The sequence below is a fragment of the Triticum aestivum genome, chromosome 5B, assembly GCF_018294505.1.
Source record: "Triticum aestivum cultivar Chinese Spring chromosome 5B, IWGSC CS RefSeq v2.1, whole genome shotgun sequence".
Taxonomy (NCBI): domain Eukaryota; kingdom Viridiplantae; phylum Streptophyta; class Magnoliopsida; order Poales; family Poaceae; genus Triticum; species Triticum aestivum.
The window spans coordinates 215957707-216029795 of NC_057807.1; the positions used below are offsets into that span (position 1 = coordinate 215957707).

A 72089-nucleotide genomic window follows, 5' to 3' on the forward strand; every position below is an offset into this window, starting at 1 on the left:
TTATGGATCTGAACATTCATGCCACAATAAAGAAAATTACATGGATGAATATGTTAGGTGGCATTCCACATCAAAAATTTCGTTTTTATCATTTACCTACTCAAGGACGAGCAGGAATTAAGCTTGGGGATGCCTGATACGTCTCCAACGTATCTATAATTTTTTATTGTTCCATGCTATTATATTATCTGTTTTGGATGTTTTATATGCATTAATATGCTATTTTATATTATTTTTTGGACTAACCTATTAACCTAGAGCCCAGTGACAGTTCCTGTTTTTTACTTGTTTTTGAGTTTTGCAGAAAAGGAATACCAAACAGAGTCCAAACGGAATGAAACCTTCACGATGAATTTTCTTGGACCAGAAGACAACCAGGAGACTTGAAGATGAAGTCGGAGGAGCCGCGAGACGGCCACAAGGACGGAGGGCGCGCCCCCACCCTTGTGGGCCCCCGTGACTCTCCTGACCTAATTCTTTCGCCTATATATTCCCATATATCCCCAAACCACCAGAGGCATCCACGAAAACACTTCTCCACCGTTGCAACCTTCTGTGCCCATGAGATCCCATCTAGGAACCTTTTCCGGCACCCTACCAAAGGGGGATTCGATCACGGAGGGCTTCTACATCAACCCTATTGCCCTTCCGATGAAGCGTGAGTAGTTTACCACAGAACTACGGGTCCATAGCTAGTAGCTAGATGGCTTCTTCTCTCTCTTTGATTCTCAATACCATGTTCTCCTCGATGTTCTTGGAGATCTATTCGATGTAATACCTTTTTGCGGTGTGTTTGCCGAGATCCGATGAATTGTGGATTTATGATCAGCTTATCTATGAATATTATTTGAATCTTCTCTGAATTCATTTATGCATGATTTGATATCTTTGTAATTCTCTTCGAACTATTGTTTTGGTTTGGCCAACTAGATTGGTTTTTCTTCCAATGGGAGAAGTGCTTAGCTTTGGGTTCAATATTGCGGTGTCCTTTCCCAGTGACAGTACAGGCAGCAAGGCACGTATTGTATTGTTGCCATCGAGGATAAAAACATGGGGTTTTCATCATATTGCTTGAGTTAATTCCTCTACTTCATGTCATCTTACTTGATGCGTTACTCCGTTCTTTATGAACTTAATACTCTAGATGCATGCTGGATAGTAGTCGATGTGTGGAGTAATAGTAGTAGATGCAGAATCGTTTCGGTCTACTTGACACGGACGTGATGCCTATATTCATGATCATTGCCTTAGATCATAAATTTGTGCTTTATGACATGGACGTCATAAATTTGTGCTTTCTATCAATTGCTCGGCAGTAATTTGTTCATCCACCGTATTATTTGCTATCTTGAGAGAAGCCTCTAATGAAACCTATGGCCCCGGGGTCTATTTTCCATCATACAAGTTTCCGATCTACTATTTCTGTAATCTTTTACTTTCCGATCTATAACCAAAAATACCAAAAATGTTTACTTTATCGTTTATCTATCTCTATCAGATCTCACTTTTGCAAGTAACCGTGAAGGGATTGATAACCCCTTTATCGTGTTAGGTGCAAGTTGTTTGATTGTTTGTGCAGGTATTTGGTGATTTGTGCGTTTTCTCCTACTGGACTGATATCTTGGTTCTCAAACTGAGGGAAATACTTATCTCTACTTTGCGACATCACCCTTTCCTCTTCAAGGGAAAAACCAACGCAAGATCAAGAAGTAGCAGTCACCAAGTGTGAAGCCTGCAAGTTCCATTCCAAGAATATCTATCTGCCTGCCGAAGCTCTTCAGGCAATCCCTTTGTCATGGCCGTTTTCGGTCTGGGGGCTCGACATCCTAGGCCCTTTCCCCCATGCTGTCGGGGACTTTGAATTCTTGTTTGTTGCAATCGACAAGTGTACAAAGTGGTCGAAAGTAGAAGCCATGAGAAAGGTGACTGCTCAGTCAGCTGTCAAGTTCTTGAAAGGATTGGTGTGCTGTTTCGAGGTTCCTACCCGGATCATCACTGACAACGGCACCCAAGACGCGCTTTCATGCAATATGTTCATGCCCTCGGAAGCAAGATCTCATTTGCCTCTATTGCACATCGCAGAAGCAATGGGCAAGATGAGAGGGTGAACGTTGAAGTGTTGCGAGGACTCAAGACAAGAACATTTGATAAGTTGCAGAAGTGCGGCAGGCAATGGATCAATGAGCTGCCGGTGGTTCTTTGGTCCCTCAGAACAACACCAAATCGGGATACCGGGCAGACTCCCTTCTCCCTAGTCTATGGGGCAGAAGCAGTTATCCCCACGGAACTCATTTACGGGTTACCTCGAGTGCTTGCCTACAATGAAGTAGCACAGGAACAGCACCGATGTGACGATGCTGTGCTTCTTGAGGGGAACCATCTTTGGGCTGCTACGCGTGCTGCACGCTACCAGCAAGCCCTGCGTCGCTATCACAGTCGCAGGGTTCATGCCCAGTGTTTTGAGGAAGGCGACCTTGTCCTTAGGCGCGTTCAGTCCGCCAAGGGTACAAACAAGTTGACGCGAAAGTGGGAAGGCCCTTACCGAGTAGTACGAGTCACCAGACCTAGCGCAATCCGTCTGAGCCCGGGGATGGCATTCAATTGCAAAACTCATGGAAAATTGAGCATCTCCACAAGTTCTACACATAAGGCATGGCTGTCGGGCCCTGCCCGGCAGCCACCCTTTTGTACAGGCCTTGCCTCAGTTGCATGTAACCCCTTGTACAAAGCCAGGCACAGACCCTGAGCAACAGAGAAATAAATGAAGCGTTGGGGGGCTCCCGACAAGTTGCATGCATGCATAAGCATATCATGAGCATCGCATGTTCATATAGATAAGGTCGCATCTGGCATCATTTTCATCTGCATAAACTACAGGCTCCTACCGTGGACTTGGTCCCCAAGAGGAGATAAAAAGACGAGCCTACGCTGCGATCTCTGGCAAGCCAAATAGATAAGTTCTTTCTCTTATCCATACATGTTCTGTAAGCAAAGACTTGTGCATAAGAAAACCTCGCTGCCTTTCAAGACTTAGGTGCTCCCATCCCTTGACTCGAACATTGCTTCGGTCAGGATGATCGTAGTGGCCTTTGGCGAAAGAGGATTGGCAGGGGGCTGGTCCCTCTTCATGATTTGTGCCCAGTAGGCCGAACTCCGCGGCAACAAAACTGGGGTTACCGGCACGATAACCTGCCGGGGGAAACTTGTTTACTTAAAAGTATAGAGGCATCCCGCCTCAGCATGGACATACTACATGCACGAGTCCCCAACAAGGTTTATCTTTTTCATTAATATGCTAATCAAACAAGTACAGACCTTACAGGACACAAACATGGATTGAAGAAATTACATAGTTTGAACTAAATTTTGGCAAGTGCCTATGGATTTAAGATTGAAAAAAAGATAAGTGCCCCGTAATGCCCTTTCTTGTCCCTTGATATGTCTCCAACGTATCTATAATTTTTGATTGTTCCATGCTATTATATTACCCCTTTTGGATGTTTATGGGCTTTATTTTACACATTTATATCATTTTTGGGACTAACCTACTAACTGGAGGCCCAGCCCGTATTGCTGTTTTTTTTGCCTATTTCAGTATTTCGAAGAAAAGGAATATCAAACGGAGTCCAAACGAAATGAAACCTTCGGGAGCGTGATTTTTGAAACAAACGTGATTCAGAGGACTTGGAGTGCAAGTCAAGAAGCAGCTGAGGCGGCCACGAGAGGGTAGGGCGCCCCCCCCCCTACAGGGCGCTCCCCCCTGTCTCGTGGGCCCCTCGGGCGGCCACCAACGTACTTCTTCCTCCTATATAAGCCTACGTACCCCGAAAACATCCAGGGAGCCAACGAAACACAATTTACACCGCCGTAACCTTCTGTATCGGCGAGATCCCATCTTGGAGCCTTCGTCGGCGCTCTGCCGGAGGGGGAATCGACCACGGAGGGCTTCTACATCAACACCATAGCCCCTCCGATGAGTTGTGTGGAGTAATAGTAGTAGATGCAGGCAGGAGTCGATCTACTTGTCGTGGACGTGATGCCTATATACATGATCATGCCTAGATAATCTCATAATTATTCGCTTTTCTATCAATTGCTCGACAGTAATTTGTTCACCCACCGTAATACTTATGCTATCTTGAGAGAAGGCACTAGTGAAACCTATGGCCCCTGGGTCTATCTCTTATCATATTTGCTTCCAATCTACTTTTATTTGCATCTTTACTTTTTGCATCTATATTATAAAATACCAAAAATATATTTATCTTATCATACTATCTCTATCAGATCTCACTTTCGCAAGTGGCCGTGAAGGGATTGACAACGCCTTTATTGCGTTGGTTGCAAGTTCTTTGTTTGTTTGTGTAGGTGCGTGGGACTTTTGAGGAGCCTCCTACTGGATTGATACCTTGGTTCCCAAAAACTGAGGGAAATACTTACGCTACTATTGTTGTATCGCCCTTTCCTCTTCAAGGAAAACCAATGCAAGCTCAATACGTAGCAAGAAGGATTTCTGGCGCCGTTGCTGGGGAGGTCTTCGCTCAAGTCAAGCATACCAAGTACCCATCTCCCTCGCATTTACATTATTTGCCATTTGCCTCTCGTTTTCCTCTCCCCCACTTCACCCTCGCCGTTTTATTCGCCCTCTCTTTCCCAACCTTCTCTCTCTCTCTTTCGCTTGCCCGTTGTTTGCTCGTCGTTATGTCTAGTACCTTATCCGCTCCTATGTCTCCCGAGTTTGAAGTTCTTCACTTCAAGCAAAGGCAAGGAGAAAACTTAAAAGATGCTTGTTATAGGATGATGGAATCTTATCGCAAGTGCACCCTAGAGGTGAACTTTAGAATTCTTCTTCGCAATTTTTATGTTGGGTTAAATATGACGCATAGACAACTCTTGGATTGCATTGCCAAGGGAAACTTTCTTGAAATTGATCCCAGTATTGCACATGAAATTATAGAGGGAATAGTGGGAACACTACCTCAAAAGGGAGGACCACATCCTACCCAAGAATAAACCCAAGTGTTTGGAAAGATTTGCGAAGTAACAAAAATATTACCAAAGTCTCTTGAGCCTCTTAAAAGTGTTAGCGGAAATCTTCACCGCATGAATATGTTGATTACTCTTTGCAATAAGAGGTTGGATTCTTTAGATATAAAAATTTCCGAGTATGAAGGGAAGCGGAAAGAACCTCCTGGATTCGAGCATGACTCTGCTAAAAAACTGAAAATTAAAGATGGCACTACTTAGATCTATCTTCGATTTTATGCCTAGCTAGGGGCGTTAAACGATAGCGCTAGTTGGGAGGCAACCCAATTTTCTTTGTGTTTTTTGTTTTTGTTCCTGTTTAGTAATAAATTTTGCATCTACCTTCTGTTTAGATGTGTTTTTATCTTTTAATTAGTGTTTGTGCCAAGTAGAACCTATAGGATAACCTATGATGATAGTTGATTTGATTCTGCTGAAAAACAGAAACTTTGCACGCACGAATTTAGTTTTGTTAAATCACAGAAACGTGATTTTGCATTGATTCTTTTTGCTGCTGATCAATAGATAAATTTTCCAGGACTTCCTATTTTTGTAGGATTTGTAAAGTTCAATAAGTTTGCGTTAGTTACATATTGCTACAGACTGTTCTGTTTTTGACAGATTCTGTTTTTCGTGTGTTGTTTGCTTATTTTGATGCATCTATGGCTAGTAAAATAGTTTATAAACCATAGAGAAGTTGGAATACAGTAGGTTTAACACTAAAATAAATAAAGAATGGGTTCATTATAGTACCTTATGTGGTGGTTTTGTTTTCTTTCACTAACGAAACTTATAAGATTTCCTGTTGAGTTTTGTGTTGTGAAGTTTTCAAGTTTTGGGTAAAGCTTTTATGGACTATGGAATAAGGAGTGGCAAGAGCCTAAGCTTGGGGATGCCCATGGCACCCCAAGATATTCAAGGATAGCCAAAAGCCTAAGCTTGGGGATGCCCCAGGAAGGCATCCCCTCTTTCGTCTTTGTTCATTGGTAACTTTACTTGGAGCTATATTTTTATTCGTCACATGATATGTGTTTTGCTTGGAGCGTCGTGTATTATATTAGTCTTTGCTTTTTAGTTTACCACAATCATCCTTGCTGTACACACCTTTTGAGAGAAGCCTACTTGATTAGAATTTGCTAGAATACTCTATGTGCTTCACTTATATCTTTTGAGCTTGATAGTTTTTGCTCTAGTGCTTCACTTATATCTTTTAGAGCACGGCGATGACTTAATTTTGAAGAAATTGCTAGTCTCTCATGCTTCACTTATATTATTTTGAGATCCTTTTAGAACAGCATGGTATTTGCTATGGTTATAAAATTGGTCCTAAAATGGTAGGCATCCAAGTTGGGTATAATAAAAACTATCATAGGAACTGAATTGGATGCTATGATCAATTTGATACTTGATAATTGTTTTGAGATATGGAGGTAGTGATATTAAAGTCATGCTAGTTGGGTGATTATGAATTTGAAGAATACTTGTGTTGAAGTTAGCAAGTCCCGTAGCATGCACGTATGGTTAAAGTTGTGTAACAAATTTGAAACATGAAGTGCACCTGGCTTGTGCATCCTTGTGAGTGGCGGTCGGGGACGAGCGATGGTCTTTTCCTACCAATCTATCCCCCTAGGAGCATGTGTGTAGTGCTTGATTTTTGATGACTTCTGATTTTTTGCAATAAGTATATGAGTTCTGTGGACTAATGTTTAGTCCATGGATTATACGCACTTTTACCTTTCCGCCATTGCTAGCCTCTTCGCTATCGTGCATTGCCCTTTCTCACCTTGAGAGTTGGTGCAAACTTCGCCGGTGCATCCAAACCCCGTGATACGATACGCTCTATCACACATAAACCTCCTTATATCTTCCTCAAAACAGCCACCATACCTACCTATTATGGCATTTCCATAGCCATTCCGAGATATATTGCCATGCAACTTTCCACCGTTCCATTCATCATCATCATGACATACTTTACTTTTGTCATATTGCCATTGCATGATCATGTAGTTGACATCATATTTGTGGCAAAGCCACCATGCATAAGTTTTCATACATGTCACTCTTGATTCATTGCACCATCCCGGTACACCGCCGGAGGCATTCATATAGAGTCATATCTTGTTCTAGTTTCGAGTTGTAATTCATATGTTGTAATCAATGAAAGTGTGATGATCATCATTATTAGAGCATTGCCCAAAAAGAAAAAAAGAAGAAAGGCCAAAAGAAAAAAAGGAAAGGCCCAAAAAAATAAAGGAAAGAAAAAAAGAAGAAAAAAGAAATAAATAAAAAGGGCAATGTTACTATCTCTTTTTCCACACTTGTGCTTCAAAGTAGCACCTTGTTCTTCATGTAGTGAGTCTCATATATTGTGCTTCAAAGTAGCACCATGTTTTTCATATAGTGAGTCTCATAAGTTGTCTTTTTCATACTAGTGGGAATTTTTCATTATAGAACTTGCCTTGTATATTCCTACGATGGGCTTCCTCAAATGCCCTAGGTCTTCGTGAGCAAGCAAGTTGGATGCACACCCACTAGTTTTCTTTTGTTGAGCATTCGTTTATAGCTCTAGTGCATCCGTTGTCTGGCAATCCCTACTCCTAATGTTGACATCAATTGATGGGCATCTCCATAGCCCGTTGATTATCCTCGTCAATGTGAGACTTTCTCCTTTTTTGTCTTCTCCACACAATCCCCATCATCATATTCTATTCCACCCATAGTGTTATATCCATGGCTCACGCTCATGTATTGCGTGAAGGTTGAAAAAGTTTGAGATTATTTAAGTATGAAACAATTGCTTGGCTTGTCATCGGGGGTATAGAAGTTGGGAACATCTTTGTGTGACGAAAATGAAGCATAGCCTAACTATATGATTTTGTAGGGATGAACTTTCTTTTGCCATGTTGTTTTGAGAAGACATGATTACTTTGATTAGTATGCTTGAAGTGTTACTATTTCTTTTATCAATATGAACTTTTATTTTGAGTCATTTGGATATGAACATTCATGCCACAATAAAGAAAAATACATTGAGAATTATGCTAGGTAGCATTCCACATCAAAAAATTCTTTTTTTATCATTTACCTACTCGAGGACGAGCAGGAATTAAGCTTGGGGATGCTTGATACGTCTCCAACGTATCTATAATTTTTTATTGTTCCATGCTATTATATTACCCCTTTTGGATGTTTATGGGCTTTATTTTACACATATATATCATTTTTGGGACTAACCTACTAACCGGTGGCCCAACCCGTATTGTTGTTTTTTGCCTATTTCAGTATTTCGAAGAAAAGGAATATCAAACGGAGTCCAAACGGAATGAAACCTTCGGGAGCGTGATTTTTGGAACAAACGTGATCCAGAGGACTTGGAGTGCAAGTCAAGAAGCAGCTGGGGCGGCCACGAGAGGGTAGGGCGCCCCCCCCCCTACAGGGCGCGCCCCTTGTCTCGTGGTCCCTCGGGCGGCCACCGACGTACTTCTTCCTCCTATATAAGCCTACGTACCCCGAAAACATCCAGGGAGCCAACGAAACACAATTTCCACCACCGTAACCTTTTGTATCCGTGAGATCCCATCTTGGAGCCTTCGTCGGCGCTCTGCCGGAGGGGAATCGACCACAGAGGGCTTCTACATCAACACCATAGCCCCTCCGATGAGTTGTGAGTAGTTTACCACAGACCTATGGGTCCATAGTTATTAGCTAGATGGCTTCTTCTCTCTTTTTGGATCTCAATACAATGTTCTCCCCCTCTCTTGTGGAGATCTATTCGATGTAAACTCTTTTTGCGGTGTGTTTGTCGAGATCCAATGAATTGTGGGTTTATGATCAAGTTTATCTATGAGAAATATTTGAATCTCCTCTGAATTCTTTTATGTATGATTGAGTTATCTTTGCAAGTCTCTTCGAATTATCAGTTTGGTTTGGCCTACTAGATTGATCTTTCTTGCCATGGGAGAAGTGCTTAGCTTTGGGTTCAATCTTGCGGTGTCCTTACCCAGTGACAGAAAGGGTTGCAAGGCATGTATTGTATTGTTGCCATCGAGGATAAAAAGATGGGGTTTATATCATATTGCATGAGTTTATCCCTCTACATCATGTCATCTTGCTTAAGGCGTTACTCTGTTCTTATGAACTTAATACTCTAGATGCAGGCAGGAGTCGGTCGATGTGTGGAGTAATAGTAGTAGATGCAGGCAGGAGTCGGTCTACTTGTCGCGGACGTGATGCCTATATACATGATCATGCCTAGATAATCTCATAATTATTCGCTCTTCTATCAATTGCTCGACAGTAATTTGTTCACCCACCGTAATACTTATGCTATCTTGACAGAAGCCACTAGTGAAACCTATGGCCCCCGGGTCTATCTCTTATCATATTTGCTTCCAATCTACTTTTATTTGCTTCTTTACTTTTTGCATCTATATTATAAAATACCAAAAATATATTTATCTTATCATACTATCTCTATTAGATCTCACTTTCGCAAGTGGCTATGAAGGGATTGACAACCCCTTTATTGCGTTGGCTGCGAGTTCTTTGTTTGTTTGTGTAGGTGTGTGGGACTTTTGAGGAGCTTCCTACTGGATTGATACCTTGGTTCTCAAAAACTGAGGGAAATACTTACGCTACTATTGGTGCATCGCCCTTTCCTCTTCAAGGAAAACCAACGCAAGCTCAAGACGTAGCATCCCTCTCCTAGGCACTCGGCAGGTGGTGAAGAGGGCAAAAGGGGCACCTAGGCAGAAGCCCAGCCTAACCCTGTCGGGCTCCAGGAGAGGTAGCCCGGCAGAAGTAGGAGGGCGCGGACGAAGGTGATGGTGAACAGATTGGCGGGGACAACCCGTCGACCGCCACCACCAGGGCCAGCAGGACACGACAGGGTGAATGGAGCTGCAGCCCGCGAGGAAGCCTGCCGGGGTCCAGCTGGAAGGCTACTGGAGGATCCAGGAGGGGAACGACACCCACTCCTGAAGATGATGGTGCTGCTGCCTGACGATGATGGTGCGGCTGTTTTTCAGCCGGAGTCGGAGTCGTCGCCCTCCCGGTCAACACTGTCATCATCACCGTCACTGTCCTCCTCGTCGCTATCACTCGAGGAGGAGCTTTCGTCGTTGGTCGAGCTCTCTGCGTAGCACCCTAAACAAGCACCCGAGCTCCCAAAAACCTTGACGGAAAGGAAACCATCCTCCATTAACTTAAAATGGAGGACATGCCCTTCCAACAAGCTATGAGCACGAGCGAAAGTATTCCAGCCTCGACGGAAGTACATGACATGAGGGGTGGGGAAATCTACATCTACCTGTATGCTGCCATTCCCACAGCCCCTCATGTGCAGTCTCAACGGTCGCAGCTGCTCGAGCTCCATCGCCCTTGCAAACGGGCTGGGGAGGTGAAGACGGCCGTGCGGAGGCTTATACAACCTGATGATGAACTCCAAGGGTGATCTCCGACATGGCCTTCCATCGGGGGAGGAGCGTCCGGTGCGGGCGCAATCGAGGTGCCGCCCCGGCCTCCTCGGCCTTGTACGCCATGACGACCTCGGACGCGCCCCCTTGCGCCTCCTCTCACAGCGGACTCAGCTCCCGCATCTTCAGAAGGAGGAGGGAGGCGCTGTCGAGCAGAATTTCTTGTCGCCACTGGAGTAACACCAGACCCCCGGCCTCTCACCATGATAAGAAAAGGCTATGGCAAAGAAGGGAGGAAGAGGAGGTGTAGGAGAGCGTCTTGCCCCACATCCCCTTTTATAGGCGAGCAAGGGAAGGGGCCAAATTTTTCCGTCGAGGTTGCCGCCCCGTTCGACCAATCCGGCTCCTCCTCACAATTAATGGCTCGAAGAATCAAGGTCGATCCTCTACCCCAATCCATAGAGCCTGGCTTTCTTCCATGGCACCCATTCCCATGCCCTCTGCATCCGCCACCGACCCCGCATGATCCATGCAAGACACGTGGTAGAGGCACTTGAAGCGGGAAAATAATGAGATGGCAGTTACCGCCCCATGAACATGGGACGTGGGTACTCCACAAAGTGTGGCCCATTATCTACCCCACTACAATTGGCGTTGCACGATGCGCGGGAGAACCAGAAAGTGACCTGGGCTCAAATTAATGAAGAAGCAAAGAAGATCTCAAAAGGGCGAGCCACTGCTACGCTCCTGCTTGTGCACTGGTTAGGACCTACCCCGACGCCGCCCGGCAACGCGTTCGGGCCAGGCCCGGGGGCTCCTGTCGGTGCAACAAACCATGGGTTCGTTTCCTAGACTGTGCATAGGCCTAAGGACAAGTTTACAGCACCAAGATCAGATCAAGTACGAAGGGATCAACTCTTTCAAGGAATCTGGGAGCTGGTCTAGAAGACCAAATCAAGCGAGAGAAGCAAGATATCACTAAGGGAAAAACCTCCCTCGCCGGGCAGGCGAGCCTGGCGAGGTTGGGGTTGCCCCGGAAGCAAGCCTCTAAAACATCCCGGCAAGCCTGCCGGGACTTGCGGAAGCAAACCACTCCGCCGCACCACCTCACAACAACGCAAGTCATCGGTCGGTGCGGTGTCAAGCTCCTAAATGACTGACTGGCTGCTTCCTGCCACATGGCAGCCACTTCCTACAGAAAAACACCTCCATATGACACCCGTCCTGAGACGTGTCAACCAAGCAGACACAAAGCTGGCAAAACACTTGCTGGGCATGCTGTGATATGACACTAAGCGACGCATTTAATGCGCTTTGTCCGCCTGCAAAGTTAGGTATGATAGCACTGTTTTCTATCTAATCAGTATGTAAAGACTGATTTGCCACTGTGGTGACCCCTTGATCTATAAAAGGAGGCCCGTGGCAACTGTAGAAAGGATTCGGACTCTCGCACATTCATACGCGCATAGTTGCTCTCGCCCTGAGGCAACCCTGTCGGGCAAGAGCGCCGCATTCTCCACCGTCAATCCACCAAAGCAAGAGTAGGGTATTACGCCTCGCGGCGGCCCGAACCTGCGTAAAAACCGCATGTGCGATCTCTGTCGTGATGTGTTACGCTTCTTTGCTCTTTGTGCAACATGCACATCCCCCTGCCGAACCAAAAGGGACTCATGGTCCCATAGGTGGCCGTGGTTTCCCATGACACCCACCATCAATTGCATGATAACATAATCACATTGAGCACTAATTACCATGTTCATGCTCTTGATAAACCATCATACTATGACATCATTTTGCACAATGGTAGAATTCACTTTGTGCATCGTGACAATTACCACACCTTTGTGTGTGCATTAAGTGCTTTTGCTCCCATGAATGCTTTACGTATCATATTAGATCATTTGGCTAAGCATCATGTTTCTTGTTATGAACAATCTTGCAGCACGGACTCATGCTTAGTTGATGGACACCTTGTGTGCGCTAATCATTGTATTTCTAAGTGTCGTTTATGTTTGCTCTTTTTGCATGTATACCACTCCGGAGACACCTTGGATTGCGGCATGTCTTCAACTCCATCCAACTACAAGTCCATCCATGACAACCATTTCCATGGTGGTGAGGTTTACGATACGAGGTCAGATATTTCCCAAGGGGGGAGATGATGCGGAGCATCCTACGATCATCCACATGTACACTACGACTACTCCCCAAGCCCCAAGTGTACATACGACGAGACCTCAAGCATACGTCATTGGAAACAAGGTGAACCCGCTCGTAAATGCTTCCCCTTTCCATTCATGCGAGACATGGTTGCTACCTCATGCAAAGACACTACATGTGCTTAGGTACCGAGAAGACCCTCTCGGAGATGCTCAGAATCACGGACAAGTCCCCAAGTGCACGGATGAAGATGACCGACGAGTGGAACCATAGGAAGTTCCCAGGACCCGGACATCCGGCCCCTGAAGCCAACGGCCACAGTAGCAGCCCAGCCGAGGAGCATCTCCAGGCACCAGACATCCGGCCTGAGCCGCCTGGACATCCGGCCTAGCCCAGGAAATCTGGCCACTCCTTCACAGAATGCATCCGAAGCCTAGCCACTCCAGCCCGGACATCTGGCCCCCATGCCCCGGACATCCGGCCCCTCCTGCTGCTTCTTGAGCTTGCGTTGGTTTTTCCTTTGAAGAGGAAAGGGTGATGCAGCAAAGTAGAGATAAGTCACCACTTTAGGTACTGTTGTGAACTCATTATTTATTTATATTGGTGTAATATCTACTGTATTCCAACTTCTCCATGGTTCATACCCCCCGATACTACCCATAGATTCATCAAAATAACCAAACAACACATAGAAAACAGAATCTGTCAAAAACAGAACAGTTTGTAGTAATCTGGAAATTTCGTATAATTCTATAACTCCAAAAATTCTCAAAAATTAGAAAAACAAAGGCAATTTGTATATCAATCTTGTGTAAAAACTTCATATCAGAATCATGTTTCTGTGGTTTTTTAAAATTCTGGCAATGAGCGCAAAAGTTTCTGATTTTCAGCAAGATCAAATCAACTACCACCATAGATCATCCCAAAGGTCTTACTTGGCTCAAACACTAATTAAAACACCAAAACACAATTACTACAGAGATAATAATGTGTCTTCTCATAAAAACAGAAAATAAAAATATTGGGTAGTCTCCCAACAAGCGATTTTCTTTAAAGCCTTTTAGCTAGGCATTGATAATTTTTAATGATGCTCACATGAAAGAGCAATTGAAACACGAAAAGAGCATCATGTAGCATGTGAAAAACAAGTTTAATTCTAACATACTTCCTATGCATAGGCATTTTATAATCAAACAAATTATCAAGACAAGCAAAAACTAGCATGTGTAAGGAAGAAGAAAGAAACAATAGCAATCTCAACATAACGAGAGGTAATTTAGTAACATGAAAATTTATACAGCCATATTTCCCTCTCTCATAATAGTTACATGTGGGATCATATTCAGATCCAACAATACAGCAATCACATAACATATTTTCTACATGATCCACATGCATGCAAAGTTGACACTCTTCCAAAATAGTGGGATTATCAAATAAAATCATGACCTCTCCAAGCCCACTTTTATCAAAAATTTCATAAGATTGATCAATCTCCAAAGTAGTGGGACCATTATTTCCTAAAGTTGACACTCTTCTAAACCCAGTTTCCATATTATTGCAAACATTATTATCAATATCATATTCATCATGAGGCTTAAATAAATTTTCAAGATCATAAGAAGCATTATCACCCCAATCATGATCATTGCAATAAGTAGTGGACATAGCAAAACTAGCATCCCCAAGCTTGGGGTTTTGCATATTATTAGCACAATTGACATTAATATAATTTATAATAACATCATTGCAATCATGCTTTTCATTGAAGGAACTATCAAGTGTGGGTGCAATAGCAATAATTTCATGTTTAACATAAGGAACTATAGCAAGTTCATCTCCATAAGAATATTGGCTTCATGGCCATAAGAATAGCAAGCATCATGTTCATCAAGGGGGAATATTTCAATCAAATCAACGGAATCATAATTATCTATAGATTCATGCATTTCATTATTTTCTTGCAAAGCAGCGGACATTCTCTCAATAAATTCTTTAACATGGGCATTAGAAGCATAGTTTTCATAGCAATATTTAAGTATGTCAAAATTTTCAGATTTGTAGAGAGTAATATCACACTTTTCAATCAAAGAAGCAACTTCATAAGCACCCTTAAAAGCGGCAAATTCTTCAATTTGTTAGATATCATAGTAACTATAAACACCTTTGGCATAAGAAGATAGGATTTCATTATCATTAAACTCACAAAGGTAGGGAAGGTGTTTTTTAGGGTTCTCCGAGCAACAAGTAAAATCATAAATTTCACATAGATTCCAGGCATAGCATAGCAAACAATTTATTTGATTCCATAAAAGTCCCCCCCAACGGTGATGCACAAAATGAGCATGCTCATCTAATGATTTTCCCTCAACTAAACTAGTTGGAGTTTCAGCACGAGCATATATGGATCGAAGATGATCCAAGTAGAAAACTTTAAGTGGATCCATACACCTTTTGCTTTCTGATTTTCAATAAATACACAATTATTCCAAGCGAACAAGCAAACAAGCCAAGTAAGAAATAAAAGGCAAATGAAAAGAAGGCAAATATTTTTGTGTTTTTCTGAAATAGAAGTGGGAGAGAGGAAAATGAGAGGCAAATGGCAAATAATTTAATGCAGGAGATGAGAGTTTATGGTGGGTATGGTAGGCTTGATGTAGAACCTCCCCGACAACAGCGCCAGAAATTTTTCTTGCTACTTGAGCTTGCGTTGGTTTTTCCCTTGAAGAGGAAAGGGTGATGCAACAAAGTACAGATAAGTATTTCCCTCAGTTTTGAGAACCAAGGTATCAATCCAGTAGGAGATACAAGCAGGTCGCCAATCTATGCACGTGCACAAACAATCAAACACTTGCACCCAACGCGATAAAGGGGTTGTCAATCCCTTCACGGTCACTTGCAAGGATGAGATATGATAGAGATAGATATAAAAGATTACTAAAATGTAAAACAAAGTAAATACAAATAACTTGAAGCAAGGTATTTTTGGGTTTTTTGGTTTATAGATCTGAAAATATATGATAGAAAATAGACCCGGGGGCCATAGGTTTCACTAGAGTTGAAAGAAAACATACGGTGGGTGAACAAATTACTGTCGAGCAATTGATAGAAAAGCACAAAGTTATGACGATATCCAAGGCAATGATTATGAATATAGGCATCACGTCCGTGTCAAGTATACCGACTCTTGCCTCCATCTACTACTATTACTCCACACATCGACCGCTATCCATCATGCATCTAGAGTATTAAGTTCATAAGAACGGAGTAATGCCTTAAGTAAGATGACATGATGTATAGGGACAAACTCAAGCAATATGATGAAACCCCCACCTTTTTACCCTTGACGGCAACAATACAATACGTGACTCGCTACCCCTACTTTGTCACTGGGTGAGGACACCGCGAGATTGAACCCAAAACTAAGCACCTCTCCCATTGCAAGAAGAACCAATCTAGTTGGCCAAACCAAACCAATAATTCGAAGAGAAATACAAAGATATTTAATCATGCATAAAAGAATTTAGAAAAGACTCAAATAATATTCATAGATAATATAATCATAAATCCACAATTCATTGGATCTCGACAAACACATCGCAAAAGAATATTACATCGGATAGAACTCCAAGAACAACGAGGAGAAAATTGTATTGAAGATCAAAGAGAGAGAAGAAGCCATCTAGCTACTAGCTATGGACATGTAGGTCTGTGGTAAACTACTCACGCTTCATCGAAAGGGCAGCAAAGGTTGGTGTAGAGGCCCTCCGTGATCGAATCCCCCTCCGGCAGGGTGCCGGAAAAGGCCCCAAGATGGGATCTCATGGGAACAGAAGGTTGCGGCGGCGGAAGTATTTTGGTGGACGCTTCAGTGGTGTTTGGGAATATTTGGGAATTTGTAGAGCAAGAATTAGGGTTGGGGGACTCTTGAGGTGTCCACAAGCCAGGGGCGCGCCCTGAGGGTTTGTGGGCCCCTCGGGACTCTTCTGACCCCCTCTCCAAGCTTAGATGTCTTATGGTCCAAGGAAAATCATCGTAAAGTTTTATTTCGTTTGGACTCCGTTTGATATTATTTTTCTGTAAAGTCAAAAACATGGGGAAAATAGAAACTAGCACTGGGCTCTAGGTTAATATGTTAGTCCCAAAAATAATATAAAATAGCATATTAATGCATATAAAATATCCAAAACAGATAATATAATAGCATGGAACAATCAAAAATTATAGATACATTGGAGACGTATCACCTCCTCGAACGCCCGGACATCCGGCCCCTCCTGCCTATGTGCAGTGTATCAGGGTCGAAAGCCCATGTACCCCTTCGCCCCAACTTACACTAGCACTATATATAGACCCCCTCCTCCTCCTAGCTAGGGTTAGCAAAGATTGTAGCTCATTTGAGATTAGAGCTATGCTCATCCACTTGTTCCTCTACTCCATTGGAGACCAAGGCCTCCGCGAAGAAGATCCCCCAAGTGGATTCAAGAACCCGCAAGGGAAGATCCCCTCGTGGATTCATGCCCTCGTCTCCTCACGGGGCGGGAAGAACTACTACCGTTTGTATCGTCCCTTGTTGTGTTTGGATCGTGTGTCTCGTTGTGCACTCGGATCTAGCACATGTGTGATTGGATCTAGTTAATTTGAGTGTTTTCCTCTCGTTTCCCTCATGTTTCCCTCTCGTGTGTTCTTCGTGTTCTGTGGGATACGCTCCAATCATGAAAGATCGGCCCTTAGGGTTCCACCCTACATCATATCGTGTCGTTATGGCCGCATGGGGAGAAGCAATTGATTGATGATATCCCCCAAAATGCAGGGCATGATCCTTGTTTTGATACGATGTGCAAGTAAGAGGTTTGACTCGAACCGCGATTCGAACAAGTAATGGCTGACGTATGTCGTGCCAGGGTTGGTGAAGCTTCAGTAAAAGGCTGCCAATAACTAACCTCGAGCTCACCTACGCTGCTAGTCTTCGTGGCTAAGCAAGCTTTGTACTTTGGATGAACAACAGTACGCCTTGAGTAGTTTGGGCCTCTGCCAAAGGGAGATAGCAATCTATTAAGAGGACTCACAAAGTGCCATACCTGTCCGAAGATGTGGAACTTGCCAGCTAAGACGAAGACCGCTCAGCCGAAGACATTATCCGAGGAAGATTGTTAACTGCAGCTTCGAAGACAAGTTCAGGGGCTACTGATGGTGTCCTAGGCTAGGGGGTCCTAGCCCAGTCGGGCTAAAGTATGGGCCAGACTACCAGCCCATTGAGAAGCAAGAATCCGGAGGCCCTCGAAGTGTGGCGACTGAAGACTTGGCGTGTACTTCAAGCATATTTAGATTCGGCATGTGAATCCTTAGATGGCAACCGACCATGTGTAACCTTAGATACCCCCTGGTGCCCATATAAACCAGGAGGTTTAGTCTGTAGAGGCGGATCCATCCATACACCCATTCATCATACCACTAGGGTTTAGACCGCAACTTATGGTCTCGAGGTAGATCAACTATGTACTTCGATACCTTCGTATATAAACAAGAGCAAGACGTAGGGTTTTACCTCCATAGAGAGGGCCCGAACCTGGGTAAATCCCTTGTGTGTTCTTCTCCTGTTACCCATCGATCCGATCTAACAGCTCGGGCCCCCTACCCGAGATCTGCCGGTTTTGACACCGACAAACGAGGTTTATCTCCGCCAAACTATCCCCTTAGGCTACTTAGCTTTTGAGTCCTATGCAACATGACATCGCGATACTCTTGTGTAGTGTTTGAGTTCTTTATGACTAATGCAAGTTTGAAACCTTTTGCACTTTCGTTCATCTTTTATTGCTAGCCTCTAGGATACCGTGCATTGCCCACTCTCACATTGGGACTCGGAGCAAACTTCGCAGGTACATCCAAACATGTGGGAGGACTTTCTCTTGTTCTCCTACACATAAGACACCCCATCTCCACAAAACAGCCAGCATACCTACCTACATGGCATTTTCATAGCCATTCCGAGCATATCGCCATGTACTACCATCATTTTAATTGCATGATTAGAGACATAATAATTGAGATGTACGTCATCTCACTTCTTATGATTTTCATATTCCTATGATATTCCTATTTTATGAACGAAAGAAGCCCCAATGGTTTCCTCTATAAGGCTAGTTTGTTTAACTATATTACCTACTAATAAAGGGGGACTTTTTCTTCATGTCCATTGCATGTTTTGAAGAAAACCCCTAATGTTTGTGGTAATCAACATGTATTCTAGTTTTAAGTCATATCAGGAAACCGTTTCGCATTTGCAAAGAGCCCCCTATTGTTTTTGATATTCAACTTGTAGTCTAGTTTTAAGTGAAATTAGGAAAATATTTTTCTTATTACGAGAACCCCCGCGATATTTGGGTTTACCAACCCACAGTCCATATGCAATGCTTTCTAAAAATATCCATGTCTTTTAAAACCTCCAAATTTAACATGGTATATACAGAATCTTATTAGAAAATGTATAGAATCTGAATATGATGTTATTTTACCTGCTAACCATTTTTTAAATGATATTTATGATGTAACCTTAATCAATAGCGCACGATTTGTATTTCTTTCATACTAGTGTCGATCTGGATTTGAAATGAACACCTCAGCAAAACCAGATTGAAGACTGAAGGATATTGGGTTAGAGATGTGTCGTAAACTGAATGAATTGAAAGAGAGTGTTACTTAAAAAAAACGAGAGTATTACTTTTTCACACCACAATGGTTAATTTCTATATATATTTTGACAGGACCGCAATGATTAATTTCATTATAATCTTCGAAGGACTGGTGGTGCTGATCCGACTATCGGAGAAGATCAAACGAACAAAGCGATAAGAGCAAAACAGAGCGACCAACCGCTTAAAAAAAATCTAGAAACGTCAGACATATATAACCACGTCTCTCATCTCTCCACAAGACAAACCACCTCCAGCCTCCTCCTTCCCTCCATATCACCGACCTAACTGGCTTGCTTGCAGGTAATTCACCAGGAGCTAGCTAGATTACATATATAACATGGTGGAGTCCCCGGCGGCGGCTGTACAGGAGCTCCGGGAGAGGTTCGCGGCGGGGCAGACGCGGCCGGCGGAGTGGCGGGCGGCGCAGCTGCGAGGGGTTCTGCGGATGGCCACGGAGATGGAGGCGGAGATATGCGACGCCCTCCACGCCGACCTCGGCAAGCCCAAGACCGAAGCACACGTCCACGAGGTACGTCAAGCAGCATCTACGCGTCCTAATTTCTCCGTTACGATTACGATCGATCATATTCATACGTTGGATTAGTTTGTTAAGATCTTCGCGGGTTCCTTCTTCTGAAAAAAAAAGAGATTGCTTGCTAGGGAGTATTAATTGGGTCGACTGGATTGGCAAACTGATCTGAAATTTCTGGCTTCTTAAAGTCCCTGTCTGCTCTATTTGCATGTTCGATTCACAACTCGCTTCGTCATACAGTACTATAATTTCTTTTTATTTCTTTTTCTTTTTTTTGCCGGTGAGTACTATAATTTCACAGCCCTGTTTTTCTTTCTTTAAATTCAATCGGATGGTGTCATGTAACTATGGCACCATCAGAAATGGAAGAAAATCAAACATGCATGCACAGTGTATACACATAAACCCAATTATTTAAGCATCTGTGCGAAGATCGAAATCAAATTCCGCAAAACTTCGTTTCTCTCGGATCACCTGAAACTAAATACCACACACAAAAAACGGTCCGTCAAGTTCATGTGTTATCAACTCAAAAAAGAAAGTTCATGTATTATTTGAGCTTTTTGATTTATTTATCTATTTCGCACTGGGCTTACTCTCGTAGTTAGCCACATGCTTACTCACAGGTTATTTGTTCTCTTGTCAATTATGAATTTTGATGAGGCAGCTATCTCTGATCAAGTCGTCGTGCTTGTTTGCCTTGAAGAATCTCAAGAAATGGATGAAACCCCAGAAGGTATATCATTGTCGATTCACTAGTACCTTGATATGATGTGAGATGTCGATAGCTTAACCAACAGTTTCTCTACAGCTATGAAGCCTACACTGTACACAAACCTATTGATAGAAAACTAATCATGCTCTTGTACCCGCAGCAGCTAATCACTTGCAGATTTATATCACACAATATCCATTATCTTATTATAAGCATTGATAGAATAGCGACGTACCCTTGATTCAGGTTCCTGCAAAGCTCATGAATTTCCCCTCGACGGCGAGGATTACGCCAGAGCCGCTCGGCCTCGTGCTCGTCATCTCCGCCTGGAACTACCCTCTCTGTAAGTTCATTTGAACACTCCTAGCTACATGCATGGAACCCTAAGTTGACAGAAAAATTATTTAGCAATAAATTAAAATGCCATTCAACAAGCTTTCACGCGTGCGTTACTAATTTCATTGTGTATATAGGATACATCAAATTGAAGTTAAAATGAAACTGGATCGTACTAATTAAAGGGAATATAAACAGAGTAAGATCATGAGTCGGTAAGATCATCAACTAAAAAGTTACCCAAAACTGGGAACAGCCAGGTGCATGCATGCAACATGTGTGCATGAGCCATGACATTGTAGCCTGGGAAGAGTTTCACATCCAGACCAAAGCCAGCCCAGTCCATATGAATACACACCCAGGATCCAAATTAAACCGATCCAAAAAGAGCCAGCTAGAACCCAAACCAAACCAAACTGCAGATTTTTTCAACCCAATCCAATTCAAACTGTTTCTCATTTTTGGATTGAATCCACAAACTCAAACGGGAGACGCGCGCTTGAACGTGGTGCGCCCGGGTGCGCGAGACGCCGAGGAGCGTGCCGGCCGCAGCGGCCTCCGGAGACGCAGCAGGCCCAACCTTGGCGACGTGGCGGATGTCGCACGCCGTGAGGGGCGCGTCGGACGTGACCCGGACGACGGGGCAGCCCTTGAGCACGGCCTCGACTAAGGCCCTCGACGGCGGCCTGGCAGGCCCCCGCTGGCCGGACCAGAGCAGGCCGACGGAGCCGTAGACACGGTTGACCATCCGGCCGCACGCCTCGTAGAGCAGCGAGCGGAAGAGCGCGGGGCGGACGCCGGCGTCGTCGGGGCCGGCGGCGGCGAGAAGGTTGAGCAGGCCGGCGCGGCCGTAGAACTTGGCAAGGAAGACGGTGGCGTTGGCCTGCGCGTCGGCGCTCCGGATCCACTCCAGGCAGGGCCGGATGGTGCAACCGTCGCTGCACCCATTGCGGAGCACCCTGCACCCGTTGCAGCTCATCCGCATCCTCCTCTTCTTCCCTTCCGATCAAAGCTCGGCGTCTCGTGTAAGGTAGATTTGGTTGCTCTACCGGTTTTCTACGTAGACAGAACCGGTCTGAGAATGATTTGTCCAGACCAAACCAAACCAATCTACTCCCTCCGTCCCATAATGTAAGAGTTTTTTTGAATGTAAGAGTTTTTTTTTATATTATACTAGAGTCAAAAAACGTCTTACATTATGGGACAAAGGGAGTACTAACTACTAAAACCCAAACCAAACCAAATTGAAACAGGGCCTCAGCCCATTGGAGGCGCATCTTCTAACTTAGAGAAGCAAAGTCACGATTCAACAGTGTAATCATAGTGTAAAATGAAGAAGGAATGTTAGAGATGTTTAGTGGATTACTTACTATTGATAGTTACTATAGATATATATAATCTATAATTAATTTTATTTCACCATCAAATTATTTGTATGTAATGATTATGAATTTACACATTAAATCTATAATTTGCATATTAATTTAAATCATTTTAGCCTTAATCATATGGATTGCAAGAAGGAAAGTTAGGGGATTGTAGCTTCTCTAACTTTTCTTTTTAATGTTAGAGGATCCGGTTCCCAGCCCATTACAACCAAACTTAAGCAGCCCAATGAATAAACTAAATTAAAACTATGGTTTGGGACCAAATCATTCCCAGGTTTTGTAGTACTATAAGAATGGGAATGATCTGCTCAACCCACATGCTCATGCGGCTGGCATGTACTCTTTTTTCTTTATCTTTTGCGGGTAAATGCGCGTTGCATATAACTGTGGTTGGTGTGCACGTAATGAAGTGCCACGTAGGCATCCCCCACTTCGCTGCTGCAGAAGGGAGGGTTGTGGGTATGATTGCCGTCCTGCGGGTTTCGTTCCGTCGCTGTCGGCATTTATACTTTGGTATCTTTCAGCTCTTTCTACAAATCACTTCCATCTTCCTGCGCTGCCAGAATAGTGCATCTCGTTGAGATAGCTCAGTTTCAGATTGTTAGTTGGTTGACGGCCACAAAGCCATCAATGAAATGTAGCTTCATTTATTTTCTTCTATGTCATGTATCTTTCGTGCATTAACCCTATCTGGTACCGTGCGTCTTTCATGCGCTATATATGTATACATCATAAAAGGCACGGGTCAAATAGTACAACTAACAACGCATCATTTTTTATGTGTATGTCACTTTTCAACGCTTTTGAACAGTTTTACCCCTTCAAAAGAATATTCTCGTATTTTGACCCTCGGCTAAGAGTAACTCTAGCATATTCGAATCGCCACCGGCCGCGCTCTATATTGATAAAGAGGCCGTGACGGCTGTGCGCAAATACAGATCAAATTAGACATACCAAACGCATGTATAAAAGAAATAACTTAACAGAAACTATAATAGTTGTCAAAATGCGTCTCTTTACATATAATTTAGCGACTTCAAATGTCACTTTACGACATTTTTAAAATAAGCAATGTCTCTATATGAGCCATATTGCTACCTAGTACTACCTACGCTAGACTGAGGCCGGCGTCGTCTAGTCATCGTTCTCCTCCGACAATGACAAGAGATCCTCAAAGAAGGCGTAGGGGTCGACTCACAAGCGATTGCCGTTGTTCCTCCTCGTTGATGAGTGCGGGGGTTCCGAGCTTCGAGGACAGAGAGACGAAGCACGGAGTGGATCGGGTCCTCGGGCTCCGGCTAGGCCTCGACGGGGATGACCTCATTCACCGAGACGAGGGGGGCAGCTAGGCTGATGGTAAATTATGTCCTCCTTCTCCTTCACCTGGATGGGCGGGCTAAATCCCTCGTGGCGCCAGGTCCGCCAGATCCACGCCAAGGATCCGCCCGCGGTAGTGCATTGTGGGGAGAGTTCACTCCGGTGCGCGGCGTCGCCGCCAAGTTGAGCCAGTAGGTTGTGTTTTTGCAGGGCGGCATTGCCCTGGACGAAGAACCCTGTTAGGCAATTCCATGGACACAGCCGTCACAACATCAGAACTAATGTGGATTCTTCTTTATGTGGGGACGTTTTCACTGGGACCGAACTAGTAGGTAAATAATGGACGGTACTCTTTTTTTTTGCAGAGAAAATAATGGATTGTACTCAATTTCTTTCATCACGTGTACTCAATTTCTTTCATCACGTGTACTCAATTTCTTTCATCACTTGAACTTTGAGTTACTAAGCTACCAACAATACATATTGTCTATTTAGAAGTTTCTTTTTCAAAAAAACTTCATAGATACGAGTCATGTTTATATACTTTTGGATTAACATCCAACCATCTTATGAAAAAAATAGTGCTGTTTGGTTAAAATTGCATATATATTTTTTCAAAACAAGAAGTTTCCTACTTCAGGCTTAGTAATAATAATCCTATGACACTACTCCCTCCGTTACTAAATATAAGTCTTTGTAGAGATTCCACTATAGACCACATACGGATGTATATAGATGCATTTATAATGTAGATTCACTCATTTTGCTCTGTATGTAGTCAATTGTGCAATCTCTATAAAGACTTACATTTAGGAACGGAGGGAGTAGATGATAAAGTGATTTACCAGTTGCAGTTGGACATGTAAGAAAATTGGCTCGAGATCCAGCTGTAATAATTAATTTGTGTTGCGGGGAAGCTCAAGTGATATTTTTATCTTCTTGCTCTTCATACTGTGTCTCATTTCAAATGGGAAAAACCATGAAATTCATGCGTTCCAAACGACATGTCTACCGATCATCTCAGTGCTGTCCCTGGACCCGGTCATCGGTGCGATCGCCGCCGGCAACGCCGTTGCGCTGAAGCCGTCTGAGGGGGCACCAGCCATGTCGTCGCTGCTGGCTGAGCTGCTGCCGCGGTTCGTGGACGGCAACTGCATCAAGGTCATCGAGGGCGGCGTCAAGGAGACCACCGCGCTCCTAAACCACAAGTGGGACAAAATCTTCTACACAGGTCAGTGCCAATCTCCATGTCAGTTCTTGACGACCGCCGTCGATGAAGCTCGAAACATTCTTCTCGCCTGCATCCAACCAACGCATGTTGCGATGAAAAATTGCAGGCAACAGTAGAGTCGGACGCGTCGTGATGGCCGCAGCGGCCAAGCATCTGACGCCGGTCGTCTTGGAGCTCGGTGGCAAATGCCCGGTGGTTGTCGATTCAAACGTCGATCTCCACGTAAAATCAATCTTCCCCAGTCTGAATGATCACTGCCATAATCCCACGGGGAAAAAAAAGCTCACCTTCTCTTAGATGTTCCATTTTTTTTCTAACTCATGTTTCTCAATTATTATTTTTCCTACAAAGATTGCTGCCAAGAGGATCGCTGCTGGCAAGTGGGGTTGCAACAATGGCCAGGCCTGCATTGCTCCTGATTTCATCATAACCACACAGGCTTTTGCCCCAAAGCTGGTACGCGCATATATGTTTGTTTGCACAGTTCTAACCCTCTCTTTTTTTTCTACGAGGGTGATGAATCCTAACTTTTCGTTGAACGTAACTTGGAAGCTCGAGTCTTTGAAGAACGTTTTGGAGAAGTTCTACGGGAAGGATCCACTGCTATCAGCGGACTTGTCCCGCGTCGTGAATGCCAGCCATTTTGGCAGGCTCAAGGGCTTGATGGACGAAGAGATGGTCTCCGACAAGATCGTGTTCGGCGGTCAGAGGGATGAACAGCAGCTGTGAGTGGATTCCATCTTCACATTACCAACTCTAGCAAACTACCATCATGCGCATAATGCGTTTGGTTGATCTGCCCACATATCTTTTCTTTATCGTACCGCAGGAAGATCGCCCCTACAATATTCCTAGATGTCCCTCTCGATTCCGCCATCATGAAGGATGAAATATTCGGGCCCTTGCTTCCGATCCTCACGGTCAGAGCCAACTCTCTCAGATTCAGAGAATTTTACTACATTTTTGACCCATAAGATTCCCCTCAAAAAAAAGCACAAGAGATTACTGGTGGTACATGATGTGCATCTGAGTCGAATGTTCTCTTTTCCTTTCAGGTTGACAAGATCCATGAAAGCTTCGGTCTCATCAACTCAATGGCTAAGCCACTTGCAGCTTACCTCTTCACCAGGGACAGTGAGCTCCAGAACCAGTTCGAGGGGGCCATTTCTGCAGGAGGAATGCTCTTCAACGACACCAGCATACATGTAATCAGCACAAGGCTCCCTTTGGAACACGCGAATTTTACAGGAAACTAAATGAGAATGCTGACATTGATTTGCAATCTTGCAGCTCACAAACCCATACCTGCCATTTGGAGGAGTTGGGGAGAGTGGCACGGGCGCCTATCATGGGAAGTTCAGCTTTGATGCTTTCAGCCACAGGAAGGCAGTCATGAACCGAGGCTTCGCCGGGGAGGCCAGGGCTAGGTACCCGCCCTACTCGGCACCAAAGCTCAAGATCCTCAAAGGAGTGCTTGAAGGCAAGCTGGGAGACATGATTCAGGCTATCCTGGGGTTCCCAAGAGGGAAATGAGCTCACCTCTTCAGGATGGTTGGTATATTGTATGATCAAACAAAAAGATAAATAAAATATCCCATAGTGTGCTTGCTAGGTACCGTTCTGTTCCAGACATATCGCAAAGGGGCAACAGCCTGATAGTATTGTTTTATATTTGTACCTTGAAGTGTCATACAACATGCAAGTATCATAAATGTTCGGTCCGGGAACTGTCCAATGCTGCTTTTATTTCTGGTAATAGAGCACACAACTCAAAATACTGCTTCGGTGGATCCGAATTTGTTCACCTCGAAAATAGTTGCAAGAAACATAGCCTTGTCATCTTCACTCACCAAAATGCAGTTCATCAGCAGCAAATATCAGCTAGTCTAGTGATACACCCTGCAAAATTTCAAGGAGTCAGCACGACCTTACAATATGGTTAATTATGTCCTGGTTCTCATAAATGGTTCTCTTAATCCCATCTACCTTAGGAGGGTCAAACTTAGACCCAAGATTGCTCAATTTAGCATGAGCTTCAGCGTAGTCTTCAAAAAATGTATCCTGATCCTCAGCATACTTTTCGGCATAAATCTGCAACCATGATAGCACACAAAATTATGTTCAAAGAATCAGCTACAGATGTTTTGCAATGGGAGAATCGTCACTAACCTTGAATGATGGATCCTCAAAGAGCACAGCATCAGTGGGCAGAACTAGAAGGTCCTCGTCTCGTCGTTCTTTGACATGCTAAATTTTATGTGTTCTATAACTGTAAGATAATAATGATTGCAGGTATTACTATAGCATATTGCAAATTAGGAATCTCACCTTGAAATAGCTGTTATCAAACTTGAGCCACTGTGATGTCCAAGATTGACCCCCAGGTGCACCAGGTCCATTTTTCTGGCAAGTCAAGCATAACAACCAATCAGGCTAACAATATGATATAAGGTTCACAACATTCTTCAGTGAGAACATAATGATGCTGTACATGCTGGCACCAAGAAGAACAGCTTTGTAGGAACATATAAGCTCTGTGATAGAAAAGTTAATGATGGTGATAAGAATATAGCTCATATTTTGTAGTTCATTCAAAAATGACAATTGAATTGATATGGCTAAATGGCACTTTCAGTGTAGAAGAATAACTTTCGGTCTTGTTAGCACCCAGCAAAGTAGCGATCTGACATTGTCCTTTTGTAGGATGCGCATACGCAAGGAACTAATACAAGTGTTGGCGATGTTTTATTGTTATGGCGTAGGTTAGCTGAAGGTAATGACGATAGAGGGGCAAGGTCTTAGCCTAGCCTGCTCCACGCTTGACAGAGGAATAGAGGGAATAGATTGGTATTGATTACTTGATTCCTCAATTACATGGTCGTCCTATATATAAATATCTAGACCTGATGGCGTTTGCCCCTTATTCAAGCTACTAGCTAGAGTCCCTAACAAACTCAATCTCTCGTTTTGTAGACCAAACCGACGCTCCTAACAAACTTAAGTTTCCTAACAAACTTTGCTGTAATCTATCAGGACTCTGTTGTTGCCAAGTCCTTCTTTCTCTTCTCATAGTGATGGCCCCACATAACATCCCCCCCCCCCCCCCCCGGAGCAACAGCTCGTCCGCGAGCTGAAAAGAAGGGTAGCTCTCCTGAAAGTGGTGCAAGTCTTCCCATGAAGCCGACGATGGTGGCATGTCTTTCCACTGGACTAGGACCTGGCGAACGCCGCGACAGAGACGAACCTTGAGGGCACGGTCTGGTGTGGGCACGACGGCCCCGTGCCTCGTTGCTGGGAGCGGAGGAGGCCGCGCTGGTGGCGAGCCAACAAATTTCTTCAGAAGTCCAACATGAAACACATCATGGAGCGGAGCATCTATAGGCAATTCCAGACGAGCGGCCACTGGATTGATCATCTCCACGATTTTATAAGGTCCAAAGTAGCGCGGACGCAGCTTACCCTTAGCGCCTGCATCTAATGAAGCCGCCGTCCGATGGTGCAACCTGAGCCAAACCCATTCACCGGCACAAAATGTTACCGCCCGATGTCCACGGTCGTACGCTGTCTTGGCCACTTGTTGGGCCTGCTCCAACCGACGACAAACGTCGGCGAGGAACTCATCCCGAGCTTCCATCTGCTGTGCCACTGCTGCAATCCTGATGTCGGTCGTTTCATAGGACCGAATGGATGGTGGATCCCTGCCGTAAACAACTCGAAATGGTGTATCTCCCAGGGCTGAGTGATAAGAAGTGTTGTAAATATACTCGGCCCAAGGAAGCCAGCGAACCCACTCACGAGGGCGATCTCCAGTCAAGCACCTGAGGTACATGGCAATGATTTTATTGACTGCTTCGGACTGGCCATCAGTCTGCGGATGGAAGGCAGAACTCATGTGGAGCTTGGAGCCAGCTGCACGAAATAGGGCCTGCCAAAACGCAGAGGTGAACACTGGGTTCCGGTCGGAGACGATGGATGCCGGAATGCCGTGCAATCGCACAATTTCTGCGAAGAACACACGCGCCACTGTTTCTGCTGTGTATGGGTGCCCAAGAACGAAGAAATGGGCGTATTTGGAGAATCGATCCACCACCGTAAGTATCACACTCTTGCCACCGACCTTGGGTAGGCCTTCGATGAAGTCAAGGCTGATGTCTGCCCAAACAGCCGTTGGAACTGGTAAGGGCTGCAGGAGGCCAGCTGGATGGAGATGTTCTGTCTTGTTGCGTTGGCAGACACGACACTCGCGGATGTGCTCCTGTACAATCTTGCGGGCGTTAGGAACCTGAAAATCGCGGCGCAAGCGATGAAGGGTCTTCTGAATCCCTTCATGTCCTTCTTCATGGAGCGCTGTGATGATCGTCGGAAGGAAGGGAGACGTGTTGGGTAGGAATACGCGGGCTGGAACGTGACCAGACCGTCCACCACTGCCCTGCCCCCAATTCGCCACCTTCAACTCGGGAGCGCAACGAGCGCATCTCCTCATCAGTGGCTGCCCATGCCTTAAACTCTGCGAGGATCGTGAATGTGGGTGCAGACACCGTGAAGATAGCAGCATCCTCTGTGTCGCGACGGGAGAGCGCGTCTGCCACCACATTTGTGCGCCCTGGCTTGTACTGCACTGAAAAATCAAACCCAAGTAACTTGCTTACCCAGTGCGTTTGGGGGATTGTTGCCAAGCGTTGATCAAGGAGATACTTCAGCGGCTGGTGGTCCGTTCTGACAATGAACTGTGTAAGGCCTCCAATGGCGGACTGCTTGGGATAGCCCGATCAGTTCTCGTTCATATGCTGCGAGAGAACGGTGGCAGGGAGCCATGGCCTGACTGAAAAATGCAATTGGTCCAGCACCCTGATGAAGCACCGCACCAATGCCAACGCCTGACGCGTCGCACTCCACCACAAACGGCAACGAGAAATCTGGTAGAGCCAAGACCGGAGCTGTGGTGAGCGCTTGCTGCAGCTCTTTGAATGCTGTCTCGGCCAACGGTGACCAGCCAAACCCGTCCTTTTTCAGCAAGCGAGTGAGGGGCTCCGCTATGACACCAAAGTTCTCAATGAAGCGCCTGTAGTAGCCTGCAAGACCGAGGAAACTACGCAGTGCCCGCACCGACCGGGGAAGTGGCCAATCCAGAATTGCCTGCACCTTACTTTGATCCATGGCGACACCTTCACCCGAGACCACATGACCAAGATAAGCCACAGATGTTTTGCCAAAAGAGCACTTCGATTTCTTAAGAAACAGAGTGTGTTTCCGCAACACCGATAGGACAGCACGGACGTGGCGAAGATGCTCAGCCCAAGAATTGCTATAAATGAGGATATCGTCGAAGAATACCAAGACAAATTGGCGCAGAAACGGTCGCAGCACATCATTCATCAACGCTTGAAAAGTCGCAGGAGCATTTGTGAGGCCGAATGGCATTACCAAAAATTCATAGAGGTCTTCATGAGTGCGGAAAGCAGTCTTTTCAACATCGGCGGGATGCATGCGGACTTGATGATACCCTGAGCGAAGGTCCAACTTGGAGAAGAAGCGTGCGCCATGCAGCTCGTCCAGCAGCTCCTCGACGACAGGAATAGGAAACTTATCTTTGATGGTGCAGTCATTCAGAGCCCGATAGTCAACGCAAAGGCGCCACGAACCATCAGCCTTTTTGACAAGTAGGACTGGAGCTGAAAAGGGCGACGTGCTACGTCGAATGATGCCCTGGGCTTCCATGGTACAGCATTGGGACTCCAACTCGTCCTTCTGTGTCTGTGGGTAGCGATACGGCCGCACCGCAATCAGTGGAGTTCATGGAAGGAGATGAATGTGGTGGTCACGCGATCGTGGCGGGGGCAGACTGGTGGGGGCAGCAAAGATGTCGTCGAAATCGGCCAAGAGAGCCTCGAGAAGGTCGGGGCCCGAGGATGCCCGCAGCTGCTTGCCGCTGGAACCTGCGATGCCGCGCCAAGTAACAGTAGAATTCACGTGCCAGAATGTCATGGACAGGCGGCTGAAGTCCCAAAGGATCGGCCCCCATGTTGCGAGCCACTCGGTGCCAAGCACCACATCATAGCCGTCGAGGGGTAGCGCGTAAAAATCAGCTCCAAAAGTCTCGGTAGTGATGGAAAAAGGTGCGCGCCGAAACACCAGTGCAGGGAACCCGGTCGCCATTAGCCACCATAACGTGCAAGCCCTCCTTTGGCTGGAACGGCAGTTGGACGCGCTCTGCAGCTGCGGTGGACACGAAATTGTGGGTGGAGCCCGTGTCCAATAATGCGCGCAGAGAGGCTCCGCCAAGGAGGATCAGAACCTGCATCGTGTCAGAGGACGCGACACCGGCGATTGCATTCAGGGAGATCTTGGGGTCATCCACCCTGTTTTCGGTGTCCGTGCCATCATCCACCTCTGCTATCTCCAGATGGAACAGACGCTTAAAGACACGATTGTGCCCCCGTACATACTTGTCGTCACAGTTAAAGCACTGCCCATTGCGACGGCGCTCATCAATTTCTTCCGGTGTCAAACGACGAACCGTGCGCCCAGCTACTGTTACTAGACCAGGTGGATTGGGCTGGCCGGCCAGCGCCTGAGTTGGTGGTGCTGGAGGAGTTCCTACCGCAGGAGGGGGTAGGAGGCCACTCTGAGCCGGAGCACGATAGGACCGGGATGGTGGCGCCGATGGCGCGGCCGTCACGGCAACAGCATGTTCCCGACGCTCAAAGGAGCGTGCCAAACTCATAGCGATCTCCAGGGATTGCGGTCCCTGAAGCTGGACATCGATGGAGAGGGGTTCTTGCAAGCCAGCCGTGAAGAGTTGGACCTGTTGACTCTCGGTCAGTGGGCCTGCGCGGGTAAGCAGCGAGGAAGCGCTCTTGGTAATCTGCAACAGAACCGGTGCGCTGGCAAGCTGCTAGCTCGCCCAAGGGACAAGCACGTAGCGGTGGTCCAAACCGGAGGTCCAGCAGTTCAGAGAAGCGTCGCCAAGATGGCGTGCCCTCATCGCGCTCAAGGCGCATATACCACTGTTGCGCGATGCCCTGAAGGTGAAAGGCGGCGAGCCATACACGCTCTTCATCCATGGTGCGCTGTCCACGAAAGTAGTGCTCACATCTGTTGAGGAAGGGCAGAGGGTCTGCCGTGCCGTCGAACGATGGAAAATCCAACTTGTGGAAGCGGGTGTTCCCCATCGGTCCGTCTTTGCGTTGTTGGAGGATCTCGGGTGCTTGCGTGTGGAGAATCATCTGCTTTTGGCCGGTCTCGATGCGACCCAAACGCTCCTCCAAGGCATCAAGTCGCTCGAACTTTTGCAGGAGCTCGATCATGAGTGCCTTGGTTTCCTGATCATCCTTGGAGCCACTAGATTCAGACTTGGACTTGTCGTCCACCATGAGCACTGGAACGCCTGGACGTCTGATACCAGATGTTATGGCGTAGGTTAGCTGAAGGTAATGACGACAGAGGGGCAAGGTCTTAGCCTAGCCTGCTCCACGCTTGACAGAGGAATAGAGGGAATAGATTGGTATTGATTACTTGATTCCTCAATTACATGGTCGTCCTATATATAAATATCTAGACCTGATGGCGTTTGCCCCTTATTCAAGCTACTAGCTAGAGTCCCTAACAAACTCAATCTCTCGTTTTGTAGACCAAACCGACGCTCCTAACAAACTTTGCTGTAATCTATCAGGACTCTGTTGTTGCCAAGTCCTTCTTTCTCTTCTCATAGTGATGGCCCCACATAACATTTTATTGAATAATCTATTAAATATCTCATATACAATTTTACTGTATTGCGATTTCTAAGTTGCCTGGGCTGTTACTATATCTAAATCTATTTCGTAATGGACGGAAATAGTTACCCCACATGATTGGATTTATAGTTATTACTTCTATTACTGTGTAGCAGCGCATGGGTCACTCAGCTAGTACCATGAATATGTTTCAATAGATAAGGCATCTTTAAATTGGAAACAATGAGCTCCGGCTGTAATTTACGCACAGTGTATTTTGTTTCAGGTTTACCCCAGCCGCTGCGCTCTGGTCTTGATCGTCCAAGTGTGTGTGCTCCTGACAATGCAACAATTTCCTACAGATCACAAAAAAGATAAGACAAGCAACTCCAGAAGTATACTGTATTGAAGAGTTAAAAGTGACACAGCAGTATCCGAGTACCTTGTCATTCAGGCCCATTCTGTAGAATACTTCTCGCAAATGTTCAGCAGGTGAAGGCGGACCAGCAGCTGAAAGGGTGGCAAAAAATATGTGAGACCATTAGCATGCATCAAAAAGATACAAGTTTAGTTCATATTTTGATTCCTAAATGTCAACCTAAATTACATCACAGAGGAAACATGATTTAGCACTGGTAGAACTGAAAAACCTAACATGAGAAAATGTTGCATTACTTGAGAAGGGAACTGGCTGTAAAAGAAAAGTTGCTTTCTTACAAAAGACAGCACGGTCATGATTCGATCTTGCAAAGGCGATGCAACTTTTCACTATCATGGTACAGCGCGGTCATAATTTGATCTTGCACAGTGTGATGCAACTTTGGAGATAATACAAGGAAATTAACAGTCTCTTATTGGAATGACAAAGGGATATTGTAAGAAAACAAAATCATGATTGTTGAAAACTTGAAAGGCCCTACCATTAGAAGTTAGTCGAGTGGAATCAATATGCTGGTTAGAGCATCTCCAACCGGACAACCCCCCCCCCCCCCCACCACCACCACCACCACCCACACACACACTTTGTCCTCATTTGCCCAGGCGGACAGCCCAGAGAGGGAGGGAGGGAGAGAGACAGAGAGACCCCCAAATCGTCCCTATATGTCCAGGCTGTCCGGCACCCTCAAACCCAGCTGATATGTGGGGACGGTGTCCGGGTAGCCCTCCACGTCGGATCCGGCCCACCCCCACCAATCATATTCATGTGTCTGGACAATTTAAGTGGACACGGCTGCGAGCACACACAAATTAAGGGCGTGGAGCAGACACTGTCCGGACATGTCCGTGCAAAAATAGGGGGTCAAATTAGCCCAGCCCGGCTGGAGATGCTATTACTGAAATTAATATGGTGCATCAAAGTACATTTTGCAGATAAAATAAATATACATTTAAATACAGGTGATATCCTAAGGAAGCATGTCGGCCTGATGGCCAGAGCTAACTCCGTCGCATTGCATGTGGTAGCCCATAAATCAATATTCAACAATGTGGAGAAACAAAATCAAGTGTTCAGTTCATGTTTTAATGAATGCATGTTTTAGTTAAACAGAGCAGATAACCAAGCATTCAAATACATGTGACATCCTCAGGAGGCATGTTTGCGTGAAGCAGATTACGTCCATGAGACAGTTCTGTCCTTTGCAGGTGGTAGCTCATAAGTTTATGTCAAACAGGTAAATAAATAGAATCAAAAACTGAGTTGATTTTCAATACGTGCATGTTTTAGTTAAATATACCCCCCTTCGCAAGAATTATGAAGTTCGACTGTATACTCTACCACTCTCATCAAAGTTCAGTTATAATACTAATATATTAAGAACCTAGAATAGACAAGTAGCACGTGCAAACACACGTAAGAGCTTCATTTGGTTTGTTAAAGTTTTGATGATTTGATCAGTAAACTGAAATATCTGCAGCAATCAACAGATAACCATTCAAGTTTACCAGATAATCGTTTATTGCTCCCATCACTGAGAAATTGTTGCTACATGCTGCAGAGATCTATATCATGCAAAACTAAAGGTGCAGTATAATATTCGAGCTCTAGACAAAGACGGTAAGATCAGAAATAAGCTAAATCGACATACACAGTAAGCTGGGCCATGGATACTAATTACTAACCAGGGAGTCTCCCCTCTGGTGGGCACTGTTCAGGGGCAGAAACATCAACCCTTCCATAGATCATGGGGATTTTGGGGCCACCGGCTTCCTGAAAAATGACAAAATCAAATCAGTCACATCATTGCTAATCTAAGAGTACTCCCTCCGTTTTTATTTACTCTGCATATTAGTGTTGACTGAAGTCAAACTTTCTAAAGTTTGACCAAGTTTATAGAAAAGAATACAAATACTTACCATAACAAATCTATATGGTGTGGAAGTATATTCAACAATGAATCTAATGGTGTTGATTTGTTATTGTATATGTTAATATTTTTGTCTACAAACTTTGTCAAAGTTTATAAAGCTTGACTTTGACCAAAGCTAATATGCGGAGTAAATAAAAACGGAGGGAGTACTTTTTTGGAATGATCATCATTGATAGGTTGAATTGCCACAAAGTACCTCAACGGCTGTAGCACTGGCAAGCTGAAACAGATCCGCATAAGTAACACATGCATATTTGTCCTTGATGGCTTGAATAAGTTTCAAAGCATTCACAAGACCTGCAGTAGAACTAGTTTTAAAAAACAGCCCTAGTTGTATGAAACAAAAGAGAACCTGTGGAGGAGAAGGCGCTACCAGCATTAGCCGCATGCTTTAACTCAATTTCAAACCTCAAGCTACCATTAGCTCCACCACACTTGGGCCACTCACTAATGTTCTTATCATAAGTACCAGCGTCATGCCAACCCAAGCGAACCTGAAACCAGAAGCGGTTCAGCAGACAAGTCACAAAGAGGCATTTGTAGGCTGCATCAGCTAATGTTGGGCCAAGCAGATGCAACACCAGGAACTGTGCAGTGTGCAAATTTTAAAACTTGCGTGTGTGACAGGTTGCAGACAGGTGCACTTACAGCACTCGTCACAACATAATAAAGCAGTGTCAGTCCCTAGACTACATAAGGATCAAGTATTGTTAAATTCAGAATTTATTGGCTGTGCAGGAGATAATCTAAAGCCCAACACGGGCATTCCTCTGTTGGAACTCGAAAACACGGTATCCAAGGTCGTGTATACGATACCAGGATGGGATGGCAGGACTTCTCCTTCAGCAGCTGCTTGACGTCCTCCCGCGCGCCCCTCAGCTCAGCCACCGCGTCCCCGGCCGCCGCCGAGCTAGCCTGACGCCGCCCGAGCTCCTTCGAGGAGGGAAGTCAGACAAGGGGCCACCACGAAATCAGGAACCGACGCGTCGGCGCTGAGTAATGGACGAGGGCGGGAGCTGTGCGTATACCTGCGATACGAGGAGGAGGCCCCGCAGAGGGTGGAAGGGAGACCCACCAGAGATCCCGCGGCGGAGGAGGTGGTGGACGGCCATGTCGGCTTCGGCGGCGGGGGGACGAGGGTTTAGGGGTGATTCCTTCGTCCGCGTGTTTGGGGAAAAATGGACAACAAGAAATATAATTCCGAGCAATGCGACCTACTTCCTCCGTTCGGAATTACTTGTCTCGGAAATGGATGTATCTAGAACTAAAATACGTCTAAATACATTCATTTCTACGACAAATAATTCCGAACGGAGGGAGTACCTCCAAGTCATACTCCCTCATTTCCGGTTTACATGGCTTAATTCAAAAATCTCAAAGGTAGATGGTGAGTGGTGGAATATTTTTTGTAGTTTGCAAAAGCACCTAATTAATGCTCTTGTTTTTTTCAAAAAATTATGTTTATCAATGCATTAATTGCAATGCATGCATGCATAAAGTACATGCATTGGTCAATTTTCTCTTAATACTTGCATGCAATGATTTAATGCACCTTATAATCTGAACATGTGATGAGAAACAACCAAATTGAGCCTTATAAATGGGACACCAAAATTTTGAGATAAGGTCTATAAACCGGAAAGGAGGGAGTACGTAATTAGTTCTACGTGCTGATGTGGCCCAAACCAATTGGGCCAGCATTATACCTGGCCATACCTCGGGCCGGGCCGGGCTTCGGGCCGAGCCTAGCCAAGCCCGACGCAAAAAACCCAGGCCTGGGCCCTGCCTGGCCCCGCCATCTGAGCCCGAGCCCGGCCCAAACACATAAAAGCCCGTCGGGCTCCGGGCCGGCCCGGCCCAACCTTCAAAAAAACGCAAAAACGACGGGGCTGGGACCGGCCCGGCCTGACCTTCGGGCTCAAAATCTAGGCCCGAGCCCGGCCCGGGGGCAGCGTCGGGCCGGGCCGGGCTTCCCATGGCCAGGTATAGCCAGGATTAGCGCCCGGGCCCCCCACGGCTGAACTCAGGGGGCGGAGGAGAGGATTAGGAAGGTTACATAAGTTGCCTACTTAGGTTTACCTAGGTGCAGCATTTTTTTATAATTCCTGCACATTCTCTCTTGTTTTGATGTCGGCCAGTGATCTGCGCTCCGCGAGTCCGAGCCCAAGCGCTGCGCAAGTCCTACCACGATCGTTGGATTACTTCATCTGTTGCCATCAGATTAGAACCCTCACGTCATCCTTTCTCTTCCCCACCGTTTCGTCTCAGATCAGAGAGAGACGGACACATATCTGCCTCCCGCAGGCTGCCTCATCACCGGCGGCACGCCGTTTCGCCATGGCCATCGATGCATCACCGGCGCCTTCGCAGCCCTCGCCGACAGCGTCGTCCACGCTAACTGTCTCGCCATCCTTCATGATCTACGCATCACGCCCATGTCGTTCGTGGCCCTCGCCGTTGTCGGTTGCAATACTCGCCATTGTAGCTCACCTCGCCGTCTCTGGTGCAGCCTCGCCGGCCCCGCACAAAAACGAGCAACCACCACCGTCCCAGCAAATAACTCTGCCAGCTGCAGCAAAAATCGCCGCCGGTCCGAGCAAAAACAAGTTGCCGGTCGCAGCTTTTTCTCCGTCGCCGGTGGGTCGTAGTAGCAAATAGCAACGCAGTTGTAACAAAAAACAACGTAATTGTAGCAAAAAAACAGATGCCGGTGGTGCGTGGTAGCAAAAGAAAATGCCGGTTGTAGCAATAGCTGACGTGGTTGTAGCAAAAAATCGACGCCGGCGATGCGTTGTAACAGAAGGAGACGCTGGTTGTAGCAGGTTGCTACGCCGGTTGTAGCATCATGCGCGGTGCTTATAGCAGGGCATTGCTCGTCGGAGCAGCGCCGCCGTCCTCGAACTGCCGACGCCGGTGGGTCGTAGTAGCAAAACGAAATGCCGCTTGTAGCAAAAGTCAGCATGGTTGTAGCAAAAAAATCGACGCCCGTAATGCGTCGTAGCAGAACGAGACGCCGATTGTAGCATCCACGCACGGGGCTGTAGCAGGGCAGTGCTGGTCGGAGTAGCCCCGCCGTCCTCACACTACAGCTCATAGCAGGTCGCGTCCGCGCGCACTCGCCTGGCTGACTAGCCCTCCCCCTCCTTGCAGCATCAGGTTGCTGGGAAAGAGATGCGTGGGGAAAGGCGGAGGCGGCGGCATACTCCATGGTGGGGCAAGACCGCAAGGATGGGCATGGGAGCTGGTGGACCGAGAGGGTCATCCATGGTTGCATCGTGTGGAGGTGGGAGACGGCATGTGCAGGAGGGGAACAAATGGACGAGCTGAGAGAGGAAGGGATAAGACGAACGAGACGGCTGAGAGAGGAAGGGATAAGACAAACGAGACGAAACGTGAACTAAAGGATGCGTCAGATCCAATGCGTCTCGTGTGACCGGTGCTGGCTTCGGTCGGACTACCGTCGGGAAACGTTTCCCTTTGATGTCTCCTCCTCCATAGCACAAACCAACAAACTCCAACACGTCCCTCGGAGGGAAAAAAAGAGTGAACCGAGTATAAGAGCATGTTCAATAGATGATGTAGATATATAAACAACTAATTTTACATCACTTAGGTGCTACCACAGATGATGTAGTAGATATAAAAAGTTACTTGAGTTTTGCTTTAGATGTAAAATAGGGCATTTAGTGATGCAAATTTGCATCACTAGCCGTGCCGAGCAAAACATAGCTGGTCGCTCGCGCACCCCAGTTGTCGCGTTGAAACTTCCCGCACCGCGGCCGCTCCTCCATCCGCCTGCTGTTGTCGGCAATTTTGCCCCGGTCATCAGCCGTCGACGCTTGTCCATCCATCCGTGACCCCGCCGCGACCCTGTTGCCCAACCCCACCACCGGCTGCGCCATCGGAGGCCTCGCCAATGCACCGATTTGGATCCGCCACCAGTGTCATTTCTTTGGCCGATTCTTTAGGCAGGGGAGGAATTGAGCAGAAGATCACTGCCGCATTGCGCATGATGTCCTATGGTGTTCCGAGAGATTACATTGATAATAATTTGGAGAGCACTTCTATCTTTTATGTGAAACAATTTGCAAAGACTATGGTAGAAGTGCTTGGTCTAGAGTACTTGAGATCACCCAATGCTCAGGACACTCATAGGCTTTTGGAGATGAACAAAGGCAGTGGGTTTCCAAGTATGCTTGGGTTTATTAATTGCATGAACTAGAAGTGAAAGAATTATCCCACAACATGGCATGGATAGTTCAAAAGACGCAACAAGAATGTCACCATCATTCTTGAGGTCTTGGACGATAGGGAGACATGGATTTTGCATGCATATTTTGGGATGCATGGATTTTGAAATATCATCAATGTGCTCAATCAATCATCTCTTTTTGCGAAGTTAGCCAATGGAGAAGCTCCACCGGTGACCTTCCAAGCAAATGGGCACACATACAACTATGGGTCCTACCTTGCTGATGCGGAGCATCCTAAGGTCATCCCCATGGACCTACCTACGTTTCCCACAACACCACTTGGACCTATGACAAGAGCTTGAGCAAAGGCTATCGAAGATAAGGTGAACTCGCTCCTCTCCGAACTACCACTTTCTACATATGAGACATGGCTACTACCTCAAGTGGAGACCCTATGTGTGATCAGGTACTTGGAGGAAAGGTGAGACAACTACACCCAATGGACAAGACGACGAGGACACCAAGTACAATGACCAAGAGGAAGAGCTACCAGGGGCTCTACAGCCACAGGATGACAGGACCTCACTGGACGTCCGACGCCTGAAGCACCAGCCCGCCTGCCAGGTCCTAGCCTACGATCGCTACAGCGGCCGGACGACCGACACGAACCGGACGTCCTACACCCCCAGCGACCGGACGACCGAGCCCCTCCGGACATCCGGTGTCACCCAACAGAAGGGAAATGATCGAAAGTCCGAGACCTACGAACGGCCGACAAACGATCGGCTCTAGAAATCCAACGTCACTTGACCCAAGCCAAAATGTTGGACGACCGAACGCTTCTGGACGTCCGGACCCTCACGAGCCACCGGACGTCCGATGGCGTCCAGGCGACCGACGCGTGTCTGTGCACAGTGTGTTGGGCCGAGGCCCACGTACCCTTTCGGCCCCTTAGACTATATATACTCCTCCTCCTCCCTCTTTCTAGGGTTAGCTCTGTTGATGGTTTAATGGGTGGTTGAGTTAACCGAAGCACAAAAGTACCTGGTTCCACAGGTAGTTTGAGGGCAGCGCGCTTTGACAGGTAGTCGGCAATGTCATTCTCCGCTCGGGGAACATGCTCTGCCTATATACCGTCAAAACGCTCCTCCATCTTCCTCACCTCATCCACGTAAGCTTCCATCAACGGGCTTTGATAATACTTGTTGATCTGCCTGACGACAAGCTGTGAATCACCCCTGACGATGAGCTTCTTGACCCCGAGGTCTGCCGCAATCCTGAGACCGGCAAGCAATCCCTCGTATTCAGCAGTGTTGTTCGTCGACATCTCCCTAGGAAAGTGCATCTGGATTACATACTTGAGGTGCTCTCCGGTGGGTGCGAAGAGCAGCACACCGGCACCGGCACCTTGCAGCGAGAAAGGCCCATCAAAGTACATAATCCAGTTGCGGCTTGTTTCCCTGCCGGGGAGAGTGGTCTCCTGGATCTCTTCGTCGGGCGTCGAGGTCCACTATGCAATGAACTCTGCCAAGACCCGGCTCTAGATTGTTGAAGTACTTTCAAACTTCAAGCCAAAGCTCGACAGCTCCAAGGCCCACTCCACAATCCTCCCGGTTGCATCTGGATTATGCAGTATCCGTTGCAACGGGAGGCGGGTGACGACGGTGGTCTCGTGTGCTTGGAAGTAATAACGCAGCATCCTCGAGGCCATAAGAAGGCTGAAGAGCAGTTTCTACACACCGGAGTACCTTGGCCTAGCCCCCTGCAAGAGGGAGCTAACAAAGTAAACTGGGTGATGCATCATCTTTTCTTCTGCACCACTTCACTTGGTTGCTCAGGCCCTGTCCCGCCGGCGTCAGACCCTGCCGGGGGCCTTGCCTTGCCGGGACTAGGCCCTGCCGGGGGGAGCCCTGGCTCACCGTCCGCCAGTCCTGCCATTGCCGCCCCTTCGTCAACCTCCCTTTGTGCCACTAGTGCGGCGCTAACCACTTGATTCGTTGCCACTAGATACAGCGGCGGCGGTTCTTGTGGTTTAGGCGCAACTAGTATCGGCGTGAAGGAGAGGTATTTCTTCAAGTCCTGCAGCGCTGCTTCGGCCTCTGGGGTCCACTCCATTGGGCCCGCCTTTTTCAAGATTTTGAAAAAGGGAAGGGCACGCTCAGTAGACTTGGAGATGAATCTGCTCATGGAGGCAACGCAGCCAGTGAGCCGACGCACATCCTTGATCCGCCTAGGTGCCTCAGTCTACTCAATGGCCTTGATCTTGTCTGGATTCTCCTCAATCCCACGCTGCGACACAAAGAACCCGAGAAGCTTGCCGGATGGAACGCCGAAGACACACTTCTCAGGGTTTAGCTTGAGGTTGATCTTGCGCAAATTTGCAAACGTCTCTTCCAAATCTTGCACAAGTGTTGCCTTGTCCTTCGTTTTGACCACTATGTCATCCATATAGGCTTCCATATTTCTATGTAGCTGGGGCTCAAAACCAATTTGGACTGCTCTTGCAAAGGTTGAGCCAGCACTCTTCAACCCGAAAGGCATCCGTAAAAAGCAATACGTACCACACGGGGTGATGAATGATGTCTTCTCTTCATCTTCTCTCGTCACGAAAATCTGGTGATATCCTGAGTAGGCGTCAAGGAATGACAACAGGTCACACCCGGCCGTGGAGTCAACAATCTGGTCAATGCGCGGCAACGGGAAAGGGTCTTTTGGACAGGCCTTATTGATATTTGTGTAATCAATACACATCATCCACTTCCCATTTGCCTTGCGCACCACCACCAGATTGGCCAACCATGTCGGATGGAGCACTCCTCTCACCAAACCTGCCGCTTCCAACTTCCTGATCTCTTCTGTGATGAACTCCTGCCTTTCCAAATCTTGCTTCCTGACCTTCTGCTTGACGGGTCACGCATGGGGACATACAACAAGATGGTGCTCAATCACTTCCCTGAGAACGCCAGGGATGTCGGATGCTTGCCATGCAAACACATCAACATTCGCCCGCAGGAAAGCGATGAGCGCGCCTCCAAAGATGTCGGTGAGAACGACACCTATGGGATCGCTGGAATCCCTACTACGGTCGGCGGGCGCGGGGTTGTGGAAAGAGCGGGTCTAAGAGCCAGCACACAGATCGTTTACCCAAGTTCGGGCCACAGGGATGCGTAATACCCTAGTCCTGCTTTGGTGTATATCTGAATGTTCTTGAGCTAGCTATGGTGCGTGACTTGCTCAAAAGAGCCGAATCCCTCTCCAGTACGCCTCGGGCCTCCTTTTATAGGAAAAAGGGGATGCCACAGTGGCACACAGGAGGTGGAAAGGGTACCATAGCTATGCTTATCGCCTATCATTACGGGACAAGGCGCATTAAATGCGCCCCTTAGGTGTCCCCTCGCTTTATCGGGGGACAGTAGCGAAGCCCGTCGCGTCCGTTGCCGCCTCGCCCTGCTTCGACACGCGTCCTAGCTAGCGCGGCAGGCGGTGCCATATAGGCTGGCAGGCTGCTGAGCTGGTGCGGTGGCTGCGTCTTCACGAAGATCTGCATGCCACCACGCAGGTGCTTGCTGAGTTGGTCTCGGGGCCGCACGTCGCCATGCAGGTGCTTGCCTGGCTGGCTGGGCTGGCAGCTGCATGGGAACGGCGGTGGAGCCTTGGCGGGCGCGGGCCTGGCTGCGGCCTTGCTGACGTCCTCGGCAAGAGTCTTGTCGGGGTTGCGCATGGGGACAAACAGCAAGATGGTGCTCAATCACTTCCTTGGGAACGCCGGGGATGTCGGATGCTTGCCATGCAAACACATCAACATTCGCCTGCAGGAAAGTGACGAGCGCGCCTTCCTATTTGCCATCGAGGGTGGAGCTTATGGTGAAAGCCCCTCCCGTGCCATCCTCCTTGACGGACACCTTCTTGGTCTCTGGTGGTGCAGCTTTGGATTTCTTGCTCTTGCCGGTGGAGCTCTCTGGCACGTCCTCGATGGGAGCACAACACTCCGGAGAGGTGCGCTTGCCGTAGTGGGTGCGAGAGGTCTTGCCAGTCTTCTTCCCTCCCGGAGCTTCAGCGGTAGGAGCAAGTGCCTTGGCAGCAGTTGCTGCGACTGCTTCCCGGTAGAGCTGGTTAGCGCATATCAGTGCATCCTTCTTGTCGGAGGGGACGGTGATGACGGTCATCGGCCCAGGCATCTTCAACATGTTGTAGGCGTAATGCGCCGCCTCCATGAACTTGGCTAGTGCCGGGCGGCCGAGGATCCCGTTGTAGGGCAAGGGGATCTCGGCTACATCAAAGACAATCCTCTCTGTCATGTAGTTCAACTCTCCTCCAAACGTCACGGGCAGCATGACCTTACCCTTCGGCTGACTCCTCCCCGGGTTGACCCCTTGAAACGTGCATGTCTCTTCAAGGTCTCCATCAGGAATCTGCAGCCTCTTGATCACAACAGGCGAGATCAAGTTCAGACCGGCCCCGCCGTCAACTAGCATCTTCGTCACCTTGAGGTTACATATCGTTGGCAAAACCAACAACGACAGACACCCGACCGCAGTTGTGCGGTCAGGGTGGTCCTCGGTGTCAAAGATGATAGGCGTGCTGGACCACTTCAGTGGCTTTTGTGCGTCGAATGATGGCTCCGCTGCTGTGATCTCACGTTCCCACTTCTTGAGTTGGTGGTGAGAGGTGTGCAATGAGGCGCCACCGTCGACGCACATGGCCTCCGTAGCTTTCTGAAGCTCGTGGTCGCCGGACTCGTCGTCCTCGTCATGATCGTCGTCTTCCTGCTTCTTGTCGCGGCCTCCTTGGCCGCCACGCTTCTTGCCGGATCCTTCGGCGCTATCTTGGCCTTTCTCCTTGTCCCGCCTCTCATACTCAGATTTTTGCTTTTCAGCAAGCAGCTCAACTTGCCGACAGTTCTGGAGGTCGTGGCCCTTGGTGCGGTGGATCTTGCAATACTGCTTGTCGGAGCTTCCTGGCTTGTCGGCAGCCGCCAAGGCCCGGCAAGCGGCACACCCGGCAATTTACTTGCCGGGGCCGCTTGCCTTGGCCTTCTTGGCAGCGCCGGTGTCGCCGGACCCCTCGACGGCAAGCACGGTCTTACCCTTGCGCTTTCTATTATGGCGCTGACCCTTCTTCGTCGGGGCGACGGTGTCTTCGTCGGTGGAGTCGGTTTCCGCACCGGCGTCCTTGCCGGGGTACTTCCTCTCCTCTTCAGCCCGAGCGCACCTATCGGCCAGAACATAAAGTTCGGCTACATCCTTGACCTTGTTCATCGCCAGCTCTTCACGCATCTTGTGGTTGTGCACATTCTGATGGAATGCACTAATCACGGCGGCGGGATGAACATCTAGGATGTTGTACTGCACCCGGTTGAATCTCTGTATGTACTTGTGCAGGCTTTCTCCTTCCTTCTTGGGGATGATATTGTGACGCTCGGGTAATTAAGCTGCAGTAATTCCCTGCTAATGATGCCACGTCACCATGGTTAATGTTGTTAACCTCACATTAGTTTAAAACGGATTCAAAATATGGCAAACAACAAAAGTTTTCAAACATCAAAACTAAAATGTTCGGAGTGAACCAAATATTGCATATGTAATTATGATGGAGAAACCACACCTTTATAAAATGTTTAAATACTATAAGATGAATAAAACAACAGCAAAAACAATTTATTAAATACCTTTTGTAATTAATAAAATGACAAAATAATTTATTTGAGGTTTAGAGTTTTTGTGATTATGGGCTAAGTTGAGATCCTAAATTAGATGCTAAGTGTATGTTTTACTAAAACTAAAATAATTGGAAATAAAGTAAAACAGTAGAAAGTAGATAAATAAAAAGAACAGAAAAGTAAAATAAAACAAAGAAAGGAAACCCCCAGGCCAACTAGGCCAAACGGCCCAGCCGGCCAGCCCAACCAGCCCAGCCCGCCGGCCCACCCCACTCCCCATATCCCCAATGTCGGTGAAACCCAAACCGACACCCCACCCACTCTCTCCTCCCTCTCGCCCCTCCCCCCAATCTGGATCGGGGCACTCGGGCCCCAACCTCGCGCCGTCGCCGTTCACCGAACCAGGCGCCCCACCGCCGCCGCCCATCGCCGGATCGACCTCGCCGGACTGCCTCCTCATCCCCCTCCTCGCCGGACTGCCTCCTCGCCTCCTCATCCCCCTCCCAGCCGAACGTCGTTGATGCACGCCGGCCTGCCGCTGCACGACCACCTTGACGCCGGAGCCTCGTCGGCCTGCTTCCTCCTCCCCACCGGCCTGCCTCCTCTTCGCCGCGTCGTCCCCGACCCCCCTCCCCGACCCCCATTGCCCCGTCCTCTGCAACCCACGGTGAGGCCCCCGGCCTCCTCTCCCCTCGCCCTGTGCTCACCACGACTCCGTCGTCGCAGCGGCCCCGCTCTCTCCCCGTGCTCCTCTCCGTCTCACACCACTCGCGCGCCTTGGCCGCACTGGCCGTGCGCCGCGCCACACCTTGTCCGCGCTCCGCCTCACCCCACCGCTCTCTGTCCGCACTCGCCCTTGGCTGCACCGGAGCTCTCTGCTCCTGCCGCACGCGCCTCCTACCTTGGCCGGTCGCGTCTGCAGCCGTTCGGTGCCGCCCCCCTGTTGCTCTGGCCAAGCCACCCCGCGGCTACTGTCGCGGCTCCCGCAGGGTTGCAGCCGCTGTTGCGCCGTCTCCAGCCACCGCCGCTGCCTCCACCGCCCGTCCTCGCCGGCGTTTCGTCGTACTGCTCCGGCCGCCGTCGAGGCTGGCGCCCCCTCGTGGCCTCGGGCCTGCACGCCCGGCGCCCGTAACCACGCCCGGGTGCCCGATGCCTAGTGCCCGTTAAGGCCCCTGGGCCATTGACAACAGGGCCCCACCCCCTGAGAATGTTTAAAAAAATAATAAAAAAGAATTAATAATTAATTAAATTAATTAATTAGTGAATTAATTAAGTTAATTACTCCTCTTTAATTAATCTAATTAACTAGTTAGTTTAATTAAACAGTAATTAGATTAGCTAGAACCTAGTTAACCTAAGGAGAGTATGACAGGTGGGTCCCGCACGTCAGTTTGACCCAGTCAACGCCCTGTTGACTGCTGATGTCATGATGGCGTCATGATGACGTCAGCATGCACTGTTCTGGATAATGTTGTATTAAATTAATTAAATAAATGCTAAAATTAATTTAAATCTTTTAAAATTCATATAAAATAAACCGTAGCTCGGATGAAAATACTTTGTACATGAAAGTTGCTCAGAACGACGAGACGAATCCGGATACGCAGTCCGTTCGCCCGCCACACATCCTTAGCATAGCAAACCTGCAACATTTCACCTCCGGTTCATCTGTTCAAAAACGTGAAACACCGGGAATACTTTCCTGGATGTTCCCCCCTTCACTGGTACAACCTCCTACCGCGTTAGGGAACACCGAACACCGCGTATTGCCTTGTTACGCTTTGTGATGCTTTGATTGCTTTGTTATTTATTGTGTCCCTTCTCCGTTACTTCTTTCCGGTAGACCCCGAGACTGCCGGCGACCCCCAGTTCGACTACGGTGTTGACGACTCGTCCTTCTTGCCAGAGCAACCAGGCAAGCCCCCCCTTGATCACCAGATATCGCCTATTCTCTCTATACTGCTTGCATTAGAGTAGTGTAGCATGTTACTGTTCGGTTACTCCTATTCTGTTGCATAGCCTGTCATTGTTGCTACAGTCGTTGATACCTTACCCGCAATCCTAAATGCTTAGTATAGGATGCTAGTTTATCATCATTGGCCCTACATTCTTGTCAGTCTGCCTTGCTATACTATCAGGTCGTGATCACTTGGGAGGTGATCACGGGTATACTATACATATATACATACTATACAGATGGTGACTAAAGTCGGGTTGGCTTGTTGAGTACCCGCAAGTGATTCCGATGTGGGGGCTAAAAGGACAGGTGGCTCCATCCTGGTAGAGGTGGGCTTGGGTTCCCGACGGCCCCCGACTGTTACTATGTGGCGGAGCGACTGGGCAGGTTGAGACCACCTAGGCGAGAGGTGGGCCTGGCCCTGGTCGGCGTCCGCGGTTACTTCATAATAACACGCTTAATGAGATCTTGGTATTTGATCTGAGTCTGGCCACTGGTCTATACGCACTAACCAACTACGCGGGAACAGTTATGGGCACTCGACGTCGTGGTATCAGCCAAAGCCTTCTTGACGTCAGTGACGGAGCGGCACGCGCTGGATTGGACTGGAACGCCTGCTCTTGTATTAGGGAGGCTAGGTCTACTTTCGGCCACTCTCGCAACGTGCAGGTGTGCAATGGGCGATCGGCCCAGACCCCTGCGCTCATAGGATTTAGACCGGCGTGCTGACCTCTCTGTTGTGCCTAGGTGGGGCTGCGACGTGTTGATCTTCCAAGGCCGGGCATGACCCAGGAAAGTGTGTCCGGCCAAATGGGATCGAGCGTGTTGGGAAATGTGGTGCACCCCTGCAGGGAAGTTTATCTATTTGAATAGCCATGTCCCTCGGTAAAAGGACGACCCGGAGTTGTACCTTGACCTTATGACAACTAGAACTGGATACTTAATAAAACACACCCAGACAAGTTCCACAGACAACCCGGTGATCGCTTTTCCACGGGGCGACGAGGGGAGTATCGCCGGGTAGGATTATGCTATGCGATGCTACTTGGAGGACTTCAATCTACTCTCTTCTACATGCTGCAAGACGGAGGCTGCCAGAAGCGTAGTCTTCGGTAGGACTAGCTATCCCCCTCTTATTCTGGCATTCTGCAGTTCAATCCACCGATATGGCCCTTTACACATATACCCATGCATATGTAGTGCAACTCCTTGCTTGCGAGTACTTTGGATGAGTACTCACGGTTGCTTTGCTCCCTCTTTTCCCTCGTTTTCCTCTTCTTCTCGGATGCCGCAACCAGACGTTGGAGCCCAGGAGTCAGACGCCACCGTCGACGACGACTCCTACTACACCGAGGTGCCTACTACTACGTGTAGGCCGCTGACGACGACCAGGGGTAGTTTAGGAGGATGCCAGGCAGGAGGCCTTGCCTTTTCGATCGTTGCTACTTTTGTGCTAGCCATCTTATGGCAACTTGTTTAACTTATGTATGTACTCAGATATTGTTGCTTCCGCTGACTCATTTATATTCGAGCACCTGTATTCGAGCCCTCGAGGCCCCTGGCTTGTAATATGATGCTTGTATGACTTATTTTTACTTTTAGAGTTGTGTTGTGATATCCTCCCGTGAGTCCCTGATCTTGATCGTACACATTTGCGTGCATGATTAGTGTACGATTGAATCGGGGGCGTCACAAGTTGGTATCAGAGCCGACTACCTGTAGGAATCCCCCGTCTATACTCCTTGGCCAAAGTCGAGTCTAGACATTGCAAAACTTTGACTAACATGGCTGTGTGGCTTACGGGCCCACGTCGCCATTGGGTGGTATTAGGATCTTTTACTCCTCGTCTATACTCTGGGACTCTGATCTCTCTTCTATTCGGGTTAAATGATTTTACTAACGCTAACTCTAGGTTCTCGTAAGTACTTCCACCCAGAGAGCCCCTTACTCCAGATGATTACTTGGTACACCGAAGGATTTTGAAGATACTCTCTGATGTTTTGTCGAGACTTTGTGCCCGTTGCCTTTTCAATTCCCTACCATCAAAATATCTCTATGGATAATTACATGCACTTGTTGTTCCTACTTTTATTCCCAGTTGATCTTGTTGTTACAAGATACCCCAAAATTCTCTCCATTGTTCCAAAAATACTTTGAGCCTACTGCCTTGCAGTTCCTTGCCACATGGATACCCCTACGGATAATTCCTCGCATTTACCGAGTATCCGCTCATTCCCAGTTGTTCATGTGCTTCACCAAAGTCTTCGAAATACTATTTGATTTTTCGAAAATTCTCAGCAGCCTGTTGTTCTTGAAATTCTTGCTTGCTTGCATTATGGTTAATCCCATAAGTATAGTAATCATATTGGCATCCTTTGTCACTATCAATTTTTGAGTCCACAAATTCAATATGTTGCGAATGTTCACAATCATCAGTCGAATCCTAGGATTATCCCTCTGGCACAATCGTCATTTGGATATGAGCTGGTTCTTGACCAATCAATGCCTTGATAGGTTGTGATTCTAAGTCTACTCAACTTATCCATCCTTAATCAGAGCGTTTGCTTCTGAGTCCTTCATTTGAAAATCACAATTCCTTTGCATTTGAGCTCTGAATTAGTCAGTTGTTTCTATAATCCAATGCCTTTGCATTGTTACTTCCTCTGGTTGTGTGTCGATACTCACATCAGCTCCATTATGGACCGGCATATCCTTTGTTGGATTTTATCCAATAGCGTCCTTCATATTCATTAACCTTGTGAGTTCTTCCCTTGATACATGATGCCTTTGGTAAATTGTATCCTCTGCTTGGCCAACCATGCTCTGCTTTCGAGCTTGTGTATTTACTTTTGAAACTTGTGGTATATGTTACTAAGATGCCCGATGGGTTGAACCTATGCCTTCCCCTAATTCGTGAGAACCCGAAAGTTTTCACAGGTCATACTCTTCCGGTGTTCTACCAGATAAAATTCCAACATTACAGTTATATCAAAGCGAGAGGTGAATGAAATGATATGCATTAAAGAAGTGGGAGTTGACCTTGAACTTTGTGTTCATGCCCATGAAAATGATGTAGACCATCTCAAAAGCTTCTTGCAAAATGATTATCTAGCTAATATAATATCATCTGGTATGTGTGAATTGATCCTATGCAATCGTGGTCCCGACCATATTTTCTCTTTGATACCATTTCTCGGACAAGTTAAAGCACTTGTCTTTTGCAAGTCAATACACCAGTCCAACCTCTACCTTGATCTACCGTTGAGTATTACCCTCTGGTATCTCGAGAATATCTAAGAACTATGTTGCATCTTATGAGTCTTCATCAGCTATTATTTCTCACTGATTCCAATTTTTCATGGGTTCTGAGTTGTTAGTCGCTCAAGAACACCGGTAAGTGAACCGATTCCGCACTCTGGTTCGATAACTCTAAGTAATCTTTGTTGCTTATGAGTTTAATAATCCTTCAAGTCATTCCTATCCTGATCGGCTATATCATTATTGTGCTAAATTTTAACTGTGCTACCTGGTCCTTCTTTCCGGAGCCCAAATTTTTGACAATGAGCTAACCTTACGTCGATCTTCCTCCTCATATAATTTCGTCTTAAAAACAGCGAGCTTGATTTCGAGTTTGTGTCGTATCTGTGGCTCCAATAATCTTTTGTTGCATCAGTCGTTTTGCTTGATGCAGTCGCTGTTCAATTGCTTCTTCGTGGATCCTCTTGACAACAAATTGTCGTGATCATCATCAACATTTTGACTTCTTCCAGGATATCAATTGAATTCATGATGATAAATACCATCCTTGCCCTCGATGATTTGTGTTATCATCGACCACTTTATTGCCTTCCGTTCAACACAAATTTGTTCGTGTTTTGTGTTATACCTTGAGATCCTTGCTATCCAGCATTTGTTCTTCTTTAACTTGGAGTATTACCATCTTTTATGTCAAGAATGTCGTGAGAATTTCACCACCTCTTAAGAATTCTTGATATAGGTGATACTTCTTGCCATATCCGTTCATTCCTTGGTCCCCGTGTTGCTTCCAACCGGAATACCAATAGATGAACGGTGCAACTTGAATTCTGCACTTCTAGCAACCATGTTGCCTTGAAGTTAATGGACGACCATTCATTCTTAGACTATTGGTTATTGAATCACCATTCTAACATAGATCAAGCTACCTACGCCCATATTTTGGGTGCACCTTTCAACTGTTGTTTACTTGGGTATGTTTTCCTCGAGCATATCTCATTATATCATTTGATCTGACAAATGTTATCTCCTTGTTCACATAATTGTGGAAATCCATCCTTTGAAATTCTCGATGAATTGTTGCTGAGTCAATCAGCCACCTCCTCACCTCTCCTTGATTCAATGATGAACTCTTGTTTTGGAACTCGCTTCCATAGTTCAATTCCCGAGAATCTTACAATGTCATCTTGACAACTTATGTTGCACCTTCCTTCTCAGGCATCATGAGTCTGAGGTATCCTGACACCAATCAGAACTGAATCTCGGTCAGATATGATGGTTGTAACATATTTCCATGAGATATAACATTTGTCTTTTATATGACCCGATAAGATGATGTCATGCCTAGCACACCTGGCCGTAGGACCTATTGTTATAGTTCCCTTTTTAGCAAGGTTAGCGATTCTTCCATGAGGAAATCGTAAGACTTATTCTATAAGTTATTCCTGATGGTTCCTTTGTGTTTCCAAAATCTGATCTTCACCTGATGACCATGTAAATGCTATCTCGAAGCATGTCTATGGTACTCCGATTTTCAACAAGAACATTTGAAGCCCAATTCTAAATGTTTCCTGCTCAATTATCCAAACACCGCTGTATGGGTAATGTCATGAAAATTCTCTCCCCTACCTAAAGAGTTTTCTACAGTATATCCTGTCATGGATATTATGCTCTGCTTGTCCTTGGGAAGGATATACCCTTGAAATATGTGTTTAAACACATTTTCCTTTCCATTGTTCTGTTTAATCCGATAATCGTATTTTCCTTTCCATTTGCTGGTTTAACGTTTCTTGTGATCTATATGATCTAAGCAGTAATATTCTCCTGCTTATGTAAACACCTCGGTGTACAACTCTATTAGTAAGACCCTGTTACTATTGTTGATGACATTTCGGTAGCCACCGATGGGTGATAACTTTGCCAATTGGTTCGCCTCGTTCAACAAGCAGGAAAATTTGCTCTCTTTGTTCCCCGTCCTTGGTACCGACATTGTTGCCGGCATACCTGACAAGCTATTCACTAACATGCCTCCTTGTCACGGCTGTGCAAGATGTCACCACCCTTCCTACTTTTAACCCACATGGTGGGCCCATAACCCACAGTTCCACAGGATCAAAACCTGACTCTCCTGTACACCTTGATGACAAAGTTATTCCTTGCTCTTGGTTTCGTAGGTAATTCGTGACCCACCTTCCTAGTGATCTATTCTGGTATTAGACACAATACTTATTCTCGTTGCTTTAAACCCCTTTCCACATTCCGTTTCAGGCAACGAGCGATTGCATGACCGCTCGGAACTTCTCATGCGAACTTCATACTTTGCTCTTGACATATTATTAAGTTTCAATTTGAGAGTTACTTTCCGCCACCTCCCCCGATGTTATCTACCAGATAGTCAAACTTGCGGAGGTCTATTCTCTCGGAATACCCACCCTTTATTCTTTTGTAAGTACGTTGGAGTTCCCAAAGAAAGGACGACAACTTCATCATGATGCATTGATGCATAGGTATGAAGAAATCAACGCTATGGATCAACAACCAAGACCGACAAGATTCGTAGAATTTCGTAACCAGGCCTTCCCCCCTTATCCCACCTCTTAAATCTCGGGACAAGATTTCTTGTAGTGGAGGAGAATTGTGACGCCTGGGTAATTAAGCTACAGTAATTCCCTGCTAATGATGCCACGTCACCATGGTTACTGTTGTTAACCTCACGTTAGTTTAAAACGGATTGAAAATTCAAATTCAAAATATGGCAAACAACAAAAGTTTTCAAACATCAAAACTAAAATGTTTGGAGTGAACCAAATATTGCATAGGTAATTATGATGGAGAAAACACAACTTTATAAAATGTTTAAATACTATAAGATGAATAAAACAACAGCAAAAACAATTTATTAAATACCTTTTGTAATTAATAAAATGACAAAATAATTTATTTGAGGTTTAGACTTTTTGTGATTATGGGCTAAGTTGAGATCCTAAATTAGATGCTAAGTGTATGTTTTACTAGAACTAAAATAATTGGAAATAAAGTAAAACGGTAGAAAGTAGATAAATAAAAAGAACAGAAAAGTAAAATAAAACAAAGAAAGGAAACCCCCTGGCCAACTAGGCCAAACGGCCCAGCCGGCGAGCCCAACCAGCCCAGCCCGTCAGCCCACCCCACTCCCCATAACCCCCTGTCGGAGAAACCCTAACCGACACGCCACACACTCTCTCCTCCCTCTCGCCCCCCCAATGTGGATCGGGGCACTCGGGCCCCAACCTCGCGTCGTCGCCGTTCACCGAACCAGGCACCCCACCGCCGCCGCCCATCCCGCCGGATCGACCTCGCCAGACTACCCTCCTCATCCCCCTCCTCGCCGGACTGGCCTCCCTCGCCCTCCTATCCCCTCCCAGCCGAACGCTGTCCGATGCCTGCCGCCCCGCCGCTGGCGAACCACCTCGACGCTAGAGCCTCGCCGGCCCTGCTTCCCTCACTTCCCCACCGGCCTGCCTCTCTTCGCCGCGTTGTCCCCGACCCCCGTCCTCGACCCCCGTTGCCTCGTCCTCTGCAACCCACGGTGAGGCCCCCGACCTCCTCTCCCCCTCGCCCTGCGCTCACCACGACTCCGTTGTCGCCGCAGCCCCACTCTCTCCCCGTGCTCCTCTCCGTCTCGCACCACTTGTGCGCCTCGGCCGCACTGGCAGCGTGCCGCGCCACACCTTGCCCGGGCTCCGCCTCACCCCATCGCTCTCTGTCCGTGCTCGCCCTTGGCCACACCGGAGCTCTCTGCTCCTGCCGCGCACGCCTCCTACCTTGGCCGGTCGCGCCCGCAGCCGTTCGGTGCCGCCCCCTGTTGCTCCGGCCAAGCCACCCCGCGGCCACTGTCGCGGCTCCCGCAGGGTTGCAGCCGCTGTTGCGCCGTCTCCAGCCACCGCCGCTGCCTCCACCACCCGTCCTCGTCGGCGTTTCACCGTACTGCTCCGGCCGCCGTCGAGGCCGGTGCCCCCTGGTGGCCTCGGGCCTGCATGCCCGGCGCCCGTAACCGCGCCCGGGTGCCCGATGCCTAGTGCCCGTTAAGGCCCCTAGGCCATTGACAACAGGGCCCCACCCCCTGAGAATGTTTAAAAATAATAAAAAAAGAATTAATAAAATTAATAATTAATTAAATTAACTAATTAGTGAATTAATTAAGTTAATTACTCTCGTTTAATTAATCTAATTAACTAGTTAGTTTAATTAAATAGTAATTAGATTAGCTAGAACCTAGTTAACCTAAGCAGAGTATGATAGGTGGGGCCCGCACGTCAGTTTGACCCAGTCAACGCCCTGTTGACTGCTGACGTCATGATGACGTCGGCATGCACTGTTCTGGATAATCTTGTATTAAATTAATTAAATAAGTGCTAAAATTAATTTAAATCTTTTAAAATTCATATAAAATAAATCGTAGCTCGGATGAAAATACTTTATACATGAAAGTTGCTCAGAACGACGAGGCGAATCCGGATACACAGTCCGTTCGCCCGCCACACATCCCTAGCATAGCAAACCTGCAACATTTCACCTCTGGTTCATCTGTCCAAAAACGCGAAACACTGGGAATACTTTCTTGGATGTTCCCCCCTTCACTAGTACAACCTCCCACCGTGTTAGAGAACACCGAACACCGCGTATTGCCTTGTTACGCTTTGTGATGCTTTGATTGCTCTGTTATTTATTGTGTCCCCTCTCCGTTACTTCTTTCCGGTAGACCCCGAGACTGCCGGCGACCCCCAGTTCGACTACGGTGTTGACGACTCGTCCTTCTTACCAGAGCAACCAGGCAAGCCCCCCCCCTTGATCACTAGATATCGCCTATTCTCTCTATACTGCTTGCATTAGAGTAGTGTAGCATGTTACTGTTCGATTACTCCTATTCTGTTGCATAGCCTGTCATTGTTGCTACAGTCATTGATACCTTACCCGCAATCCTAAATGCTTAGTATAGGATGCTAGTTTATCATCATTGGCCCTACATTCTTGTCAGTCTGCCTTGCTATACTATTGGGCCGTGATCACTTGGGAGGTGATCACGGGTATATACTATACATATATACATACTATACAGATGGTGACTAAAGTCGGGTTGGCTCGTTGAGTACCCGCAAGTGATTCCGATGTGGGGGTTGAAAGGACAGGTGGCTCCATCCCGGTAGAGGTGGGCCTGGGTTCCCGACGGCCCCCGACTATTACTATGTGGCGGAGCGACAGGGCAGGTTGAGACCACCTAGGCGAGAGGTGGGCCTGGCCCTGGTCGGCGTCCGTGCTTACTTCATAATAACACGCTTAACGAGATCTTGGTATTTGATCTGAGTCTGGCCACTGGTCTATACGCACTAACCAACTACGCGGGAACAGTTATGGGCACTCGACGTCGTGGTATCAGCCGAAGCCTTCTTGACGTCAGGGACGGAGCGGCGCGCGCCGGGTTGGACTGGAACGCCTACTCTTGTATTAGGGAGGCTAGGTCTGCTTTCGGCCGCCCTCGCAACGTGCAGGTGTGCAATGGGCGATGGGCCCAGACCCCTGCGCGCATAGGATTTAGACCGGCGTGCTGACCTCTCTGTTGTGCCTAGGTGGGGCTGCGATGTGTTGATCTTCCGAGGCCGGGCATGACCCAGGAAAGTGTTCCGGCCAAATGGGATCGAGCGTGTTGGGAAATGTGGTGCACCCCTGCAGGGAAGTTTATCTATTCGAATAGCCGTGTCCCTCGGTAAAAGGACGACCCGGATTTGTACCTTGACCTTATGACAACTAGAACCGAATACTTAATAAAACACACCCAGACAAGTTCCACAGACAACCCGGTGATCGCTTTTCCACGGGGCGACGAGGGGAGGATCACCGGGTAGGATTATGCTATGCGATGCTACTTGGAGGACTTCAATCTACTCTCTTCTACTTGCTGCAAGACGGAGGCTGCCAGAAGCGTAGTCTTCGATAGGACTAGCTATCCCCCTCTTATTCTGGCATTCTGCAGTTCGGTCCACCGATATGGCCCTTTACACATATACATATGCATATGTAGTGTAGCTCCTTGCTTATGAGTACTTTGGATGAGTACTCATGGTTGCTTTGCTCCCTCTTTTCCCTTGTTTTCCTCTTCTTCTCGGATGCCGCAACCAGACGTTGGAGCCCAGGAGTCAGACGCCACCGTCGACGACGACTCCTACTACACCGAGGTGCCTACTACTACGTGTAGGCCGCTGACGACGACCAGGGGTAGTTTAGGAGGATCCCAGGCAGGAGGCCTTGCCTTTTCGATCGTTACTACTTTTGTGCTAGCCATCTTATGGCAAGTTGTTTAACTTATGTATGTACTCAGATATTGCTGCTTCCATTGACTCGTTTATGTTCGAGCACTTGTATTCGAGCCCTCGAGGCCCCTGGCTTGTAATATGATGCTTGTATGACTTATTTTTACTTTTAGAGTTGTGTTGTGATATCTTCCCGTGAGTCCCTGATCTTGATCGTACACGTTTGCGTGCATGATTAGTGTACGATTGAATCGGGGGCGTCACAGATATGCAGGTCGCTTGCCTGGCCATGAGCTTGATGGCCTCCAGTGAAGGCGCCAACGAACTCATGACACAAATCCGACCAAGAATAAATGGAATCCGCCGGCAAGTGCATTAACCATGACATGACATTGGGCTTAAGTGCCAAAGGGAAGTAATTGGCAAGCACCTTGTCGTCACGGTCTCTAGTAGCTTGCATCGCGATGGTGTAGATGCCGAGGAACTCCGACGGGTGAGTCTTGTCATTGTACTTCTCACCAACGTCGGGATTAAACGTGCGGTGGGAGGGCCACTGGAACTGCCGCAGCTCACGGGTAAATGCTGGGCAGCCCACATCGTAAGGTAGGCCACCATAACCTCCCGGTGCCGGGTGGTCCATAGTGGGCCTTGCCTGCCTATCTGACTGGTAGCACGCATCACGCCGGCACTCGATGGTGGTTCGAGCGTCTTCAAGGGGCCGCTCTCAGAGAACTTGGCGCTGATCGCGGTGGGTCAGTGGATCGGACGACGCTATAGAAATGTTATCACAAGCGTCATCACGACGGATCGACACTAGCGGTAGCTGCCATGGGGGAGGAGAGTGCGTCGTGGGGGCGCCCAAACCCATATAGGGTTTGCCCTGTGGCCGCCGCCCCTCCCCTAGGGAAACCCTAGGGCGCCTCTTCCTCCCCCCTTCCCCCTATATATAGTGAAGGAGAGAGAGGGCAGCCGCACCCTTCCCCTGGCGCAACCACTCCCTCCTCCAACACCTCCTGCTCCTCCATAGAGCTTGGCGAAGCCCTGCAGAAAATCCACAAGCTCCACCACCATGTCGTCGTGATGTCGGAGCTCTCCCTCAACTTCTCCTCTCCCCTTGCTGGATCAAGAAGGAGGAGACGTCCCCGGGCTGTACGTGTGTTGAACGCGGAGGCGCCGTCCGTTCGGCGCTAGATCGGATCTTCCGCGATTTGAATCGCCGCGAGTACGACTCCATCATCCGCGTTCTTGCAACGCTTCCGCTTAGCGATCTTCAAGAGGTATGAAGATGCACTCCCTCTCTCTCGTTGCTAGCATCTCCTAGATTGATCTTGGTGACGTGTAGGAAAATTTTGAATTATTGCTACATTCCCCAATACTGGCATCATGAGCTATGTCTATGCGTAGATTCTATGCACGAGTAGAACACAAGTAGTTGTGGGCGATGGTTTGTTCAATTTGATTACCATTACTAGTCCTATCTTGGTTTGGTGGCATTGTGGGATGAAGCGGCCCAGACCGACCTTACACGTACGCTTACGTGAGACATGTTCCATCGACTGACATGCACTTGTTGCATAAGGTAGCTAGCGGGTGTCTGTCTCTCCCACTATAGTCGGATCAGATTCGATGAAAAGGGTCCTTATGAAGGGTAAATAACAATTGGCATATCACCGTTGTGGCTTTTGTGTAGGTAAGAAACGTTCTTGCTAGAAACCCATAGCATCCATGTAAAACATGCAACAACAATTAGAGGACGTCTAACTTGTTTTTGCAGGGTATGCTATGTGATGTGATATGGCCAAAAGGAAGGATGGGATGAATGATATATGTGATGTATGAGATTGATCATGTTCTTGTAATAGGAATCACGACTTGCATGTCGATGAGTATGACAACCGGCAGGAGCCATAGGAGTTGTCTTATTTATTCTATGACCCGCGTGTCAATGAGAACGCCATGTAATTACTTCACTTTATTGCTAACCGTTAGCCATAGTAGTAGAAGTAATAGTTGGCGAGACAACTTCATGAAGACACGATGATGGAGATCATGGTGTCATGCCGGTGATGAAGGTGATCATGCTGCGCCCCAAAGATGGAGATCAAAGGCGCAAGATGATATTGGCCATATCATGTCACTTTATGATTTTCATGTGATGTTTTTCATGTTTACATCTTATTTGCTTAGAACGACGGTAGCATAAATAAGATGATCCCTCACTAAAAATTTCAAGAAAGTGTTCCCCCTAACTGTGCACCATTGCAAAAGTTCGTTGTTTCGAAGCACCACGTGATGATCGGGTGTGATAGATTCTAACGTTCGCATACAACGGGTGTAAGCCAGATTTACACATGCAAAACACTTAGGTTGACTTGACGAGCCTAGCATGTACAGACATGGCCTCGGAACACGAGAGACCGAAAGGTCGAACATGAGTCGTATAGTAGATACGATCAACATGGAGATGTTCATCGATGATGACTAGTCCGTCTCACGTGATGATCGGACACGACCTAGTTGACTCGGATGATGTATCACTTAGATGACTAGAGGGATGTCTATCTGAGTGGGAGTTCATTAAATAATTTGATTAGATGAACTTAATTATCATGAACATAGTCAAAAGGTCTTTGCAAATTATGTCGTGGATTGCGCTTTAGTTCTACTGTTTTAGATATGTTCCTAGAGAAAATTTTAGTTGAAAGTTGACAGTAGCAATTGTGCGGACTGGGTCCGTATATTGAGGATTGTCCTCATTGCTGCGCAGAAGGATTATGTCCTTAATGCACCGCTCGGTGTGCCGAACCTCGAGCGTCGTCTGTGGATGTTGCGAACATCTGACATACACGTTTTGATGACTACGTGATAGTTCAGTGCGTAATGCTAAACGGTTTAGAATTGAGGCGCCAAAGACATTTTTGAAATGTCGCAGAACATATGAGATGTTAAGGACTGAAATTGGGATTTCAGGCTCGTGCCCACGTCAAGAGGTATGAGACCTCCGACAAGTTTCTTAAGCCTACAAACTAAGGGAGAAAAGCTCAATCGTTGAGCATGTGCTTAGATTGTCTGAGTACTACAATCGCTTGAATCGAGTGGAGTTAATCTTCTAAATGAGATAGTGATGGTTCTCCAAAGTCATTGCCACCAAGCTACTAGAGCTTTGTGATGAACTATAACATATCGGGGATAGATATGATGATCCTTGAGCTATTCGCGATGTTTGACACCACGAAAGTAGAAATCAAGTAGGAGCATCAATTGTTGATGGTTAGTAAAACCACTAGTTTCAAGAAGGGCAAGGGCAAGAAGGGATACTTCATGAAATGACAAATCAGTTGCTGCTCTATTGAAGAAACCCAAGGTTGAACCCAAACCAGAGACTAAGTGCTTCTGTAATGAGGGGAACAGTCACTGAAGCAGAACTACCCTAGATACCTGGTAGATGAGAAAGTTGGCAAGGTCGACAGAAGTATACTGGATATACATTATATTAATGTGTACTTTACTAGTACTCCTAGTAGCACCAGGGTATTAGATACCGGTTCGGTTGCTACGTGTTAGTAACTCGAAATAAAAAGCTACGGAATAAATGGAGACTAGCTAAAGGTGAGATGACGATATGTGTTGGAAGTGTTTCCAAGGTTGATGTGATCAAACATCGCATGCTCCCTCTACCATCGGGATTGGTGTTAAACCTAAATAATTGTTATTTGGTGTTTGCATTGAGCATAGACATGATTGGATTATGTTTATCGGAATACAGTTATTCATTTAAGGAGAATAATGGTTACTCTGTTTATTTGAATAATACCTTCAATGGTCTTGCACCTAAAATGAATGGTTTATTGAATCTCGATCGTAGTGATACACATGTTCATGCCAAAAGATATAAGATAGTAATGATAGTACCACATACTTGAGGCACTGCCATTTGAGTCATATTGGTATAAAACGCATGAAGAAGCTCCATGTTGATGGATCTTTGGACTCACTCATTTTTTTAAAAGGATTGAGACATGCGAACCATGTCTATTGGTATACACACATGAAGAAACTCCATGCAGATGGATCATTTGGACTCACTTGATTTTGAATCACTTGAGACATGCAAATCATACCACATGGGCAAGATGACTGAAAGGCCTCGTTTTTCAGTGAGATGGAACAAGAGAGCAAGTTGTTGGAAGTAATACATTTGATGTGTGCAATCCAATGAGTACTGAGGCACACAGTGAATATCATTATGCTCTTACTTCACAGATGATTTGAGTAGATTCTAAGTATATTTACTTGATGAAACACAAGTCTGAATTATTGAAAGGTTCAAGTAATTTCAGAGTGAAGTTGAAGATCGTTGTGAAAAGAGGATAAAATGTCTATGATATGATCATAGAGAGAATATCTGAGTTACGTGTTTACACAATTAAGACAGTGTGGAAATTGTTTCACAACTAATACTGCCTCGAACACCATAATGTGATGGTGTGTCTGAACATCACAGCTGCACCCTATTGGATGTGGTGCATACCATGATGTCTCTTATCAAATTTCCACTAACGTTTATGGGTTAGGCATTAGAGACAACTGCATTCACTTTAAATAGGGCACCACGTAATTCCATTGAGATGACAGCATATGAACTATGGTTTAGAGAAACCTAAGCTGTCATTTCTTAAAAGTTTGGGGCTGCGACGCTTATGTGAAAGAGTTTTAGCCTGATAAGCTCGAACCCAAAGCGGATAAATGTGTCTTCATAGGACACCCAAAATAGTTGGGTATACCTCCTAATTCAGATCCGGAAGCAAAAGTGATTGTTTCTAGAAACGGGTCCTTTCTCGAGGAATAGTTTCTCTTGAAAGAATTGAGTGGGAGGATGGTGGAGACTTGATGAGGTTACTGAACCATCACTTCAACCAGTGTGTAGCAGGGCACAGGAAGTCGTTCCTGTAGCACCTACACCAATTAAAGTGGAAGCTGATGATAGTAATCACGAAACTTCGGATCAAGTCACTACCAATCCTCGTAGATCAACAAGGATGCGTACTACTTCAGAGTGGTATGGTAATCCTGTCTTGGAGGTCATGTTGCTAGACAACAATGAACCTACGAGCTATGGAGAAGCGATGGTGGGCCCGGATTCCGACAAATGGCTCGAGGCCATAAAATCCGAGAGAGGATCCATGTCTAAAAACCAAAGTGTAGACTTTGGAAGAACTACTTGATGGTCGTAAGGCTGTTGGGTACATATGGATTTTAAAAGGAAGACAAACAATGATGGTAAGTATCACCATTAAGAAAGCTCGACTTGTCGCTAAGATGTTTTCTGACAAGTTCAAGGAGTTGATTACGATGAGACTTTCTCACTCGTAGCGATGCTAAGAGTCTATTAGAATTATATTAGTAGTTACTGCATTATTTATGAAATCTTGCAGATATGATGTCAAAACATTGTTTCCTCGACGATTTTCTTGAGGAAAGGTTGTATGTGATACAACCAGAAGGTTTTGTCAATCCTAAAAGATGCTAACAAGTATGCAAAGCTCTAGCAATCCTTCTAAGGACTGGAGTAAGCATCTCGGAGTTGGAATATATGCTTTGATGTGATGATCAAAGATTTTGGGTTTATACAAAGTTTATGAGAAACTTGTATTTCCAAATAAGTGAGTGGGAGCACTACAGAATTTCTGATGAGTATATGTTGTTGACATATTGTTGATCAGAAATGATGTAGAATTTCTGGAAAGCATATAGGGTTGTTTGAAAGGTGTTTTTCAATGAAAAAACTGGATTAAGCTACTTGAACATTGAGCATCAAGATCTATAAGGATAGATCAAAAAAGGCTTAATAGTACTTTCAAATGAATGCATACTGTGACAAGATTTTGAAGGAGTTCAAAATAGATCGGCAAAGAAGGAGTTCTTGGCTGTGTTATAAGGTGTGAGTATTGAGTAAGACTCAAGACCTGACCACGACAGAAGAGAGAGAAAGGACGAAGGTCGTCCCCTATGCTTTAGACATAGGCTCTACATTATGCTATGTTGTGTACCGCACGTGAAGTGTGCCTTGCCATGAGTCAGTCAAGGGGCACAAGAGTAATCCAGGAATGGATCACAGGAGAACGGTCAAAGTTATCCTTAGTAACTAATGGACTAAGGAATTTTCTCGATTATGGAGGTGGTAAAAGAGTTCGTCGTAAAGGGTTACATCGATGCAAACTTTGATACTAATCTGGATGACTATGAGTAGTAAACCGGATTCATATAGTAGATCAGTTATTTGGAATAGCTCCAAATAGCGCGTGGTAGCTGCATCTACAAGATGACATAGAGATTTGTAAAGCACACACGGATCTGAAAGGTTCAGACCCATTGACTAATAACCTCTCTCACAAGCGAGATATGATCAAACCCCATGGGTGTTGGATTCATTACAATCACATAGTGATGTGAACTAGATTATTGACTCTAGTGCAAGTGGGAGACTGTTGGAAATATGCCGTAGAGGCAATAATAAAATGGTTATTATTATATTTCCTTGTTCATGATAAATTGTCTATTATTCATGCTATAATTGTATTAACTGGAAGCCGTAATACATGTGTCAATACATAGACCACAACATGTCCCTAGTGAGCCTCTAGTTGACTAGCTCGTTGATCAATAGATGGTTATGGTTTCCTGACCATGGAAATTGGATGTCATTTATAACGGGATCACATCATTAGGAGAATGATGTGATGGACATGACCCAATCCTAAACATAGCACAAGATCGTGTAGTTTGTTTGCTAGAGCTTTTCTAATGTCAAGTATCTTTCCTTAGACCATGAGATTGTGCAACTCCCGGATACCGTAGGAATGCTTTGGGTGTACCAAACGTCACAACGTAACTGGGTGGCCATAAAGGTACACTACAAGTATCTCCGAAAGTGTCTGTTGGGTTGGCACGAATCGAGACTGGGATTTGTCACTCCGTATGATGGAGAGGTATCTCTGGGCCCACTCGGTAATGCATCATCATAATGAGCTCAATGTGACTAATGAGTTAGCCATGGGATCATGCATTACGGAACAAGTAAAGAGACTTGCTAGTAACGAGATTGAACGAGGTATGGGGATACCGACAATCAAATCTCAGGCAAGTAACATACCGATAGACAAAGGGAATTGTATACGGGATTGATTGAATCCCCGACATAGTGGTTCATCCGATGAGATCATCGTGGAACATGTGGGAGCCAATATGGGTATCTAGATACCACTATTGGTTATTGGCCGGAGAGGTGTCTCGGTCATGTCTGCATGGTTCCCGAACCCGTAGGGTCTACACACTTTAAGGTTCGGTGATGCTAGAGTTGTTATGGGAAATAGTATGTGGTTACTGAAGATTGTTTGGAGTCCTGGATGAGATCCCAGACGTGGCGAGGAACTCCGGAATGGTCCGGAGGTGAAGATCGATATATTGGACGAAGGGTATTGGAGTCCAGAATTGTTCCGGGGGTACCGGGTGACGACCAACATGTCCAAAAGGGGTTTCGGAGGCCCCGACAAGCGTTGGGGGGCCTTATGGGCCAAGGGGAGGGGGCACATCAGCCCACTAAGGGGCTGAGCGTCCCTCCCACCCCATCTCACGTAACCTGGAGAGGTGGGGGCGCCTCCCCTAGGGAAGCCACCCCTCCCGGCTTGGGGGGCAAGTTTCCTAGGGGTGGGGGCGCCCAAACCCATCTAGGGTTTGCCCTGTGGCCGCCGCCCCTTCCCTAGGGAAACCCTAGGGCGCCTCCTCCTCCCCCCTTCACCCTATATATAGTGAAGGAGAGAGAGAGAGGGCAGTGATGTCTACTACACAACCTTCTTCTTGTAGACGTTGTTGGGCCTGCAAGTGCACAGGTTTGTAGGACAGTAGCAAATTTCCCTCAAGTGGATGACCTAAGGTTTATCAATCCGTGGGAGGCGTAGGATGAAGATGGTCTCTCTCAAACAACCCTGCAACCAAATAACAAAGAGTCTCTTGTGTCCCCAACACACCCAATACAATGGTAAATTGTATAGGTGCACTAGTTCGGCGAAGAGATGGTGATACAAGTGCAATATGGATGATAGATAAAGGTTTTTGTAATCTGAAAATATAAAAACAGCAAGGTAACTAATGATAAAAGTGAGCGTAAACGGTATTGCAATGATAGGAAACAAGGCCTAGGGTTCATACTTTCACTAGTGCAAGTTCTCTCAACAATAATAACATAGATAGATCATATAACAATCCCTCAACATGCAACAAAGAGTCACTCCAAAGCCACTAATAGCGGAGAACAAATGTAGAGATTATGATAGGGTACGAAACCACCTCAAAGTTATCCTTTATGTTCTATCTATTCAACACCTTAAGCCACAAATCAACCAAAACCCTAATGTCACCTAGATACTCCATTATCACCTCAAGTATCCGTGGGCATGATTATACGATATGCATCACACAATCTCAGATTCATCCAACCAACACAAAGTAGTTCAAAGAGTGCCCCAAAGTTTCTACCGGAGAGTCAAGAAAACGTGTGCCAACCCCTATGCATAGGTTCATGGGCGGAACCCGCAAGTTGGTCACCAAAACATACATCAAGTGGCACGTGATATCCCATTGTCACCATAGTAAACACGGCAAGACATACATCAAGTGTTCTCAAATCAAAGACTCAATCCGATAAGATAACTTCAAGAGGGAAACTCAATTCATCACAAGAGAGTAGAGGGGGAGAAACATCATAAGATCCAACTATAATAACAAAGCTCGTGATACATCAAGATCATGCCATAGAGAGAACACGAGAGAGAGAGAGATCAAACACATAGCTACTGGTACATACCCTCAGCCCCGAGGGTGAACTACTCCCTCCTCGTCATGGATAGCGCCGGGATGATGAGGATGGCCACCGGTGATGGATTCCCCCTTCGGCAGGGTGCCGGAACGGGCTCCCGAGAAGTTTTTGGTTGCTACAGAGGCTTGCGGCGGCGGAACTCCCGATCTATCCTCTCCGTGGATGTTTTTAGGGTACGTGGGACTATATAGGCGAAAGAAGTCGGTCGGGAGGTGCTCGAGGGGCCCACAAGACAGGGGGCGATCCCAGTAGGGGGGGCGCCCCCCTATCTCCTGGCCTCCTCGAGGATTTTCTGACGTGAACTCCAAGTCTCCAGGATCATATTCTTCCCAAAAATCACGCTGCCGAAGGTTTCATTCCGTTTGGACTCCGTTTGATATTCCTTTTCTTCGAAATATTGAAACAGGCAATAAAACAACAATATGGCCTGGGCCTCCGGTTAATAGGTTAGTCCCAAAAGTAATATAAAAGTGTATAATAAAGCCCGTAATCATTCAAAATAGATAATAAAATAGCATGAATGCTTCATAAATTATAGATACATTGGAGACGTATCAGGCAGCCGCACCCTTCCCCTGGCGCAGCCCCTCCCTCCTCCAACACCCCTCCTCCTCCATAGAGCTTGGCGAAGCCCTACAGAAAATCCACAAGCTCCACCACCACGCTGTCGTGCTGCTAGAGCTCTCCCTCAACTTCTCCTCTCCCCTTGCTGGATCAAGAAGGAGGAGACGTCCCCGGGCTATACGTGTGTTGAACGCGGAGGCGCAGTCCGTTCGGCGCTAGATCGGATCTTCCGTGATTTGAATCGCGGCGAGTACGACTCCATCATCTGCGTTCTTGCAATGCTTCCACTTAGCGATCTTCAACAGGTATGAAGATGCACTCCCTCTCTCTCATTGCCAACATCTCCTAGATTGATCTTGGTGACACGTAGGAAAATTTTGAATTATTGCTACGTTCCCCAACAGTGGCATCATGAGCTAGGTCTATGCGTAGATTCTATGCACGAGTAGAACACAAGTAGTTGTGGGTGATGGTTTGTTCAATTTGCTTACTGTTACTAGTCCTATCTTGGTTCGACGGCATTGTGGGATGAAGCGGTCCAGACCGACCTTACACGTATGCTTACTGCATCAACCCAAGTTAGAGCACAAGAGACTAAGATCTTCGAAGAACCAACATGCAGCTTAAGGGGACCAAGATCAAGCCTACCGGGACTCGCGGAGGCAAAACCACCTCGCCCAACGACTCCGCCACGACCCACGTCGTCAATCAGTGTGGTGTCAAGCCGCAGAGTGATTAAGCGGCAGCCATTCGCCACATGGTAGCTTCCTTCTATAAGAGATGCATACGAATGACACCTGTCCTGCAACGCGTCGAGCGAGTAGGTGTGAAGCTGGCAAAACAGCCCGGCAAGGCTTGCCGGGCAAGCGATGATGTGACGTTGAGTGACGCATTTAATGCACCCTGTCAGCCTGCAGGGTTAGGTATGATAGCACTGTTTGTTATCTTATCAGTGCATAATGACTACTTTGCCATTATGGTGACCCCTTAACCTATAAAAGGAGGCCCATGGCAACCGTTGAAAGTATTAGAAGTTTGGATACACACACTCATACGCGCGTAGCCACTATCGCCCTGAGGCAACCCCGCCGGGCAAGTGTACTATGCACCACCACCATTATTCCACCATCAATCCACCAAAGCAGGAGTAGGGTTTTACGCCTCACGACGGCCCAACCTGGGTAAAATTGCATGTGTGATCTCTGCCATGCTTCCCCATGCTCTTCTGCTCTTTGTGCAACCTGACATCCCCCCTGCCGAACCAGCAAGGGACCCTTGGTCCCATAGGTGGCCATGGTTTCCCATGACATCTTTGGCGCGCCAGGTAGGGGGACCACTTGCGCAAACCTGAAAGTGTGTGCAGCATGTCATCTTCATCACCACTTTCATCTTCGACGACGCCATTGACCATGGCGCCCAAGAAGAAATCCGGTACTTCATCTTACCCGTCCACCTCGAAGGCTCTGCCGCCTGCAGCCACCAATGCTACGGGGGACGCGGAGGCACATGACGGCATGGACGCCGCGGGGGATATGGTCGGAGCAGGCGGCACCGTCACCACTTCCCCCACGACCGGAGCAGGAGCAGGAGACGCTGGAGGAGAGCAGCATCAGCAACACCTCGATGGCCATGCTCCATAAGGTACAGGTGAAGGGGTTACTCCATCCACACCCCTTCCTCTCGCCGACAGGCACAACCATAGCGATGGCGCTTGGTCCGGGGCGAACCGCCGCCCTCTGACTGCCCCCGCCACGGGAGTGACCATAGTGCGTGTGCCTCCCCGGGGACGGGTCGACCAAGTTGCTACGCCCAACGAAGCCGCTGGCCCTCAAGCGCCTTCACCATGCCACCATGCCATCCAGATGGCCGCACCACCACCGCGGGGGCGTGGTGTTGTCGCTGCTGGCACCGTCAGGAGCCGAGCAATGGTGCGATCTACATCGTCATCACTGTCGGGTGGTAGGTGCGACATATGCCAAAGGATGGCTAATCATAGTGGGAGCCAGTAAGACATCGCCGGTGCCTGGAAACAGGATAAGGCGAAGACATGCACGTAGCGAATCTTACCCAGGTTTGGGGCTCTCCTAGGAGATAACACCCCTAGTCCTGCTCTGGGGGGTCTCCGCATGATCATTAAATCAGTAAGTAGATACAAGAGGCTCCTTGAGCTGTTCGGCTAGAGGAAGAAGAAGGGCAGGGCTAGCTCTCCTCTTCTCTCTATATGGTGTGTGTAGTTCTCATGGATCAACCCTTTGCATGGGTGCCCTGGGGGGTTTATATAGGCCTACCCCCAGGGGTACAATGGTAATCCGGATGGGTGTGGGTCCAGACCATCAGTGTCTATGGGCGCCGGCTTCTCTGCCGGCCGCTAGGGCCCGCCGATGGTGGGTCCCGCCGGCTGCTGGCCTCTTGGCCGACAGGCTGGGCCCACCGCCTGTGGACCCTGTCGGCTGCTCATTATTGTAGCCTCGCCCCTGATGACGATGGCTTTGTCGGGGCAAGCATGGCTACTGTGCCGCCGCCTGGCGGGCATTCACTGTAGCCTTACCCCGTCTTATCTGCTTAATGGTGCACAAACTTCTAGGGCAAGGGCAGGCCGGCTGTTGGGAGCCGGCCTCCCCCCGTGCCGACTGGTCAGGTCAAGCCACCTTCTGGTGGCTCTTTGGCAGGAGGGGCCAGTCGCCTGCGGGCTGTACTGACAGCTTGTCGTGGGTGATGTCATGGTCAACATGGCAACAGTGTCGCATTGGGCGAGGGATGGCCGCCCGGTACGGTGCACTGTGGCCATGCTCGCTCTTGGATTCGGGGGTGGCAGGCTTCACTGTAGCCACGCCCGGTCTTGTTGCCGTTATGTGGGTGCAAACTTCGAGGGTGTATGCCAGGCCACCTGCTAGGAGTCGGCCCGCTTCGGGACGGCTTGCTAAACCTTGCCGCCTTCCTGCAGCCGGCCACTGGACCAGCCGGCCATGAGAAGGCGGCCCTTCGTCTTGGATGCTTGAGGGGCGCAGTCGGCCCGTTTGTTTTGAAGAACCAGGGGGAGCGGATAAGGCTACCCATGATTATTTACTCCGCAGTAGTCCCTGAAGCTGGTGGGGCTTCACGGCTGAAAGGAGAGCGAGAAGGCCAAGCAACTTCCTACTCTGAGGAGCCGATAGCTAGGAGTCGGCCACATCCAAGCGCGCCGTTTGGAATATTTCGAAGTCCGGAGGCGGGAACTAGATGGTTCGCGCGCCGGGCGCCGGGCCGGCTGCCCGCTGCCCGCACGCCACGGGACGCGCACTGGACGGGCCAGCCTACCAGCCCACCCGCGCGACGGGACATCACCACAGGCTGGGGCCTGCCCCTACAGTGCCTCAGCCCACGCGCGGATCCGCTGTGGCCGATGTGGGCGGTTGGTATTCGGGGGCGGTTAATACACACCTTTACTGGTGCGATAAACACAGGTTTGTGGGGGAGTGGGTGCAGTTAATCCCATGCCCCCACGCCCCGCCCCCTCGGCTTCGCCATTCTGGGGCTATAAGTAGGGGGAGGAGGGGGAGCGGCAGACGCATGCACGCCCTCCTCCTCCTTCATCATTCTTCTTCTTCTTCTTTCTCCTCCCACCGCTGCTGTCTGCCGCCGCGCCATGTTGTGATTCGCCGCCGCGGGGCCGCGCACATATCGCTGCGGTGCTCCTTCGTCAAGCTTCTCGTCCTCATGGCACGCGCCAGAGCATGGGACGGCTCCAACGTCCACGAGGACCACATTGACTTCCTCCGCCGGACGCGGCGGCTGCCCGGCGATGACTTTGTGAAGGTTCGCCTGGTGCCGGAACAGGAGATCTCGTCGGTGCCGGAAGAGGGCAAGCAGGTCATCTTCTGGTCGCACTGCTTGCGTGGCCTCGGCTTGCCGGTGAGCGGCTTCTTCCGTGCCTTCCACGACTTCTACGGCCTTCAACCGCACCACCTCACACCGAACAAGGTGGTGCTACTGTCCTCCTTCGTCACGCTCCGCGAGGACTTTCTCGGCGTCCTCCCCACCCTCGAGCTTTGGGGCGAGTTCTTTTACTCGAAGCTCGGCACCGTCGTCAAGAGGATGGCAGGGCGGCGCAGAGTGCGAAGGTTGGCTGCCGACAACCCGTTCCCGCCCATCATGCTGATCCAGTCGGTGAAGATGTGGCAGTAGTCGTACTTCTATGTGAAGAGCGTCCACCCGGAGGGTTGATACGTCCATTTTGCATCATGCTTTTATATCGATGTATATTGTATTATGGGATGTTATTACATGTTATGTCACAATACTTATGGCTACTCTCTCTTATTTTGCAAGGTTTATCATGAAGAGGGAGAATGCCGGCAGCTGGTATTCTGGCTAGAAAAGGAGCAAATATTGGAAACCTATTCTGCACAGCTCCAAAAATCCTGAAACTCCACGGAAGTCACTTTTGGAATTAATAAGAATTATTGAGCGAAGAAAATACCAGAGGGGGCCCACACCCTGGCGCCACCCCTACTGGGCGCGCCCCCTGTCTCCTGGGCCCCCTGTTGTCCCTCTGGTGCCCATCTTCTGCTATACGAAGCCTCTTACCCTGGAAAAAATCATAAGCAAGCTTACGGGACGAAACTCTGCCGCCACGAGGCGGAACCTTGACGGAACCAATCTAGGGCTCCGGCGGAGCTGTTCTGCCGAGGAAACTTCCCTCCGGGAGGGGGAAATCATCACCATCATCATCACCAACGGTCCTCTCATCGGGAGGGGGTCAATCTCCATCAACATCTTCACCAGCACCATCTCCTCTCAAAACCCTAATTCATCTCTTGTATCCAATCTTGTATCAAAACCACAAATCGGTACCCGTGGGTTGCTAGTAGTGTTGATTACTCCTTGTAGTTGATGCTAATTGGTTTACTTGGTGGAAGATCATATGTTCAGATCCTTAATACATATTAATACTCCTCAGATCATGAACATGAATATTCTTTGTGAGTAGTTATGTTTGTTCCCGAGGACATGGGTGAAGTCTTGCTATTAGTAGTCATGTGAATTTGGTATTCGTTCAATATTTTGATGAGATGTATGTTGTCTTTCCTCTAGTGGTGTTATGTGAATGTCGACTACATGACACTTCACCATTATTTGGGCCTAGAGGAAGGCATTGGGAAGTAATAAGTAGATGATGGGTTGCTAGAGTGACAGAAGCTTAAACCCTAGTTTATGCGTTGCTTCGTAAGGGGCTGATTTGGATCCACTAGTTTCATGCTATGGTTAGGTTTACCTTAATACTTCTTTTGTAGTTGCGGATGCTTGAAATAGGGGTTAATCATAAGTGGGATGCTTGTCCAAGAAAGGTCAGTACCCAAGCACCGGTCCACCCACATATCAAATTATCAAAGTACCGAACGCGAATCATATGAGCGTGATGAAAACTAGCTTGATGATAATTCCCATGTGTCCTCGGGAGCGCTTTTCTCATTATAAGAAATTTCCCAGGCTTGTCCTTTGCTACAAAAAGGATTGGGCCATCTACACCTTATTTACTTTCATTTCTTTTTACCCGGTACAAATTATCTTATCACAAAACTATTTGTTACCTACAATTTCAGTGCTCGCAGAGAATACCTTACAGAAAACCGCTTGTCATTTCCTTCTGCTCCTCGTTGGGTTCGACACTCTTACTTATCGAAAGGACCACGATAAATCCCCTATAATTGTGGGTCATCAACACTCTTTTCTGGCGCCATTGCCGGGGAGTGAAGCGCCTTTGGTGAGTGGAACTTGGTAAGGAAACATTTATATAGTGTGCTGAAATTTTCTGTCACTTGTTACTATGGAAACTAATCCTTTGAGGGGGTTGTTTGGGGCATCCTCGCCCCGACCTGTAGAGCAAAGAGTTGTTGCTCAACCTACTGAACCTACTGAAAATGTTTACTTTGAGATTCCTTCGGGTATGACAGAGAAACTGCTAGCTAATCCTTTTGCAGGAGATGGAACATTGCATCCTGATTTACACCTTATCTTTGTGGATGAAGTTTGTGGATTTTTAAGCTTGCAGGTATTCCCGATGATGTTGTCAAAAGGAAGGTCTTCCCTTTATCTTTGAAGGGAGATGAATTGACATGGTATAGGCTATGTGATGATAGGGGATCTTGGAACTATAAACGATTGAAGTTGGAATTTCACCAGAAGTTCTATCCTATGCATCTTGTTCATCGTGATCGTAATTACATATATAATTTTTGGCCTCACGAAGGAGAAAGTATTGCTCAAGCTTGGGGGAGGCTTAAGTCAGTGTTATATTCATGCCCCAATCATGATCTCTCAAGAGAAATGATTATTCAAAAAATTTATGCTCGGCTTTCTCTCAATGATTGCACCATGCTCGATACTTCCTGTGCTGGTTCTTATATGCTGAAGATTACT

General features: G+C 47.3%; 2 protein-coding genes and 1 pseudogene across 2 annotated transcripts; 1 reads left to right on the top strand and 2 right to left on the bottom strand.

The window, feature by feature from the left end:
* The first annotated feature begins 19519 nt into the window (after positions 1-19519).
* Positions 19520-26551, top strand: LOC123111064 (aldehyde dehydrogenase family 3 member H1). Its single transcript, XM_044531740.1, has 10 exons — positions 19520-19826; positions 20497-20565; positions 20791-20887; positions 24610-24816; positions 24923-25038; positions 25168-25272; positions 25369-25541; positions 25646-25736; positions 25872-26021; positions 26107-26551. The coding sequence occupies exons 1-10, from the start codon at positions 19635-19637 to the stop codon at positions 26347-26349; spliced, it is 1443 nt and encodes a 480-aa protein (XP_044387675.1). The 5' UTR covers positions 19520-19634; the 3' UTR covers positions 26350-26551.
* On the bottom strand, positions 21335-21945 carry LOC123111066 (LOB domain-containing protein 40-like; annotated as a pseudogene).
* LOC123111065 (probable L-ascorbate peroxidase 6, chloroplastic/mitochondrial) lies at positions 26449-36240 on the bottom strand. Its single transcript, XM_044531741.1, has 11 exons — positions 35929-36240; positions 35717-35833; positions 35274-35394; positions 35097-35197; positions 34653-34740; positions 32974-33041; positions 32801-32887; positions 27145-27219; positions 26986-27063; positions 26803-26907; positions 26449-26715 (listed from the first exon to the last, which is right to left on the bottom strand). The coding sequence occupies exons 1-11, from the start codon at positions 36010-36012 to the stop codon at positions 26698-26700; spliced, it is 942 nt and encodes a 313-aa protein (XP_044387676.1). The 5' UTR covers positions 36013-36240; the 3' UTR covers positions 26449-26697.
* Positions 36241-72089: the final 35849 nt, after the last annotated feature.

What these genes read in the sequence shown, in the direction of transcription:
- LOC123111064 (XM_044531740.1), top strand. Translation starts at nt 19,635, where the DNA reads ATGGTGGAGTCCCCGGCGGCGGCTGTACAGGAGCTCCGGGAGAGGTTC. An exon ending in CGCCTGGAACTACCCTCTCT is followed by an intron (nt 20,888 to 24,609) that starts GTAAGTTCATTT and finishes CGATCATCTCAG; the next exon opens with TGCTGTCCCTGGACCCGGTC. An exon ending in AGGCTTTTGCCCCAAAGCTG is followed by an intron (nt 25,273 to 25,368) that starts GTACGCGCATAT and finishes GTAACTTGGAAG; the next exon opens with CTCGAGTCTTTGAAGAACGT.
- LOC123111065 (XM_044531741.1), bottom strand. Translation starts at nt 36,012, where the DNA reads ATGGCCGTCCACCACCTCCTCCGCCGCGGGATCTCTGGTGGGTCTCCC. An exon ending in AAAGCATGCGGCTAATGCTG is followed by an intron (nt 35,198 to 35,273) that starts GTAGCGCCTTCT and finishes GTTCTACTGCAG; the next exon opens with GTCTTGTGAATGCTTTGAAA. An exon ending in GAATGGGCCTGAATGACAAG is followed by an intron (nt 32,888 to 32,973) that starts GTACTCGGATAC and finishes TGTGATCTGTAG; the next exon opens with GAAATTGTTGCATTGTCAGG.